The sequence below is a fragment of the Lactuca saligna genome, chromosome 5 (genome assembly GCF_052625555.1).
Source record: "Lactuca saligna cultivar CGN05327 chromosome 5, ASM5262555v1, whole genome shotgun sequence".
Lineage (NCBI taxonomy): Eukaryota > Viridiplantae > Streptophyta > Magnoliopsida > Asterales > Asteraceae > Lactuca > Lactuca saligna.
The window spans coordinates 247493174-247565262 of record NC_136421.1 but is presented as its reverse complement, the minus strand read 5'-3'; the positions used below and the strand labels follow the sequence as shown (position 1 = coordinate 247565262).

At 34.4% G+C, this 72089-nt stretch overlaps 5 protein-coding genes and 1 long non-coding RNA gene across 7 annotated transcripts; 1 reads left to right on the top strand and 5 right to left on the bottom strand.

The window, feature by feature from the left end:
• Window positions 1–36631: 36631 nt before the first annotated feature.
• On the top strand, window positions 36632–39121 carry LOC145047278 (la-related protein 6C-like). Of its 2 annotated transcripts, XM_078995531.1 has the most exons (9): window positions 36633–37329; window positions 37477–37558; window positions 37637–37731; window positions 37819–37890; window positions 38026–38105; window positions 38180–38306; window positions 38395–38463; window positions 38561–38692; window positions 38766–39121. In XM_078995531.1, exons 1-9 carry the CDS (start codon window positions 36958–36960, stop codon window positions 39006–39008), a joined length of 1272 nt encoding a protein of 423 aa, XP_078851657.1. In that variant the 5' UTR covers window positions 36633–36957; the 3' UTR covers window positions 39009–39121. The 2 variants fall into 2 exon arrangements, with proteins under 2 accessions (XP_078851656.1, XP_078851657.1); XM_078995530.1 differs by having other exon boundaries at window positions 36632–37329; window positions 37477–37731.
• Window positions 37360–38459, bottom strand: LOC145047281 (uncharacterized). The gene is made up of 2 exons (XR_013682179.1): window positions 37904–38459; window positions 37360–37784 (listed from the first exon to the last, which is right to left on the bottom strand). It is a non-coding gene; the product is annotated as an uncharacterized LOC145047281 (long non-coding RNA).
• Window positions 39122–39241: 120 nt separating the features above from the next.
• EMB1273 (embryo defective 1273) lies at window positions 39242–40675 on the bottom strand. The gene is made up of 3 exons (XM_078995532.1): window positions 40542–40675; window positions 39638–40057; window positions 39242–39543 (listed from the first exon to the last, which is right to left on the bottom strand). The coding sequence occupies exons 1-3, from the start codon at window positions 40635–40637 to the stop codon at window positions 39349–39351; spliced, it is 711 nt and encodes a 236-aa protein (XP_078851658.1). The 5' UTR covers window positions 40638–40675; the 3' UTR covers window positions 39242–39348.
• Window positions 40676–53995: 13320 nt separating this feature from the next.
• LOC145047277 (protein LATERAL BRANCHING OXIDOREDUCTASE 1-like) lies at window positions 53996–55434 on the bottom strand. Its single transcript, XM_078995529.1, has 3 exons — window positions 54870–55434; window positions 54468–54798; window positions 53996–54377 (listed from the first exon to the last, which is right to left on the bottom strand). Exons 1-3 carry the CDS (start codon window positions 55334–55336, stop codon window positions 54075–54077), a joined length of 1101 nt encoding a protein of 366 aa, XP_078851655.1. The 5' UTR covers window positions 55337–55434; the 3' UTR covers window positions 53996–54074.
• Window positions 55435–57953: 2519 nt separating this feature from the next.
• On the bottom strand, window positions 57954–59861 carry LOC145047276 (protein DMR6-LIKE OXYGENASE 2-like). The gene is made up of 3 exons (XM_078995528.1): window positions 59206–59861; window positions 58448–58778; window positions 57954–58325 (listed from the first exon to the last, which is right to left on the bottom strand). The coding sequence occupies exons 1-3, from the start codon at window positions 59667–59669 to the stop codon at window positions 58053–58055; spliced, it is 1068 nt and encodes a 355-aa protein (XP_078851654.1). The 5' UTR covers window positions 59670–59861; the 3' UTR covers window positions 57954–58052.
• A 3067-nt stretch (window positions 59862–62928) lies between these two features.
• On the bottom strand, window positions 62929–65989 carry LOC145047275 (BAT2 domain protein). The gene is made up of 9 exons (XM_078995527.1): window positions 65641–65989; window positions 64903–65103; window positions 64707–64804; window positions 64549–64615; window positions 64255–64458; window positions 63917–64173; window positions 63739–63829; window positions 63457–63658; window positions 62929–63360 (listed from the first exon to the last, which is right to left on the bottom strand). The coding sequence occupies exons 1-9, from the start codon at window positions 65818–65820 to the stop codon at window positions 63161–63163; spliced, it is 1500 nt and encodes a 499-aa protein (XP_078851653.1). The 5' UTR covers window positions 65821–65989; the 3' UTR covers window positions 62929–63160.
• Between the last annotated feature and the right edge of the window lie 6100 nt (window positions 65990–72089).

The window sequence follows — 72089 nt, the reverse complement described above, 5'->3', positions numbered from 1 at the left end:
GGATCTCCAAGGTCTTTGATGCTAGGAAACCAAAATGATCAAACATGAATGATATGAAAACACAATGATTATCAATACACGTTTTCTCGTGTTTTATCACTTTGTGTGAGATAACTTTAAAGCAATATTTCTTGCAATGAAACCTTGATTACGAGAGGGAAACCATGTTAGATCTACATATGAATGTTTCCCTCATAGCCATCGAAAAATCAAAATGTATGTTGGTAGTTATGCATGTATGGTTCTAACATGATTTCCAATAGACAAGCCAAAACAGAAATATAATCAAATTTCATCCCATATTTTTTTGAATGAAAAATTATATTAAAAACTACATGAAGCTAGAATATATACCATATATGTATTGTCTCGTAAAATATAGTCTTGTAACACCTAAGATTGGGTCATAGAGACCACAAAATCATAGGAGAAGTTTCTACTCTTGAGTACAACCGTGGACCATCAAATCAAAATGGTAAAGAAAAAAATCGACATTGGATGTCTTTAAAAAGGTCATCCACAAACCATGATATCCCCAATTGACTTGTGTAACCTTTTGTTAAAGAACAATGTCGCCTCTTCCATATGTCGGCTGGCACATCCTCGAACCAAAGAAAAGTTTGGCAATAGCTATACAAGTCGAAGCAAAATTAGCTCACGGTGTGCATACCTAATTGTAGAAGAAGACACAACAACTTAATATTTTTTGCAACGACTTACACATACACCTCCACTATTCTATTCATAATCTACACCTTTTGTACCAAATAAGACTTGAAACCTCATCATTTCGCTAAGGTCACCCATCCGTCAATTCCTGATACAGCTTGGCTAAAAGCTCTTTGATATCAACTAAACATTATTACCAACTCTATTCATGGTCAACCCTCACAAATCTTCTTAGTGCGTGTTCGGAAAAAATAGTAGTTAGCTGGAAGTTGATAGTATGTAGCTGGTAGCCGAAAGTTGTAGCTTTTACTTCTTATAGGAATATTTACCAAAAGTAGCTACTAAGCTTTTGAAATATGCAAAAATACATAAAAGGATACTTGTTATATATATATATATATATATATATATATATATATATATATATATATATATATATATATATATATATATATATATAGTCAAGATCAAATAAGAAGGAAATTTTTGGTAGGAAGGTAAGAAGCTTTTTTTCTACATATTTTTTTCGCGAACAAACAAAATGAATCATTAGATGATTCATTTTTAAGATGATTCACGAGAAAAAAATTCTCAAAAAAACATCTCGATGATTCATTTATACAATGATTTTGTTGTTATTCACTAAAATTGTCATAAAAATCAATTTTTTCTTAATTTACTTAAAAATGAATCATAAAGATGTTTTTTTGGGAATTTTTTCTTGTGAATCATCTTTCAAATGAATCATCTAGTGATTCATTTATTTTGTTCGTCAAAAAAATATATAGAAAAAAAACTTCTTACCTTCCTACCAAAAAAAAATTCTTACCGGATCTATATCCTATATATATATATATATATATATATATATATATATATATATATATATATATATATATATATAGAGAGAGAGAGAGAGAGAGAGAGAGAGAGAATTTTGTAAATGCTAATCAAGTAGCTTTTGTTTGATTGGAAGTTCTGTCAAAATTTAAAAACTAAAAATTCTGAAATGTTCCAAGTTAAACACATCCTTAATATCACATGAATGTCAAAAAAAAAAGTTCTATTTTCATGATATTCAATTTAAGAACCAATCATGAACCGATCACCTTCGCAATATCCAACAACAATAAACTAACATAGATTATTCATTAAAATAAATTCATCTCACTTATTATTTTTTAACACAGCCCTATTAGTCAAACAATATTTTATTCCATAAGAGTTGACATAGTAAATATATGAATTAAAATTTTGAATGAATAACACTTTGCAATCGCCCACTATATATCTTTTGGCTATTTAACAAACTTACCGCATTTTATAATTTCAATTGTATGCTACTCCGTATTATACTATTATTTAAGCAACCATGTAAGACTTATTGGATTAATTAAATGTTAAAAATTTAATTACCAAAGATATATTATTTATTTATTCTACAAACAATTGAAGAAAGTTTAGAGGGTGTTTGGGATGACTTTTAAAACAACTTTTAACTTTTAACTTTTTCAAAAAGTTAGAAAATATACAAAAGATGTTTGGGTATTAAAAAAGATCTTTTAAAATGACTTTTTGTATAGAAGGAAAAGAGAGTGTTTCAAAAGTCACAAAATCCTATCTTTTTGTGACTTTTAGGACTTTTTAATTTGAAAAGTTAGTTTTTACTTTAAAAGCAAATACAAACATTTTTTAAAAATTTTCTTTTGACAAAAGTCACTAGCCAAAAAGTCCTTTTACAAAAAGAACTTTTAGCATTGAAAAGTTTTCCCAAACACCCCCTTTGAATGTCTGACAGTCCAATACCAAAAAATAAAAATATAAATATAAAAGAAATGCAAGTCTTTTATATGTAATAATGGAAAATCTGTGAGATAGTATTGCTAGGCATACGTGGGTGATTGGGTGTTAATTTCAAGAATATAAGCATAATTAAACGAATGTCTGTGCGTTTCGTAGAAACATATATATAGTTGAAGTAATTACATATATATGTTTCTTTTTAAATATAACAATAACGTTGTTGTTAAATTTCATATAATTTTATACTAAATTCATACAATATATTGATTATTTTGAATTATATGATAATATATACATCTATTATAACTTCAGAATTTTAATCGTTTGAATGATTTCTACTCGCGAATTACACATGAATAAAATTAAATATAATATATAGTTTAATGTTGTTTATAGTTGTTGTTATTGTTAATTTTTTTTTTTTTTTTTAAATTTATTTGCTTAATGTTTTAATTTCTATCATTACAATTATTTAAAACATCAAACATTATTTTTTGAATTTAAAGATAACAATATAATCATTTATATAAAATTATTTTTTTTTAACTATTATTATTGTAAGTTATTTTAAGCTACTTATTTGTAAACTTTTAACGATTATAAAAATACATTTAGGAAATATTTTAGTTAAATTGAGATTACAATTTAGTTTTTTTTTTTTGTATTTATCACTTTTAACTATTTACAAATATCTTTGGTTTCTTTAGTGGAATTGAAATTTATATTTAAGTTGACATTGTAATGTGCAGAAACACCTATATAGTTGAAGTTTATATATATATATATATATATATATATATATATATATATATATATATATATATATATATATATATATATATAACGTTGTTGTTAAATTTGATATAATAATTCATATAGTAAATTGATATAACATATTGATTATTTTAAATTATATGATAATATACACATCAATTATAATTTTATAATCACAATCATTTGAATGACTTCTACTTGCGAGCTACACATGAATAAAATTAAAAATAATTTAAGGTTTAATATTATTTATAGTTGTTGTTATTGTTAACTAACTTTTTAAAATTTATTTGGTTACTGTTTTAATTTCTATCATTATAATTATTTAAAACATCAAATATTATTTTTTGATTTTAAAGGTGACAATATAATCATTTATATATAGTTATTTTTAACTATTGTTATTGTAAGTTATTTTAAGCTACTTATATGAAAACTTTTAACGATTATAAAAATATCATTAGGAAATATTTTAGTTAAATTGAAATTACAATTTAGTTTTTGCATTTATCATTATAATTTATCACTTTTAACTATTTACAAAATATTCTTTAGTTTTTTAAGTGGAACTAAAATTTATATTTAAGTTGACATTGTAATGTTATATTTATGCTCACAATTTAAGTATTTTGTCCAAATTATTCAAAAGTTGTAGCTTTAAACTGATAATGGTTTACATTTAACATCATATTAAATGTAATAAATTAAGTATAATATGTTAAAAGTTAAAAACATAACTTTATATGTAGAAGTAAAGATATTATTTTAAAATTGAAATTTAGTTTATTTATGATTACACTTTAGGTTTGGTATTTATTTAACCTTATTAGCCAACTTATAATTATTATTAGAAAGACACTACAATTTATCACTTTAACTATTTACAAAATATTCTTTGGGTTGTTTAAGTTAAACTAAAATTTATATTTAAGTTAACCCTATAATTTTATATATAAGTTAATAATTGAAGTATTTTATACAAATTGTTCTAAAATTGTATATTTATAATGATAATGGTTTACATCCAACAATATATTAAAACTAATAAATTAAGCATAATATGTTATAAGTTAAAAAACATAACTTTATTAGTATAAGTAAATATATTATTTTAATATTGAAATTTAGTTTCAAATGAATGTGGTGCAAGGAAAAATGTTTCCTTTATAAGTATACTAGACGAATTTCCGCACGTTGCGCGGCGCATGTTAAAAATATATTGTTAGAATATAGTTTTCGGACAGTCAATTTAGGTTCTTTTATTATTATTATTATATCTAATGTTTTCCTTTTAACTATGTTAAAAAATATATATCGAATTTTTTTAAAATATTATTTGATATTTTACTTTAGGTTTTAAATTTTACACTAAATTTTTAAGCTTATTTGATATGTTAATGTAGGTTATTTATTTAACTATATATTGAAGTTAACAAATTAAGTATATCATATTGATAAATCACAAATTCTTCCATTTATGATAATGTTTACAACTAAAATAATATTTAAGTTAATAAATTAAGTATATTGTATTGAAATATGAAAAGTTTGGAGTTTCAAATGAACGTGGTGAAAGAAAAAATGTTGCATTTATAATATAGTATAATATGATGATTATAGTTTTAATTTTTAAGTCATTGTAATGTATATAATTCTATGATAATTTTATAAACTGTTTAAAAATGTGTAAATTATATATCAAACTTATGATAATCTGTATATAACGGATAACAAAATGTATGAACAAAAATATGAATTACAACTTTTAGTAACATAAAAATACAAAAACATCCATTATAACATTTGTATTAATATATATATATATATATATATATATATATATATATATATATATATATATAGTAAGGTTCTTGTGAGACGGCCTAATTTTGTGAGACCGTGAGATGCATTTTTTTTATTTATTTATTTTTATTTTTATTTTTTTTAGTTAATTCAAGTTCCGAAAATAATATTTAAAACAAGAATTTTTTGATTTTTCCATTTATTTTGCATTTTAAAATTATTTTTAGAATATGTACAGTGTAATATTCTATTTAGAATATTTCACGTATTTAAAAAAAAAATAGATTTTTTTTTTATTTTTTTAATTTTTTTTAGTTAATTCAAGTTCCGAAAATAATATTTAAAAAAAAAAAGAATTTTTAGATTTTTTCATTTATTTTGCATTTTAAAATTATTTTTTAGAATATGTCAGTGTAACATTCTATTTAGAAATTTCACGTATTTTTCAAAAAAAAAAAGGGGGGATTTTTTTTTATTTTTTTTAGTTAATTCAAGTTCCGAAAATAATATTTAAAAAAAGAATTTTTGGATTTTTCCATTTATTTTGCATTTTAAAATTATTTTTAGATTTGGTCTCACGGTCTCACAAAATTAAAATGGTCTCAAATGAACCTGAACTTATATATATATATATATATATATATATATATATATATATATATATATATATATATATATATATATATACACACACACACAACGAATAATAAAATAATATGAAAAATTAACACTACAACTTTTAATAACATAAAAACACTAAAACATTTATTATAATATTTATATTAAATTTTCATATTTAAATCACAAATCTCTTCAAATACATTAATGTTTTTAATGAGCAAAACTTTACTACCTTATAAAAGAAAGGAAAATAAAAAGTTATTAGTGATTACTAATTAATAATTATAAATTAAAAACTCTTAAGTTGTAACCAATAAATATACATAAATTAGAAAACTTTTGAGTTGTAGTGTGAGTTTCAAATGAATACAGTACTTGAAAATGTGTATTTGTTATTATTATTATTATTATTATTATTATTATTATTATTATTATTATTATTATTATATTTGTCTAAATAATTGGTTTTGATGCATCAATTTAATCCCTTCAATTATTAAACATAAAGATATTTAATTATAAATTTTTAACATACATAGGTGCATATATATGTTAAACAAATCACATATAATATATATTTTCGTAAATGACATATGTAATTTTGTCGTAGTAATATGGATAAATTACTTTCATATGAAGAACATATCATGATAAGTCATCATAATTACATATCAAATGTTAAAAATTATATTATCTTTTAAATATTATCTTGTAAAAATGTTGTGTAGGATACCCAACAAAAAAAATAATAGAAAATAAACATAATCAAAATAGAAAAACTACAATCAAATAAATAAGAACATTGGGTAGTTGAATATATAAATAAAAATGTTGCATAAATATACGTTTAAATCAAAAGAAAAAACTAACATTCTTCTACTTTGCTCAAAAAAAAAAAAACTATATTCGTTTTCTGAATCTTCTTTCTTTATTGAATACCATTCAATCATAGAAACTTGATGACAATTCTTCACTAACATGCAATCAAAATGTTTTTCTTAAAAAAGAAGAATGAGAAAGATATTCCAAGCAAAACGTTGATGTTTGGAGAGTCACATTCAAGATTGAGTAATATATACAAATCATCAAATGAGAAATTGAATATAAAGAAAGAAATCAAGAACAGAAAAGCGTCCTTTGTTTTAGTTGAAAGAAAAAATCATATTACAATTACCATCGATGCAGCATAACCCATTTCTTCAAATGATGATATTTGGATCGTGAATGCTTCAACTATATGAAAACTTTTGAATCATAATATTTTCAACCAAATAACAACTTTTTGTAAGAAAAATGTGTGACAATCCGAAATTTCCTTTTGGTCAAACCTTAAAAGTCAACCCCTTTGTAACGTGATTTAATATCATTATTTCTTATTTTTAAGAAATATAAAGTTCGTTTAATTATTTTATTATTATTTTTAAACGAACGGGTAAAAGAAAGTGTCGTCTCGGGTTTTTATTTTGAAAACCGCAAACACTTCCCGTATTAGGATCACCTGGCTAAACTTTTATGTTTTGGGTTTGAAAATCACCCAAAAACCGTAAACTCATATCTATGTATGAGTTTACTCCCCAAGAACTAGCCATTTGTGTTTACTCCCCAAAAAGTGAAAAGAGTAAACTCCCAAAAACCCTCTTAACTATCATCCAACCTTTAACTCCAAAACTCTGATCTTGTAAGTGTTCTAACCATTTCAAGTTAGTAAAACACTTAATCTAGTGTTTGTACACCTATTCATCCGTTTATTTGTGTATTTTGATTAGATTTCCAAAACACCAAGAACACACACTAAGTGTTCTTGGCCCTTTTAGCTCGAATCAAGCACCATTATAGTAAGTACTCTCATCCTTAAGTGCTTGTAAGATAGTATATCAAACAAACACCAAGAAAATCGGTCAAGAACACCATGTTTGAGGTGTTCACGGTCCAAGATGATACTTGGGCCGCAAACACCATAAAGTCCCCCAAAATGGACTTAAGTCCCATGTTTAGCCCTAGTTTGAAGTTTAAGACTTACCTTAACATATTTGAACCTTACATTGATATGTTTAAGCTTTGAAAAACACCAAACATCACCATTTATAGGTGTTTACGGTCTTAGGATGCCCCAAAACCGTAAACACCCAAAAAGGTGTTTAAATATTCCTTTCTTAGCCCTAAAAACTAACTTAGACATTTACCTAGTGGTGTTAAGGACTTAAAACAATGGAAATACCACTTCCCATAGGGGTTTACGGTAGTAAACCCAAGGGAAATTACCCTTAGGCTGTAAATACCTCAAGGTGGGTGTTTTGTAGCCTTAATCCATTCCAAGAGCTAAACCACTTAGCAAGGTTGCTTCTAGGGACTTGTTAAACTCCAAAACAACTCATGGTTGCAATATTTGGAGTTTAGACCGTAAACCCTAGAGTTTAATGCCGTAAACTCCAAGGGTAAAGGTCATTTAGACCGTAAACTCCCAAGGAGTTTACCCTTGGACCCCAAACACCCTAGTTATGCCCTACTAGCACTCGGATGCAAATCTTGTGAACTTTAACACTTGAAACAAAGTGTTTTCAGGTTCTAGAGTGTCCCAACTCATATTATTAATTATAATAAGGCTAATTAGTTATACATATGTTCATTATATGATAACTAGGCTCGTGCGTGTGTACAAGTCTCCGTTTGCCACCTAGCACGGTATCCGATACTTCAATCCAATCCACTCACCACAAGTGAGTTCATACCCATGTTAATTAACCTTTGAAATACTTTTAAATGTTTTAAATACTTTTATGGGGGGGGATACAAGTTAAATACTTATAGTTATTACATCAATCACATGTGATTAATAACTATAGAACCAATGATTTTATCACTGTTTAAACTATTTATCAAACTGCTTTACTTCAAAATGTTTTACAAACTCTTTTCTTACCAAATACTTTTATTTAAACTTTGTTATACTTCTTATAAATTACATGTCCGTATATGTATAGATATATAAGAAATGTTTAAAGGGCTTAGGAAGGCCATCCACCCTATTTCCTTTTCGCGCTTGAGATGTGGTCTGGTGGGATTCCGGGTAGTCGTCCGAAAGTCGTTTCAATATTAATTATATATCAATTGTACATATATAGACATAAAAAGTACTTCCATATTCATGCGTATTAGTTACATCATTAGTAAGTTACCATCGGGGTAACACAGGATCATACTACTACAATTTCTAGATCAATGAGTCAGTTCATTTATGAGTCAATACTTATTACTATGAGAACATATACATTACATTACTATGAGTACATATACAACTATACTATAACGAGAACATATACAACTATACTAGAGAAGAACATATACAACTATATTAGAAAGAGAACATATACAACTATACTAGAGAAGAACATATACAACTATACTAGAGAAGAACATATACAACGATACTAGAACAAGTAACATTACATTAGATATACATGAATACGTTAACAATTATGATCCACTGTATCAGAGCATGCCTTAAATGTCATGGCCCGAGTTGTAGCCAGAATTCTCTTGGAGGGAGAGCGTGAGTTTGCTCTATAGTGGATTGACTATCCTACACCTTGCTGCTAGCTACAGCCGGACCTGTAGGTCTGCGGGTGCCAAACGTCATTCCATTTTACGACCATTCATATGTCGTTGTTACCAGTCAATAGTATGGTGCAATTAATCACATGATGCCTTAATATAAATCCGGTTTAAGGTAGTTAGTACAGCAGTAGTTCCTATAATACAACACTACAGTACTACATTAATTTACTCTTTACAAAATTAGTGATCTTTTCACTTAAACATTTATGTACAAACTATATTTTGAGAATGATAGTTACACTTGAGTAACTTACACACTTTTACAGTAAACGAACATACAAAACAGTTAAGCCTTGGTAGAAGGCTACTTTAATAGAAAATATAGGTTTTTCTGAGAGATTCAAACTTTTACAAACACTTACCAACATTTACATACATTTTACAAACTTACACTTGAGACATGTTCAAACGTTTTGATAACAAACACCGACACTAAAATACTTATGAACTTACCAGCTTTATGCTGATAAACTCTTTCAAAATAACTTGTATTCTTAGGTCATCAGTAGACAGGTACCGATGCCAGCTTTTAAGAAGATGGAGCGCATTCAAGACTCCTCTTATTATTTTGATTTACATTATTTTTGGTGTCTATAACTGTAAAGAACACACTTGTATTAAAATTATATATTTAATGCAATGGATGATGTTGTTTGCTTATTTACTGTTATACTGTGTTGTGATACTTTACATGACGTCCTCCACCCCAGAACGTTTCCGCCATTCATGGTTTTGGGGTGTGACAAAATGTACTAATATAACTACATATATAATGAAGGTGAAAGGGTGTGAGGGTTTGAAATGCATGAGGTGTTGAACTTATAGAGTGTGTGATTTTCTTGGAATGGGATTATGTGTGATTAATTACTTTGAAGGTGAAAGGGTGTGGAGGTTTCAAATGCATGAAGCGTTGGCAAATTTTTATGGGGGTTTCAAATGCATTAGATTCAAGAAAAAATGCAAACTTTATAAGTATGTATGATAATGAAATGAAATGATAATGATAATGAAATTCATTTCTCTTGGTTCTGGAAAATGTTTTTGAAAATACAAGTAGATATAATAAATGTATAAAGAATGTTTTATCTGTTTGTTTTTAGAATCAATAAAATTATACACTCTCTAGGTTTATGTAATAGTTCGAGGTTCGGATGAGTGCGTTTCTTACTTACCCCATACTTATCCACTAAGAATTCAAAATTTATTTCCAACACTTGTAGTTTTGGGAAAATATATGTGACGATTTAGATCAATAATCAAATGAAACAAATAGAATGTGTAACTAAAAATTACGATGTCTAACAAATTCAAGTGAACAACAAAGAAATAATGCAAGATCGCAATCCAACAACCTTATTCTTGGATAGTTGTGACAAAGTATAATGCTTATCACTAAATTACAATGCGTCTTCTTGACACCAATACCCCCACAACCCTAAATTTACCAAAACCAATTTCCTAATAGAATATAACATTATACTACTCAAAATAGTCCAAATGTTACCCAAGCTTTGACATGATAATCACCTCAACAAAAGTTGTTCTAAAACCCAAAATGTTACTGAAGCTTACACGATCAACACCAGAACACAACTTTTTTTAAAACCCAAGATGATCGAAGTCAAAAAATGTGTAGCGTATGAGTACCCAAAAAACATCCCAAGTTTTACAAAACCATCTCATTTAAATGTTTGGGTGACATCAACACTCGAGCAGAGGAATGTTTTTCAAGCAATCCTCATACCTTTCAACAATAAGAGCCTTGGTAAACGAATCTAAAACATTATCATATGTAGGAATCTTCATGACTACAATCATATTGTCTTTGTGTATAGTCGTTAGGAAACATTATTGAATGTGAATATGTTTTGTCCTTTAATTGAAAACCAAATTTATATCTAAATAAATCATGTTATAGCTCTCGCAACTAACCACCACCAGATCTAATACAAAACCAAAATTACTCAAAAGCTTAATTCTTCAAGGACAAAGCCTCCTTCGATGCTTCATTCAAGGTGATCAACTCAGCCTCGGTGATTATTAAAGCAACAATGTATATCAACCTCAAATGCAAAATATGTTAGCCTCACGATAGTTAAATACATAAACTTAAGTTGATTTAAAACCATTTATGTTTCCAATTATATCCAATATCATTTAAACATCTTTTACATCATGTTTTGTTAATTATATAAAAATTCAATTACCTTTACAAAATCATTTTCATCTTACACTACAACAAATATGTGATTTAGTGGCACACAAACAATGTTACTAAAATCCCAAAAAAATATCACTAAAGGCTTCTAAGAGAATAAGCGGCACACATAATAAGTGTCACTACAAACGCTCTCACTAAAACCTTTTAGTGACGCATTTTGTGTTTGCCGCTCCAGTTTTTCAACTTTTGATGACATTTTTTTATTTGTCACAATAGAAGAAAAGATTTTTATGGCACATATTTTATGTCATTGAATGCTTATTTGATTTAAAAATTGATGCTACTTTTTGTGGCACATAGTTTATGTAACTGAATGTTTATTGGATTTAAAAATTGTTATAACCCTTTCACTCTCCTTATAAACACATTCTACTTTCTTGCTAGACCCCTCATTAATATCAATAATCTTGGCCTTGCAAATAATAATATTTATAATAATATAATATGTATTTTTTGAATATTTTAGTGAAAATAAACTAGTCACGATATGATAGTTATTTATTATTCTTATTTTTTATTTTTTATGGAAATGGATATCTTCTAGAAGATATTCATGATTCTTAAATATGAACAAAAGCAAGCACATGGAGATATATGTATTTTTACAAATAACAAGCATGGAAGATTTGTCGAACTGGAAGTGTTTCCCTAGTAAATGTTTTCATCAGTTTATGATTTTCATAGGTAATAGTGTAAGGTAATTTATCAGCACTTACCCATTTGAACAATTTACAAAGGGTATAAGAGTAATTTCACTTTTACTCCAAAAGGAATGAAACCATTTTCGTTACGTGAGACAAAAAAATGTTTAAAGCTTCCCCTCTGTAGCTAATGTGAAATTTATATTTGGCAATCAACCCCTTTACCATAAACAAAGTGCAAAAAATGGCTAAATGGTCTTTTTATTTTCTACATATCTATAGAATTAACATTAGGGGGAAAAATTAACATACTTCAGTATCAATTTCTGCTAATTCCATAGTAATATTAACATTAGCCATAATCTTAAAATTTTATAGAAGCAATCTATGAAAAAAGAGAAAATGTGAAAAAAAATAGTTTTTTTAATATTCTGGTATTTAAAAAGTTATTCTAAAATAAATTGCATAGTTGCTAACGTTATTTTAGACTCATCATCCTTGACATGTATATGAGTCTCTATATATGTATCAATCTACCATCAATATACAAATTTTAATTAGAATGATAAAGATAACCTCATTAGAATATCCAACCTAAAATATAATCATGGATTTTTATGAACAAATTTCACAAAATATAGGTTAATCATAATTTTTTTTTTATAGCTTTGTGTACGAATATTACATATGGGAGGCATGTAACCCTTTGAAAGTGTGACAAAAAAACATGATAATTGTTATTGTGCTTGGGTGGTTATTATCTTTATAAAAGAACAATAAAAAAATACACTTTTCCATATTTATAGACCAATTTCAAATGCTTCCTGAAATTCTCCTGGAATCATGTTAAACACCTTTCAGACCGATGGTTTCTCATTATCCTTACATTTTTTGGAAAAATTAAATTTAATAATCGAGTTATTTCCAAATAATCTAAAGAAAAAATAATGTTAAATGCACTTACAACAAGACTTTCTTGGAGGATTTCACGTTTTACATTCAAGGGAAGATCATTGGGGTCGAAAATACATTTCACAAAACTTAGGTTCGTGGAAACTAAACAAAATATAAAAAGAAAAAAATGGGTAAAAGTATAAAAAAAATGTTTTGGTCCCACGAAAGTACATTGATATCAATCTTATCAGTTCTCCATCAAAGTGATTTGAAATGAATACAAGTTTGACATAGAGTTATATTCTTGGTTTTGGATTAACAATGCTTTCAGGAGTGACAACTGGCAGAAAGAATACTTTCTGCCATCGTTTATGGTAAGAGCAGAGAATATAGTTGAGATGCGGATGAAATGATGCACATACATAATGATTTCAATAACTGTTATAGTGTGTGTGTGTGTGTGTGTGTGTGTATATATGTGTGTGTGTGTGTGTGTTTGTGTGTGTGTGAGTGAGTGAGTGAATGAAATAGATATACAGGGAGAACAATGACACTATAATTTTTTGTAGAGATACGAATAAAACAAATCCAAACCATATTTGTGTAGCCCTGAAAGTTACAAATTGCAACCCAGATACACACAATGAAACTATTGGAGTTTTTAACTAAAGAGATGAATCCTAGACACCAAACCAATTCCATTGCAGACAATACCAATTCAGTTCCAAAGAAACAAGATCTTATGCTTTTGTTGTTGGCACATAGTTACACGAAAACGGTATCGTTCCGGTACATGGAACGGAAACGGGATCGAGGATCGGTAATCTATGAAATTCGGTACAAGGGGGTAGTCTTCTTTGAAACCCTATTTTGGTACGTGGAATGGTATACCATGTAATGTGGTACAATGTACCATATATTACTAAAATATATAATACTACGAATATAAAAAGTATACTAAACATCAAAAGATCAATACTTCGATTCATAGTTCAAATGTTCAATACAAAAGTAACAAAATAACTTCAATACCAAAAGATCAATACCAGATAAAGCTAAAATAATTTCAAAGTTAAAAAAAATAATAATAAATAACTTCATAATTCATGTCAAAATTTCACCAACTTTACTATTTCCTTTGCCTTTTTTTTTATTCCCATCATCAGCCACTCTCTCAACGTATTCTAGATTTTCCCATTTCAGTTCTTCAAGTCTTGTGTTTGACTCTTCTAATTTAGTGCTTTCGGGATTTACATCCCACTTCTTGTGTGGTGCGGATGTATAACTTTCGGAGAATCTCAATTGGAGACAAATACTTGAATGTATAAACACCAATTTATCAGCCCTTTTGGAGATCAATTGGTTACTCTTGACATTATGTATGTAAGAGTACATACTCCAGTTTCTCTCAGTTGATGAACTACTAATAGGTTGTGATCAAACTTTCTTTGCTATAACAGCAGGTTTGGGCATTTCTGACCCATAACTTGACCACCAGTCAATAGCATCGATGGTCACCACATCCATGTGAGTTGTCTGCAATGCATAAAGACCTTTTTTCATGTAAAAAGTAGTGAATTTCTCCCATAGAAGACACTCATCTTCTCCACTTTTCGTGATCATCTTAAAAGATTCCATTACACCAACTACAACCTCCTTATCAAGATTTGGAGCTTTCCTATGAAATTCACCTAGTGCCATCTCCTCAAGATAGTTTTTATCATAAATTTGTGGAGATAATGAAAATCCTAAACAATGCAAAGGGATTGTCATCTTCTCCCATCTTGCTAGTATGATCTTCTCCACTCGAGGGTAATACCTATCATAATGATGATTCATCATGACATCCTTAATCTCTCCTAGCATGTTATCCATTTTCTCGTAAATTTCTCCCATATTTGATCCCTCACCATCATAAAATTTAACGATCAAGTATATTGGTTTTGAAACAGTAAGAACACTTTCCAAATCATCCCAAAAGTCTACACTTATAATTGTATCAGCAACTAATAATCCATTTTTAGCCACTCTCTCCATGAATTAAGGATAATTATAGTAGCAAGACTCTCTATAATCCTATAACCTTTTGAGCAAAATATAATTACATGAAAATCTTGTTTTGCCTACTTTTAACAATTCCACTTGTGAATTATCTTTAAAAATAGCCAATGCATGGGTGTGATTAAGAAAATACTTAATAATTGTTTTCCCTTTCCTATATGTGTCCATTAGCCAAAAACATTCGATTGTAAGATCTTTAAAAATTAAATTCAAAGTATGGACATAGAAGGAGACTAGAAAATGTGTTTATATACCTTCTACACCTCCTTTCTAGCAGCCTTACAATTTGCTGCATTGTCGGTTATAACTTGAAGAATGTTACTTGGTCCTACGGTTTTAGTGGCTCCAAGCAAGAAGTTTGCAATTACTGCTCCTCTCTTCTCTACACCAGAAAAGTCATCTGCATACATAAACATGGTACCACGACTGTTGGCAACAATAACTTTAATTAACGGTTAATGTTTAACATTGGACCAGCCATCCGACACAATAGGAACCCCCTGTGTATACCATGCATCCTTCACTGAAGTGAGCCCCTTTTCCACATCTTTTACACACTCGTCAAGGAAAAACGTTCGAGCCTTATCATATAGGAGTCTTGTAACCAGCAGGTGCCCTGTTTATAGCTGTGATCATCTTTTGAAACTGAGGATTACATAGAACATTGAAAGGAATGTCATTAGCACATAACGCTCTCATAATCTTCATATAAACCCTGTTTATTTCCATCACACCAAAAAAATCTTCGATTGGTTTCTTTCCATTAGATTTTTTTTTATTAATTATAGAGTTCTTCAAAGATTTGGAAACACCTTTTTAATTTAACAACATTTACTCTATTTAACAAGCTTTGATATTTAACCGATTCCTTAAGTATAATAGGACACCTTTTAATTTCTGGTGCTTTCCTATTGCAGAACCAAAAAAGTGTACATGATTTCGTGTATAAGAGCGGGTAAACATCTGGTGGCAGTGCTTACACACCCATTTCTTTGAACACCCTACATTTTTACTTCCTGATACACAAACTATGTCGAATTCCTGCAATAGGGGCTTATCATCCTTCGAAGCCTGGGTATTTTGAGGAACTTCAACTTTCTCTGCGTCGCCTAGAACTCCCTCTTGATTATCATAATCAATCAAGGTAACATCAACACTTTATGGAATGGGATTATTTTTCCAAATGCCATCTTTGCAACAAAGAAACTGAGAAGAAATAAAGAACTTGAAAAATGGAGTAAAGGACTAGAATTTTGAAAATGTGGAACTGATAAATGATCGTGAATGTGAAATAGGGTGATAAAAAAGGAGTGAGTAATAGATTTTGGGTTCCCCATACGTAATTATTCTTCTTTTTTGTTTAGCCATTTGGGTTCCCGATTTTGGAACGAAAGTGAACGTTTCACCTACCGATGCATTTTTTTCAATATGCTTTTTCCATAATCGTGTTCCAGACGTTGATGGGTTGTCGATTGCAGTCGATTGAAATCGTGTTCAAAATTGATATAGGATTGAAATTTCAACGATTAGGGATCGATAACTTTTGCGATTGGATCGTGATTTAGTAGGCAATTGGATCGCGATTTAGTAGGCACTTGGATTACTATTGGTCCCAATTCCGGAACATCCGATCTGGAACGGAAAACATAGGGGGGGGGGGGGGGAGATCCTAGTAACTATGTGTTGGCGTTGAGGTGGTATTTAATGGCAGAAAAGGAAAAAAAAGACAATATTAAAGAGCAAATTCTTGATGCTGACACATGGTGACATTAATGAGTATTATTAAGCTCTTTTCATGCTTAGAATGTAAGTTATAACTAAAGGAAAATTTCCAGATCAAGTTGAATATATGCATTGATCAAAACCTAAATCGGCAGTTAAGAAGAAAATTTATAAGGTCATATTGAAATTATGCACTAGTTATATACTATGATGCAGATGGATGTCTGATTGTTCATGATTCTCATATGAAAATCAATCGATAATAGAAATGAAGACGTAAAATCTTACATCTTCGGGAATGATAGTAAAGAATGGCCGCAAACAAAATGTATTTTTGATCAGCAATTCTCCATCTAATTCATCTTAAATGAACCTTATTTTTCCTTTTGGAGCAATGGGATCTGTTTTTGGTTTTATTGATATGAACAATGCTAGATTCAATGATATGAAATCAAAGAGTTCCTGCAATAAATAGTATTCAGATCCATAATCCACAATTTGTTGAATCAATTTCATCGATTACAACTGTAATTACACAACGCAAAAATCATGTATAATATAATTGAAACAATGACCCTAATAATTGTGGAAATCCGATTATAATCTATCTTTAGACTGTCAGAGATGATTTTAGGGGATATCGACATCTGTTCTTTGCAAATCAGTAATCGGTAAATGTTTTCCTATAATGTACCTTTAGAAATTACGTTTACATTCACCCTGTCATACAAACCTTCCTCGATACTACACCTAAAATGAAGAAAAAATGAAACTGACGGTAGCGTACGGAGATGGCGACCTGGATGACAACGATGGCAACTTGATAGTGTAGCGGCAACGAAAAGATGGTGGTGATCGTACATTCAAATCATCGTTGTTAGATGGGTTCAGGTCTTACTCTATTAGTGCATATTGGTAGACCTAGATGGAAATTGATAAAAGTATCTGGTTAGATAATATGTGATAATGGAATTGTACTTAACTTAAATGGATTGAAGTCTAAATTGAATTAAATCATTATATAATATCTCAAATACAATAACAGAGGTGGAATAATTTCAATATCCTTGTGAAAGTTGGTATTTCAATAAAAATTCGGAATATTGTTGTAATTTAATTTTATTACTATAATACATATAATATTCGATATTTTTAATTAAATATAACATTTAGTGGCATTTTAAAATAGTATGCCACTAGTAGTTATGAATGTTAGCGACATAAAAATATTAAGTGCCACTAAATTCGTTAATATTTATAGTGTCATATAAAATATGCCACTAAAAACATGATACACTGACACATCAGTTATATGTTATTAAAAATGTATGTCACTAAATGAAATTTATTAGATACTATGAGCTTAGTCATTAGATTCCATTTTCAAGCTATAGTTCTAATGAGTGATTTCTATACTTAATGGACTTTAAGGTGGGCAGTAAAATTTAATCAAAAATTATTATTAATAAATTCATTGTTAAAAATGGTTTAAATAGATCCATAGGGGATCTATATATAAAGTTAGGTAACTGACATTAGATCACCATAATTTGATGTACGAATATAATGAAAAAATTATCTTCATTAGTTTACCAAATTGACACTTTTAGTCTGTCTAACTTACATTTTCTCAAAAGGGATAATGATTTGAGAGGGTAACATACTATTGTTTTTAGTCACTAAACTTTTTTTCATGATCTAATATCCCTTTAACTTGTTGATTCATGTAGATTTTTCCCTTATGATCGATTTTAGCCAGTTTTCAATGGTTGAATCTTAGGCCCTGATTTTGTCTCCCTTCCTTATTAAAGTTAATACCAAAGTCTCATTTGGTCCTTAAATTTGATTAGGGCAAGAAGTCTCATTAGCCTCCTTCAATCTTCACTCGGTCTCAATAATGGCTTCATCACAATGTCCTACTGATCGAAACTTTATTGTAGTGGATTTCCATTACATGGAACGTTTGCACCCAACCCATTAGTATACTTTGATCCCGATAAAACGTTAGTGCGAGATATTGACTTCAGTGTATTTGAGTACAAGGAGTTCTTGGAATTCCGTCACAAGCTCACCATAACGAGAAGCAAAGATATCTACTTCTGCCTTCCACAAGAGTCTTTAAGTCAAGAAATTCACACACTGGTGAATGAGGGTGATTACAAAAAAAATTTGGATTTGGCTTATGCAAATGAGAGGAGAATGAATGTGTATGTGGACCACCAGAATGAACCAATATTTGAATGGATTGGGGAAGAGGAAATTGAAGATGAAGACTACAACTGTGAAGAGGATGAAGAGTCAGTCTTGTCGAACACTTATTCTGTTGACCATGTAGAAGATGATGTTGAATATCCATTCCCTATCAACAAAACCATGGGTGAAAGGTTCTTAAATAAACTTTGTCTACATCTATCTTTTAATACTAGCCTTATTAATTATCCCTACATGTCACCTCATTTTCCATGAAGGATAAACAGACACCTATGACCGATTCAACCGTTGAAACCGGAAATAAGCAGTCGGAAGGGGAAAATCTACACGAATCAACAAGCTAAAGGGCTATTAGATCAGGAAAAAAAGTTTAGTCACTAAATGTGACCAAAAGCAATAGTGTGTTACCCTCTCAAGTCATTATCCCTCTCAAAAAAGACATTTATCAACATTAAAAATTTAGAAACTCTAACTTTAGCTTCTAAAATTAATTGATTACAGCTAAATCCTCAATACAAGGTTACCTGGTTAAATTCAAGTTATACACAAGTTTCCCAAACTGAGCACAAATAGTCCTTCTAAACTAATATTTTGAACTAACCTTAAAACCTTCTAACAAATTTGAGATTTTAATTTTATTAATTTTAATCCGTTTTCATACTTTATGTAATTTAGTTATTTTTATTTTTTTAGTTTTTCAAAAGTTAAACTGTATAAATAGACAAAAAAAAAAAAGACAAAAAACAAGAATGTTAGAATTCCAAATACAAATATTGAAAAACAACAACAAAGAAAAGAGCATCTATAGAAATGTGTCTAACATTAAGGAATTGATTTTAGTCTTTTTAGCCTTATGGGGTTTCTTAGATCATACTTCTTCTTTCTAGAGTCTCGAGTAAACATTCATGAAGGCTTCATATTTCCAAACCTTTTAGCTATAAGGGAACATTCATTTTTTAGAATCTTGACATCCAAATTATCACCATTATCATAGTAATGACTCCATTGATCATTATCATTAGATTAATAGTGTATAAATAGACAAATACAAGATAAAAATAAATGAAAACATTCGTAATGGTAACTATGTAATTATAATGAATAATACACCCTTTAATTTGGAGGATGAATGCTCAAACTATTATGAAACTATTCAAAGAGGATCTTTGGTAAACCATATTTGATATTGTGAAGGAACATGTAAAACACATATATGTCCTTTTGTATCTCATTGATGGATAAAAGGAATATCACTTTCAATATGTTTCATGTGTTGAACAGATTGCAAGAAAGATAAATGGTGATGATGCTTTCATTATTGGGTTTACGACACCCGCTTGTACTCTATTATGCACAATCTATGACACTTCAAGATACATACTCCCCAAGTTTCATTATTGTTAACATACTTGAATTTCTTAACTTGCATATATTTGTATACACTTGGTGTTTTCATGATTTGAAGGTCTTATAATCTATAAGACCACATCTTTAGATATCATCATAGGTTATGTACTTTTATCAACATCTTACTTATTCAACTATTTTGCTTTTGGTGAGATGCCACATTACTAGAAAAAATCTATAGCCTTTTACATTTATTGATACAACCTACATTATGACGATGACTCATAACCGAGTATGCAATTAATTTGGAGATTTATCGGTACATTGAATTTTCAACACATCAAACCATACAATGAATTTGATGTATACACATTTATCTCACCCTCACTTTTAATATCACTAAGAACATAGTTTCTTTTCACCAACCATTGTATAATCTTCAACAGATCGTAAGAATTTAGGTTGAGTTAGATGTTATTTTTTGAGGAACTACCTTTAGACCTCAATGCAAAATATGCACAAGGGTGTGCAAAACCAAACCCTAAAACAAAAAAGAAAAAAGAAAACCGAGCAAAACCAAAACCAAACCCTAACCGTCGGTTTTGAGTTTATATTTCTAACCAAAAAAATCGAGGTAGGATCGGTTTTGTAAATATAAGTGTAACATCCCGACTCCCAAATATAATATTTATACATACTTATTTTCTAGTTAAATGAGCGACTCGACGAGTGTGTTCCTCGACTCGTCGAGTAGAGTCGAATTGGCCACGTGGGTTTAATAACCAACTCGACGAGTCAGAGAGCATACTCGTCGAGTTGGCGGCTGTGTGAGCAAAATCTGATTTTCCGGGGTTGAGTCCTATTTAAAGGGCCTTAAGCCCTAATTTCATCCTCCCTCATCACCCTTGAGCACTGTGAAGAACCCTAATCGAGTTTTAACTTATTGTGTGAGAATGAGAGGCTATCTTGAGCATTTTAGTGCACCTTGAGAGAAAAAGAGGAAAGCATCAAGGCTTGGAGCAAGGAGGGATGTTTGGATCTAGAGGTTCTCAGTGGATAGCTTCTGTTTGAGGTAAAAAGATGTTATCGTGATCATTTTTCTTGTAAGATCTTAATTTGGGGAGTTCTAGGGTTTTTCCCATCCTTCTTGTGTTATTGAGTCCATTGAGCATATCTTGAGGTTGAAACCTCAGATATGGACTATAAGAGGTCTTGTGAGCCCAAACACCCAAGCTTTATGGAGCTAGAGGCAAGCCTATGAGCACCAAACCCTTGTTGGAGCTTGTATTGGCATTATGGAGCAAATATGCCATGCATGAACGTAAAGATCGAAGCTTTACATGACATTCGAGCCTTGGGAGACTATATCTAGATTTCAGAGTGGTGGGTCTGTCTGAATGAGAATACTGACTGAATGGCCTTACCGAGTCAATGAGCTGACTTGACAAGTCGGCTAGGGTTTCCCCCGATGAGCCTGGACATGGGTAACTCGGTGAGTTGATGATACAACTCCATGAGTTAAGTTAGATTTCCATGATGTTTCTGAAGGAACAATAGGGACTCGACGAGTCACATAGATGCACTCGGTGAGTCAGGTCAACATGGACCGTTGACTCGAGTGTTGACTTTAGGGTTTAGTCAAGGCAGGGATTATGGGGACCACGGAAGGGTAAAATGGTCTTTTACTCATTCCAAGAGTTTGGGAGAGAGAATAAATTAGTTTATTTAGAGTCGTGATTAGAGATAATTATCTTATGTGTTAGGCGAAGGCTAGTTCGAGATTCGTGTACGAGATTATTACTTGCTTGCTTACGATGTGAGTCTTCTCACTATACTTACCTAGAGTGGTAATCTTTGTGTGATCGGAGGGTCTTATGTGTTTATATTGGGTATTGTGATATCCTCCATTATGTCTTTGTGATTTATGATTTGTGTTATTCTGAGCTTACTGAGTTAGGATCGGAGGGTCCACCCAAGTTGTGGGACTGGAGGATTCCACTTAGACACATTAACCGGAGGGTCTTATTTGAGCATAACCATGAGAGGCTAATGAGATATGTTTGGTATTTTAGGGAACTCACTAAGCTTCGTGCTTATCGTGTTATGTGCTATGTGTTTCAAGTACTTCTCAGGATCATGAGAAGGCACTGACTTGATTGTACACACACGAGTTGGAGATTTGTTTTGGAGGATCCTATATTGTGTTATAAACAACTTTTAAACATGTGTTTTGATAACTTGATATAAACTGATAATTTTTGGGATTGTGCTAATGAGATTAATGTGATTTTAAATAAAAACTTTGTTTGAAAATTTACGGTATTAAAAGTTGGCATCAAAGCCTTGGTTTGAGGGATTCAGATATATTTTTGGGTGTGTCTAGACTCAAACTGAGGATTTAAGAAAAACCTTCAAAAGAAATTATTTTTCTAAAACAAGAAAGAGTTTAAAAGAAAAATGAGTAGGAGCAGTGTGTACAATCAGCCAGAGCTCGAACGGTGATTTCCCAAAATACCCTTACTTAATTGTGTTATGAGATATTTGTGTGATGTTAGGGATGCATGCTAGAGGATAGGGTAGGTATTTCATATTTAGGGCTAGAGTTGCTTGATTTGTGATGCTTTAGCCTAGGAGATGCTGCTATCTGATATTTTCTTTGAGTATCTGCTGAATAGGAGTATTTAGCAGGAATCACTTAGAGACGGTTCTGAGTTGAGGGATAATCTAGGAGAGATACCTAGATGACCATATGAGAGGTCTACCGAGAGGGTAGTCTATTATTCATGAGAGTTAGAGTACTTGTGAATCGGGATCCTAGGAGGAGGACTTGGGGTGACTACAAGTTGGTGTGGAAGGTAGTATTGGGCCCGTACTACTGAAAACACTGGATCTGTATGCAACCCAAGTAAGAAACCTTTGGATGATAAGGAACAAGTAGGGACGGGTGATCGAGTGTGAGAATGCTTGAGCGAGTCTCTAATGATTTTGTGTTTTGTTTCAGAGACATCATGGTGGGTACACGCCACAACCCCGGGAGCAGTGGGACTAGTGATAATGGGATTCGCAGGATGATTCATGAGGAGGTGGCCGCATTAAGACCACACTAATTGAGAAATTTTACAAGCGGTAAGCTGCTGTTACTGAGGCAGATGTTGCTGCAGCTACTGCAGCTGTCGCCGCTATCAGGCCACAGGGAGGTGACTCGTTGTTGTTTCTGGAGTTCAGCAACACGAAGCCACCATAGTTTGATGGGACACGGGATCTTATTGTTGATATGAGATGGATCTATGATATTGAGGGGTGTTTTTATATGTGTTCATGCCCTGATCATTTGAGAGTTCGGTTTACGCTGAACCAGCTTCGCACGGGGGCAAAGGACTGGCAGAAGTTTGTGACTACCAATTTTACTCCTGCAAACCATGTTGTAGTGATGTGGGAGAGGTTCACTCAATTTTTCCGAGATTAGTATGTTCCCCCGGTGGAAAGGGAATGTTTGGCCCAGGAGTTTCTATCTCTCAAACAGAAGACAAAGTCAGTGACTGACATTACAAGGATGTTTCACGAGAGGGCATTGTTTTGCCCTAAGCACGTGTCTACCAAGCAGGCACATGTGAGCCAATATCTGAGCATACTAAGGAGGGATATATGAGAGTTCATGGAGAACTCATCATACCGAACATTGGTTGTGCTTCAGACCAATGCCAGACGGAGGAAGATTGAGCTAGAGTTACAGACAAGGGAGGAGGAGGAGTCTCGAAGTAGGGACTAGAGACCAGCGCAGTCGTAGCCGGATACAAAGCGGGATAAACCCACTGATACGAGTATTGGGGTCCAGAAGGGTAAAACTTGTGGCAAGTGAGGCAAGAGTCATGAGGGATCGTGTCGGGCGGGGATTTGCTACAAATGTGGCAAAGCGGGGCACATGGCGAAGGATTGCCCCAAGGGGTTTGTAGTTTGCATTCACTACAACCAAACCGCCCATCGGAAGACTGAGTGTCCTCAGCTCCTTAAGGGATCAGCACAGGGATCTGCACCTACTGCTTTACGTGCTACTAAGAATCAGCCAGCGAAGGTCGAGACACCGAGGATTTGTGGGAGAGCCTTTCTGCTGACAGCGGAGGAGGTCCATGCAGCACCTGACGTCGTGGCCGGTATGTATTTCCTTATTTATGTTATTTTGAGATATGTTGTGCTTATATTGTGTTGTGTATAAGTACTTTCCTTGTGAGTTCTGTACTTGCTTTGGTGTTATTTGACTTAGGTGCGAGTCGATCCTTTGTGCTTTAGCTTTTAGTCATCACATCATTATTCGATGTGAGGCGTTGAGTATAGGGATGTCAACGGGACCAAACGGGAGCGGGAATAGTTGCCCCCGCTCCCGCCCCCGAAATCAAATTGTTGCCCCCGCTCCCGGTCCCGCCCCCGGCTCCCCTGTTTACATAGCCCCCGGTCCCGCCCCCGGTTACGTCTATCACCCCCGTTCCCCCCCGGTTCCCCCGCTTAAAATTCGTTTTTTTTTTTTGCTAAACAACTACTTTGTGTTAGGCTAAAAAGCTTATTTTTAATAACTTTAAAAGTTTAAAACATAATCTTTTAGAAACTAAAAAATTAAAAATCCAACATTACGAATTCAACATTACAAAACGACAATTCCATCAATCTTAAATATATAAAATATGACAAATCCAATATTACAAATATAAAATACTTACATATCCAAAAATATATGATCAATTCACTACCTCTTCAATATCTATTCATTGGAAACGGGAAAGTGAAACCTAACTTACACTTAAAATTAGAAAATATATTTTGTATATGTATTTTATATTAAATATATATATTTTTACATAAATTTACAACCGGGGCCCCGCGGGAGTACGGGACGGAAATACCAACTCCCAACCATGGTCTCGAAAGTAAGCGGGGTTTAATTTTGCCCCCGATCCTGCTCCCGCTCCCGGTTTTTTAAAAAATTTAGTCTCGTACGGGATTGGGGTCCCACGGGGTTTTTGACACACCTAGTTGAGTCGTCCTTTGAGGGTTTCTATAGCCGACAGGCATGCAGTTTTTTCTACTGATGTGATTCGTTGGTGTGTACTAGAGATTGTTGGTGTTGAGTTCCCGATAGACTTAGTACCGATCGTGATGGGTGATGTCTGTGTCATAGTGGGCATGGGCTGGTTGAGTTGGTTTGGAGCTGTGATCGACTATGAGAGTCCGATGGTGACCATAAGAGACCCTAGTGGGGAGTGCTTATGGTGTATGGCGAGGGTACCAGATCTGGATCAGCCTTCTGCTCTGCTGCCAGAGCGAGACAAAGTCTACAGCAGGGTTGTATGGGCTTTTTAGCGTACGTGATGGATACGCGGGTTGCTACTGAGAGGCCGATTTATATTGCTGAGGTTCCGATAGTGTGCGATTTTTTGGATGTTTTTCCCGAGGAGTTGTCGGGTATACCTCCCGAGAGGCAGGTGGAGTTCCAGATTGATTTGGTTCTGAGAGCGGAGCCTATTGCCAAGGCACCTTATCGCCTTGTGTCAGAAGAGATGCAGAAGTTATCCTCACAACTCCAGGAGCTGCTGGGGAAGGGTTTTATCAGACCGAGTAGCTCACAGTGGGGAACACCAATCCTTTTTGTGAAGAAAAAGGATGGTTCACACCGGATGTGTATTAATTACTGGGAGTTGAACAAGTTGGCGGTCAAGAACCGTTATCTACTACCGAGTATCGACGATTTGTTCGATCAGTTATAGGGGGAATCTTGGTTTTCCAAGATTGATTTGAGATTTGGATATCATCAGATGAGAGTCTACGAGGAGGATATCCAGAAGACGACCTTTAGGACTCGTTATGGCCACTATGAGTTTGTGGTGATGCCTTTCGAACTCACCAATGCATCGGAAGCCTTCATGCACCTCATGAACTGGGTGTGCAGGCCTATGATGGATCAATCAGTGATCGTGTTCATCGACGATATTCTGGTGTATTCAAGATCTAGAGAGCAGTATGAGGAGCATCTTAGAGAGATTCTTGGAGTATCAAGGACGAAGAGGCTTTATGCCAAATTCTACAAGTGTGATTTCTAGTTACGAGAGGTCCAGTTCCTGGGTCACATCGTTAATCAGAATGGGATATTGGTCAACCCGGCCAAGATTGAGGCGGTTATGAGATGGGAGGTGCCGAGATCCTCTTCCGAGATCAAAATTTTTCTGGGTTTGGCCGGCTACTATCGGAGGTTTACTAGAGATTTCTCCAAGATTTTCGTTCCTCTCACCAGGTTTGGCCTGGAAGGGTGTTACTTTTGCTTGGGGGCCCGAGTAACATGCCTCATTTGAGACCTTTCGCCAGATTGTGTGAAGCCCTAATGTTAGCCTTTCTCGAGGGAGTGGAGGACTTTGTGGTTTATTGTGATGCTTCTATATCAGGGATGGGTTCGATGTTGATGCAGAGGGGACACGTGATAGCATATGCTTCGAGGCAGATGACGCCTCATGAGACGAGGTATCCCACCCACGATTTGGAGCTAGGGGTGGTGGTGTTCGCCCTCAAGATCTAGCATCACTATATGTATGGAGTCCGGTGTACCATATATACGGAGCACAAGAGCCTAAAGTATCTCATGGATAAGCCCAACCTGAATATGACACAGAGAAGGTGGTTGGATGTAGTGAAAGACTATGACTGCGAGATTTTATATCATCCAGGCAAGGCTAATGTGGTAGCCGATGCCCTGAGCCGTAGAGCAGCGAGTGCTCTGATCTGAGATGTGTGTATGAGGATGACAGTGATGACTCCAATCTTAGATACCATTTGAGAGGCCTAGGTGGATGTCATGAGACCGGAGAACCGCAAGAAGGACGGGTGATTGGGCAGGTTTCCGAGTTTGAGACAGATAGTCGTGGGCTTATGACTTTCCGTGGGTGGATTTGGGTGCCTTGTACAGGCGAAGCTCATCATGTATTGATGGAGGAGGCACATAGATCGAGATTCTCGATCCACCCGAGGGGCCACTAAGATGTATTTGGATCTAAAGAGAGATTATTGGTAGCCCTGTATGAAGAAGGACATGACATGGGTAGTTGAGAGGTGTTTGACATGTCGTTAGTTAAGGCGGAGAACCAGCGTCCACATGGTCCATTACAGCCTCTAGAGATTCCCCAATGGAAGTGGGAACATATTTCAATGGATTTTATCACCAAGATACCGTGGACTTTGCATGGGGTTGACGTGATATGGGTGATTGTAGACCGGTTGACGAAGAGTGTTCACTTCCTCACCATCAGTGAGAGCTCTTCTGCAGAGAAACTGTCCGAGATTTATATGAGAGAGGTGGTAGCACAGCATGGAGTGTCGAGCTTGATAGTGTCAGATCGAGATGTGTGATTTACTTCCAGGTTCTGGAAGAAATTTCATGAGGAGTTGGGTACCCGTTTGCACTTCACTACCATATACCACCCACAACTACGTGCATGTGTTATGGACTTCGGAGGAAGTTGGGACACACCTATTTGCCTTTGGCTGAATTTTCTTACAAAAAAATCCACCATTCCAGTATTTGTATGCCTCCCTTCGAGCTCTTATATGGGAGGAGGCGTCAGACTCCCATCTGTTGGGGAAAGGTAGGGCAGCGAGTGATAGGTGGCACTGAGATAGTGCTGAAGATGACCGAGCAAATTCAACAGGTCAGACAGAGGTTACCAACAGCCCAGAATCTCCAGAAGAGTTATGCAGATCGGCAACGATCCGATATAGAGTTCCAGGTTGGAGATTTTATCCTCTTGAAGGTGTCCCCATGGAAAGGGGTGATCCAATTCAGGAAACGGGGAAAGTTGGTGCCCCGATACATTGGTTCTTTCAGAGTTATCGCTAGAGTGGGTAAGGTAGCTTACCGTTTGGAGCTACCTGCAGAGTTGAGTCTGATTCATAACACCTTCCATGTATCTCAGTTGAGGAAGTGTGTAGCCAATGAGACGTTGGTGGTACCATTAGAGGACATTCAGGTGGATGCGAGCCTGAATTATATTGAGAGGCCGATAGCGATCTTGGATAGAAAAGTGAAGGTTCTGAGGAATAAATAGGTATCCCTAATTCAGGTCCAGTGGTAACATCGGAAGGGATCCGAGTGGACTTGGGATCCGGAGTCTGAGATGCGCGAGTAGTATCCAGAGTTATTTCCGGAGCATGACTTCATGGGAGAAGTCTGATTCTAGTGGGTGAGAATTCTAACATCCCAACTACCAAGTATAATATTTATACATAGTTATTTCCAAGTTAACTAAGCGACTCGATGAGTGGGTGCCCTAACTCATCGAGTAGAGTCGAATTGGCCACGTGGGTTTATTAACCAACTCGACGAGTCAGAGAGCCGACTCTCCGAGTTGGCGTTGTGTAAGGAAACCCTAATTTTCTAGGCTTGAGTCCTATTTAAAGGGCCTTAAGCCTTCATTTTCGCCTCCCTCATCACCCTTGAGCACTGTGAAGAACCCTAATCGAGTTTTAGCTTGTTGTGTGAGAAGGAGAGGATAACTTGAGCATTTTAGTGCACCTTGAAAGAAGAAGAGGAAAGCATCAAGGCTTGGAGAAAAGAGGGACGTTTGGATCTAAAGGTTCTTAGTGGATAGCTTCTATTTGAGGTAAAAAGATGTTATCTTGATCATTTTTCTTGTGAGATCTTAGTTTGGGGAGTTCTAGGGTTTTCCCCATCCTTCTTGTGTTATTGAGTCCCTTGAGCATATCTTGAGGTTGAAACCTCATATCTGGATTATAAGAGGTCTTGTGAGCTGTAACGCCCGCAGATCCGGGCTAGTCAATTTAGAGGCAATAGGGGTCGAAAATGACTTTTCGACAAAAGATTATTTAGAATAAATAATCTTAACCAAAATGTAGAATATGTCACAAGGTTTTCGTACATATAAAGAACGCCGAAATCCGAGTTATAACGAAGAAGTTATGGCCCGTCGAAGTTTTACGGCAAAACCGGCACGGCACCGGGAAGCGTAAATAGTGAATTTACGATAGAGCGAGATTTATCCTTAGCAATCTAAAAAAAAGTCGTAGAATATGTTAAACTAAGAGCGTCGATAAAAAGAACACCCAAATCTAACTTCGTATGAGGAAGTTATGATTTTTCTAAGATTCGGCTTAGCAGTCCACGACCCGAAACTCGAATTTTAGTTTGAGTGGTTTTTGGCTTACATGACCTAAATGAGAGTTCAAGATCTCATTAATAGGAACTCAACGGTAAAAAGACAGACGAAAACAGAGTCGGTATGAAGGAGTTACGAATTCTTCGCGGTCATTTAACAGTCTAAACGTCTCGTACTGTTAAATTTAAGATCGGTCGAGAATTAGCCGACGGAGTCAAAATGAAAGTTGTAGATATTATTTTTACCTACGCGTGGATATAAATAACGTCAAAAACGGAGGTCATATGTGAAAGTTACGGATTTTAGAAGTCGGAAGTGTGCTGTGCGAAAATGGGTGATGTGGCACAATCTTGGCCATTGCTTTCTCCCCAAGTCTTGCCACTAGATTGTGACATGTGGCACCAAGTTCAGCCATTTTCACCCTATAAATACCACCTCTCCCACTCTCATTTTCTTCACACCTTTCCCATTCTTTCTTCTCTTTACTCTCTCTCTCTCTCTAGCCCCGAAAAGCCTAGGGAACCTCCCTAGCACAAGGCGGAAGCCCCGGAGTGCTCGACGGCTCCGAGAAGAAGAGCTTTTCGGCTCGGAAACGCTGCTCCAAGCAAAGCCTGGTTTTCTATAAAACCCGCTGTAAGTGAGCTACGGCTACGCTATTTTTAATATAGTTTTTATTTAATTATATTAACGTTATTAAGAACATATAATAAATACTTGGGCTATTATTATGGGTTATATAAGTATTTTTTAACGCTTATATAATAGTAATAATAGCTAGACTATTAATTAGTCTCAGCGAATAATATACTAAAATCTATTGGTGATAATACTAGGTTTCGTCGAAGGAAATTATTTTAAAGTAAACGAAGTGCTGTCCGAGTACCGAGTCACCACCTTCTCAGGTGAGTGCATGGTCCCTTTCATCTTACACATAGATATGAAGTATTTATTATATAATTTACGTGTTGTGAGTGCATGGTCCCTTTCATCTTACACACGGATATGGAGTATTTTATTATAAATTACGTGCTATGTGTGCATATTGTCTGAATACTTGTTGTCTATGCTGATGAAAGATTTTTATACATGTTTTAAATGATGTAAACTGTATAAAGTATTTTATATCCACAAAATATGTTGGGTCACATGGGTAGATGAATAATGAGCGATAAAAGTTGATATAGAGGAACATTAGTAACATGGACCTAGTGCCCTATAGGTATACATTGGCAGCAGTGGACCTAGTACCCTATAGATGAGCACTGGCAGCTGCGCCACAACCCGTAGATGATTTAGATCTACGGTAAACATCCTAGCAGCTGCGCTCTAAGGATAGTATCGGCAGCTGCGCCTAATAGGGAGCCTTATGACCATGATAGTAGTGTTTAAAGGTCAATACCGGCAGAAGCGCCTCATAGAAAATGTCCTAATTCTGGCAGCTGAGCCTAAGTGACAATATTAGCAGCTGCGCTTGACCAATGTGTCATTGGCAACAATGGACTTCATGTTGTTTCCTTAGGATGATCCTTAGGAATGAATGAATGAGAAATAGTTGATTCTTAGGGTAGATCCTTAAGAATAAAGAAGATAATGGGGATGGGTAATTGGGTTGATTGTTTGATTGTTTAAACATAATAATTATATTATTGTGGGTTGAAAACCCTATGTACTCACCAGGTTTCCCAACCTGACCCACTTAGTTTATTTATATCACAGGTGTTGATATGAAGTGACATTACACTGAGAGATTTAAAGAGATGTAGATCACTAGTGTAAATAATTGTAAGTTCTGTTTATGCTTATGTTTCTGTATTAAAGATAATGTCCCAAACGTTCTAAAATGAAATAAATACGTTTCTTCGAAAATCTTTTAATAACGTATTTACCATGTTTTTCTGGGAACAAATTCCGCAACATTTTTATAAAATAAAGTACTCTGATTTTTATAAAGCATAAACAAAATCGGTCTTTTCTGGCCGTGATTTTAGGGATGTCACATGAGCCCAAAGGCCCCAAGCTTTATGGAGCTAGAGGCAAGCCTATGAGCATCAAACCCTTATTGGAGCTTGTATTGGCATTATGGAGCAAATATGCCATGCATGAACATCAAGATCGAAGATTTACGTGACATTCGAGCCTTGGGAGACTAGATCTACAGTTTGGAGGGGTGGATCTGCCTTAAAATGTTTGAATGAGAATACAGATTGAATGGACTCGCCGAGTCAATGAGATGACTCGACGAGTCAGCTAGGGTTTTCCCCGATAAGTCTGGACATAGGTAAATTGACGAGTTAATGAGACAACTCGATGAGTGAAGTTGGGTTTTCGCGATGTTTTTGAAGGAACAATGGGGACTCGACGAGTCACTTAGATGCACTCGGCGAGTCAGGTCAACATGAAATGTTGACTCGAGTGTTGACTTTTGTTGACTTTAGGGTTTGGTCAAGGTAGGGATTATGGGACCATGAAGGGGTAAAATGGTATTTTACCAATTCCAAGAGTTTGAGAGAGAGAATAACTTAGTTTATTTAGATTTGTGATTTAAATGTTAATTAGAGATAATTATCTTATGTGTTAGGCGGATGCTAGTTCGAGATTCGTGTACGAGATTATTACTTGCTTGCTTACGATGTGAGTCTTCTCACTATACTTACCTAGAGTGGTAATCTTTGTGTGACCAGAGGGTCTTATGTGTTTATATTGGGTATTGTGATATCCTGCATTATGTCTTTGTGATTTATGATGTGTATTATTCTGAGCTTACTGAGTTAGGACCAGATGGTCCACCCGAGTTGTGGGACCGAAGGGTTCCACTGAGACACATTGATCGGAGGGTCTTATTTAAGCATAGCCATGAGAGGCTAATGAGATATGTGTGATATTTTGGTGAACTCACTAAGTTTCGTGCTTACTGTGTTATGTGTTATGTGTTTCAGGTACTTCTCAGGATCATAGGAAGGCACCAGCTTGATTGTACACACACGAGTTGGAGATTTGTTTTGGAGGATCCTGGATTGTGTTATAAACAACTTTTAAACATGTGTTTTGATAACTTGATATAAACGAAGGATTTTTGGGATTGTGCTAATGATATTAATGTGATTTTAAATGAAAATTTTGTTTGAAAATTTACTGTGTTACAATAAGAAACCAAGTAAACCCAAAACTAAACCGAATTATGTATGTATAGGAATTTCGTGAAATAAGAACATAAACAAAAGCTTGGTCCAGTGCTTAAGTGTTCTGACCTCCAACCCTTATGTCTCGTGTTCGAATCCAATACCCCTCCATATATCGCACATTTTATTTTGAAAGCAAAGTTGTGCATCCTTCAAATAGTTTTCTTAAGCTTTCCACTTTCGCATCCCACATCACCTATAAGAATAAACAGTGCCCAACGTATCCTTATAAAGAGAGATTAACCCCATTCTCTTCTAAGCTAACGAAGTTTTTTTAATTTGGTTTGGGTTTAAACCCAAAATTGAACCCGTCAGTTTTTGGTTGGGCTAGGTTTTAATTTTTTGAAAACAAATAAGTCGGTTTTGGGTTCCGTTTTAGGTCAAAGCTAACACATGCTCACCTATGTATATGGGTCCACTATTAATGCATCACAAGTTAGGTGCCATTTATTTTTTCGAAGAGAAAATATCTGAAGTCTATGGACCACCTCTGCAATCCTCTGTAGCAGAATAGGGGGACCAAACGGCTGCAACATGTAATCAAAAGTTTGTTTGTTTTTTAACCTTTGCAGACTGATGCAATAAGTTAAAGTAAGGTGTGAAGAGATTTGAAGCAGAGGGTCAAGTGTTACGCTACGCAACACACGCGCATCGGTTTTTAAGTCAGAAGTCTTCTGAAAAACAAACAGATGCGAAGGGTCAAGTGATGCGCGTGTGTTGTGCGGCACAACAATAATTGGTTAGAAGAAGTTTTTTAGAAAAAAACAAACAACACCTTAGTAATGGGCAATTTCTATTTGTCCTACATATATTCGAACTAGCTTATAGGATTGTGTACTCCTCACCTCCTAACCCGTGAGCTTTGCCTAAGTACCCTTTCGTCTCGTGTACGTCTAAATAATCTAACATTTTATGATGATACTAAAAACGGTCTCAAGAAACTTTTCCTGATTGCTCATAAGCTAATCTTTGTATGTTATGAGAAAAATGAGAGCAGTTAAATGCTCGTGTACGTCTAAATAATCTAACATTTTATGATGATACTAAAAACGGTCTCAAGAAACTTTTCCTGATTGCTCGTAAGCTAATCTTTGTATGTTATGAGAAAAATGAGAGGAGTTAAATGCTCGTGAGCTAATCTTCAATCACCCTTATTCACAAACACCGAATTTTATTATATTAAATTGTGTGTTTTTGAAAATATAAATACGTGAAACGGGCACTAAATTAATGCGCACAAAAATCGATCGATTACGCTTATGGGGCTCAAACTAGATTTTGTGCTTGCTTTGAATGATTAAAATATTCATAGCATAGTAATTTGACACGATTTATCTGGACTAGCACAATGGTGCTTAATAGGCCGACTTTTCACTTGGTAAGCATTTTTATGAGGTTTAGGTCCAAATCCGATTTTTTTAGATTGACGGTTCATTTGAGTTATTTGATTTGTGGTTTTAGTCCTTCGTAAAATTAAAAAGACAAAAATACCTTTCTGATACATTTTCTATGTTTTTTCTATTTAATATAAAGTTTTATTAATAAAAATTATGGGATCTCTCTCTCTCTCTCTCTCTCTCTCTCTCTCTCTCTCTCTCTCTCTCTCTCTCCTTCTTCAAAAATCCATAAAACCTCCCTTACCCTCCTCCCATTTTCTCCACCTTTAACCACCATTACTCCACCATAGCATCACCACTGCCACTGCCTCCTTCCCCAGCGGAAACCAACATCGTCACCTTAGTGTTTCTGTTGGAGCTCTTTCTTCCACCACCTGCAGCCTCTTCCTGCACTACCAAGAAACACCACCACCAAGGTTGGTGTTGATGATGTGTAACCACCGAGAACCACCGTGGTTCTCCCTTTTATGCCACTGACCGGAGAAGGTTGTCAGGCACCAACCGTCACCACTCCCCCTCGTCACTCTGCCCCGTTTCTCACTTCACCGGGGAAAATGACCACCACATCCGATGGTGGCAGTCTCTCCGCCACCATCCTATCGTAACCGACGAGCACCAAACACCATCGTCGTTGCTGCCCTTCCACCATTGTTGCAGTCCGCCACCGCCACCTACTACCGCTAGTAATCTATCACCACCCTTTCTTGTGTTCTCCATTGTCAGTATGCCCAGTCGAGACCAAGAGACCTATAGTGGGTCTCAATTTTGTTTGAATCCCAATCCTACGACCCACCATTCGTCCAAGTTTCAATTTGCGGTTAACAATGTCATTCAAAGAGGTGGAAAGATGGATGGTGGCAGCGGTGTTCATAGGTGGTCGGAAAACAGCTCCACCTTTAGTGGGGTGTTCTTGATTGTAAATAAATATGAAGAGAGAGAGAGAGAGAGAGAGAGAGAGTCTTTATTTAATATATAAAAATACTTATAAAAAAGGAAAATGGAAAATAAATCTAACAAGGGTAATTTTGTCATTTCAATTTTACGAGGGACCAAATTTACGTACAAACATGACCAAAAATACCATCAATCCAAAAAGGTCGGGGTTTTTATCAAAACCCCAAAAAAATACATATCACATTGACCATTTTTACAATTTTGTCATTTAAAAATGTTTTTAACTTTTAAATTTATAGCTTATTAATTTATAACGATATTAAAATAGACTTTTTAAAAAGATATTTAAATTAACTTATCCATTATCAAAACGCTATAAATCGATAAAATCATTTTTAGTGTTTAGTAAAATAATCATAAAAGGGATTCCTAGAGATGTTAGACTATATTATAAAGAGTTTTGATAACTTATAATTTAGTAACTTATCAAAAATGATTATCTTCGGTTTCACACCGTTATAAGTTGTTTTTAAAAAAATAGTCTATCCAAACACTCATTTTAATTTATATTCAAAAAAAAAAAAAAAACTTATTTTTTAAACTTAGGTGTTGTTTGTTTTTTGTCTGCAGATCTGCGTGATCACTTCTGTCTGCGTCGCGCAGACATATGCCCTCGCAAACCGTTTGTTTTTTGAAAGTGTGCAGACCTAAAAACATCTGCGCGAGGTCTTCTTGGCGCAGACATGAACCAATGTCTTCTAAGGTCTTCACAAGTCCAATAAACCTAAACCAAAACAAATAAAAAAAACATACACATTTTTTTTTCTTTCGGCACCTCCCAATCCATCATATTGAAAATATAAGTGATTATAACTTTTTTATTTTATGTTTATTTAATTATTAATGTGTGTGTGTATATATATATATATATATATATATATATATATATATATATATATATATATATATATATATATGTGTGTGTGTGTGTGTTTATTGATTTTTTTTCAATAATATTAAAAGAAAAAAAAAAAGAACATTAAAACCATGTTTTTACTTTTATGATGTGAGACTAGAATTTTAAAAAAAATGTGATATGTCTATTGTTTAAGATCAAAACAATGAGTTATATTAAAGTATTTATAAAAACACTGCATTTTGATTCTAATATGAATTATATAAATCATTAATAATTTTTGTATTTATAAAAGCATTGCATTTCGATTCTAATATAAATTGTTATTGTAAAACTATTTTTTTTATTGTATTACTAATTTAGTTGCATCAATTTTATTTTGAGTGTTGTATAACTATTATTATTAAAATTTTGGTGTTGAAAAATCATTTAAGTTTGTAAAATCATTTTATTTAAAATTCAGTTAATTTCAGCAGCCTGCAGACGTTAAAAAACAAACAGTCTTCCTATTATAGACTGTAGACGTTTGGTTCACCTTTTCAGCTGCAGAGGCTTGCAGATGTGATCCGCAGACTGCAGACATTTTGGTTTCAGAAAAACAAACAACACCTTAGTCAAACACTCTCTAAGTTAATTATTAAAAAAAAATACATTTTTTAAAAATCTATACGAATTTAGGTTTAGTCTAACGTTAATAAGTATGAAGTATCCCTCGTTGTTTTCATGCACAAGATGAAACGGTAACAGAATCTTTCTTTCGGCGCCAAATATGGATCGGACATCAAATTACTGTTGCCTTGAGAAATCCATGGCAACTTCCCAGCTCCAACACCAATTCCCCTCTATCAAAAAAAAATTACGTTTCTTGTTGTCTATCCAGAAGAAGAAGAAAGAAGAAGTAAAAAAGGAGAGAATAAGAAACAAGATTTATAATTTCATAATGGGGAGTGATTAGATTAGCCGAAAAAAAAAAAACAAAAAAAAAACCCCTCAAAAAACAAAAAACGAAAAACAAAAGAGATGAAGAAATCAAACCAATAATGGCGCAAGCACACCCAGAAGAAAAATTACAGGAAAAGCTCGAAAAGGAGTCGACGACGACAAAGAGGGATGAAAAGAGGGAGATTTCAATTTCGAGTCCTACATCTTTCAAATTCAATGCACAAGCACCCGAATTTGTTCCAAGTTCACGTACCCAATCTCCAGTTTCGGGTTACTTTTACCCGTATTTTAGTTACATGGATATGGGTGGGAACGATGGAAGTGGATCGGCTGATTGGATTTATGCTAGCGCTGCTACTGCTGCTGATCAAGACCAGCAAATGCATCTTTTTACGAACCCTAATGTTTTGATCCCCAACTATTCGAAGAATGTCCTCACTGAAGATCTTCAACAAAAGATCATCAAACAGGTCCCTTTTGCTTGTTTTGGTTTGAGTGAGTTTGATCCATCATTATTTTCCCGCTATATTACAACAATTCTTGAATACATCATACAATTTTTCTTCATATTCAATCTCAATATTCTATTTGCTACCATGAATCCATGTCTGTAACAGGTGGAGTATCAGTTCAGTGGGCTGAGCCTGCTTGCAAACGAGTCCTTGGTGAAACACATTAGCAAGGATCCAGAAGGCTATGGTGAGATTGATCACAATTCACCATTTTCACCATTAAAATGTTGTCTTGATTTCGTTCCAAATGCACATATTGTTACAGTTCCTATATCTGTTATTGCATCTATGAAGAAAATCAAATCCTGCATCACTAATAACCATTTGCTTGCCCAAGCTCTCCGTTCCTCTTCAAAGTTGGTTTGTTCTTCAACCTTAGTTTTCAAAATTTCATCTTTTGGAAATCTTTCTTACTGATTTAAAAAAAATAATGCTTCAATTTGTTAGGTTGTAAGCAATGATGGGAAAAAGGTTAGACGTAGACACCCCTTCACAGAGAAAGATAAAGAAGAATTACAGGTTTGAGTCTCACCAATCACACTCTAGCCACTTAGTGGGCCACTGTGTATCTGGTTTACATCTCGATGCTCATGGGGCAAAACAGTATAGCCAGCTTAGGGTTTGCAAAAGTTTGATGATTGATTTGTTGTGCAGTCTCGTACTGTTGTTGGCGAGAACCTTCCGGAAGATCATTCTCATCAAAATCTTGAGAAGATCTTTAGTGTTGTTGGAAGGTAAAAAGCTTCAAACTTTTCATATTTTTAACAACACAAATCAACTAATTCTAAGAAAAAAAAATGTTGATCAGTGTGAAAGCCATTCGTATATGTCATCCCCCCGAGCCTAACTCATCACATTCAAAAGGGGAATATGTATTTAGCAATAAGCTCCATGCTTTAGTGGAATATGAAACTACCGAAACAGCAGAAAAAGCAGTATGTTTCTATGGTTAAACTAAACTCTTTTGATTTAACACACTTTTCCTTTGTGTCTTGAAAATTGATTCTAATAATTTGTTTATAGGTTGATAAATTGAACGATGAGAGAAACTGGAGAAAAGGGTTTCGTGTTAGGTTGATGATTCGACGTTCAGTATGTGATCTCTAATCCAATCTCTTTCTTTATTTATATAAAAAGATTATCATAATCGACTTATTTATTTATTTATTTATATAATCCAAAAATTCAGCCAAAATCTATTCTGAAGACTAGAAAGTCAGATTTTGATGGGTTACTTGATGACGATGATGATGTGTTTGACTTGTCAGAAGAGTCTTCTCAGCCTAATAGTGCACCCGCAGAGTTAGACATCGAAAACAATGTAAACTTTTTTTTAAAATTTTTTTGAAGCATTTAAAGCAGATTGTTATAATTGAGTATTGATCTTTTGATAGGGTGAGGAGAATTCAAAGAAGGGATGGGCACGGGCCCATGGGAAATCAAAGTCACGGACCCCAACACACAGTAGTCGTGGGCTTCTTGCACCGAGTCCACAAACACAAACAAGCAGTTCAGTAATCCATTTGGAAGCATCTTCAATGAAACAATGTCCTAAAGGCCCACGAATGCCAGATGGGACAAGGGGTTTTACGATGGGAAGAGGAAAGCCGATTTCTAATCAATACCATAAGGGTTAAAATGCTCAAATTTTGTCACTTTTAGTTCGTTTTCGTTTCTTTTTGTAATAATTTGCCAACATCGATTCTTAAAAGTTGAATCGAATGAATAAAATTTTGCGGAGAGTTTGCTTTGTTGTTGTGTAGCTAATATTATAAAACACTGACCGACACCCACCACCAGCATCAAATGCAGTACAAGGTCATTCTTTTCTGTTTTGTTTTGTCCTGTCATGTCAAGAAAGACAACCGAGTAAAAGAGCACAAAATACCCATAACAAAAATGAATACTCTTCCCTATACTAACTAGCTTGCTAATCTAACAAAAATGTCTTTACTTTTAAAGAAATACAATTCTTGATCATTCAAGATTAGTGTGCACTACTTTCCTAGGCATCTTGTACCATAAAAACAGAAACCATAGAGTCCTAAACAACCCTCCATTCGCGAAATGTGGTATAAAAATGCGTCCCCAATACGGATAAAACGGGCCCGGTAATTTGATCAATGTGAAAAAAAGCATATTTGCATATAAATGCCATGGAACTTTAGCATCCTGAGAAAAAGAGAGAATGAGATAAAGATTCAAGTTAGAATAAGATAGTTTATTTTATATAAAGATCTTTAGATGATATAACATAATAAGATACCTTGAGAAATGGAGATAATTTCAATGCTCTATTTCTCAAAACCCCAGCTACAGCAACACCAATAAGAATTGGAAGAGGGATTATGACTAGCTTCCTTTCATGAGCACAATATGACATTTCACTAACAGAAGTGATTGCCATTACAGGTATATAAAGGTATTTGGTGACTACTAATATGATGTCAATAATAAGTTGGGTGAAATTCTCCAAGGCTCTTGTCCATGGGAAGTTCTTGATTTCTTGAGGAGAATTATCCCATAATTTTCTTGCCTTTTCTGTTACAAGGTCAACAATTGGCTTTCCATGGTCGTTTGGTTGTGATGCATTCATGTTTATTGCAGACATGACTTTTGAACAAGATTTTGCAGATGATAATCCATTTGGTTTACAAGTTAAGAAATTAGATTGATTCGACCAACCCTGTGTCAGTTTAAGAGATTTGTTAGTCCAAATGGATGTATGCAGGTGAAAAGTCAATCCAGTATTGTTTGATTTACAGGTTCGGAACCAATAATCTGGATTTCTGTTTGCTTTTTGGCATGAATTTAGAGAGAAGATAGTGGTGATTCAGGTTGCAATAATCACAAAACTCAGAAACTCTTATCTGACCAATTATACCAATAATTCTGGTTCTCTACCCTAAAATTGGGTAGGTAATAGGTAACAAAACTAATAGTAGCGTTATCGAATTGGAAAAACTATACACATTTCATGCTTATTTCGAAATTCAAACTTTACCCAATTTCACTTCAGAAGTGAAACCGTAGTTTTGATTATAGCACTCGTTAAGATAATACACGACAGACTACTCAAATTGCACAATGAAAACCTAAATTTTTGTTAATAGCAGACGGACATAATCGAAATAGATAGCCAGATTCTTAAGAAAACAGTCTCGACGTACCTTGAACGGCATCACTGAGGGAACATTGAGGGAGAGGGCCATACGAGATAAAGGTTGGAGGCAGGTCGATTGATTCAGGGAAAGAAGGGGCGCCATTTCTTCAAGGGGTTTTTGACTTTTTCTTTCTCTAGATTTTATGATTGAAGGATAAATATGTGAGATCTTTGGGTTACTACAAAATTAGTCCTCAAGGTTTGATAAGCTTACCTTTATGTCCTTATGGTGTATGTTTTCTACATTGTTGCAATTTTAAACATTAAATTGGTGTGTTTTTAATATTAAAATGGCGATTGTATTTTAACCCAACAAAAGAATGGTATTTTTTAATGGTCTTGAACTCTATATTTGAAGTGTGAAATTATCCCTTGACGTACTAATTGATAGCTTAAAAACTAACTATTAAATAAAAATATAGATATTAGAAAAATTAGTTGATAAAAAATAATATTTGGTAAAACAAACTAAAAAAACTAGCTGAAACATATAAAATAACATAAAATGGCATTTAGGCTGTGTTTGGCGCATCACAGCTAACTGATAAACTAGCTTCTTTTTCGAGTTTTTTTTTTTTTTTTTTTTTTTTTTTTTTTTTTTTTTTTTATGTTATTGTGTTTGGCAAGTCAAAAAATAGCTTATAAGCTAACTTTTTAAAAAGCTAGTTAGATAAGCTTTTTATGATTTTTTTTAAAAAATTTCCAAATATACCATTTAATTAGTTATAGAAATACATTATCTTAAATGTCATTTTATGTAATTTTATTTATTTCAGATAGGTTTTCAGTTAGTTATACCAAACATCATTTTCTATAAGCTAGTTTTTAATTTAATAGCTAGTTTTCAGTTTTCAACTAGCTTTTCAACTAGTACGTCAAATATAAATTTAAAAGAATGTGTTTTTATAATTAATTAAATGGTAATACTTGAAGAAAAAAAAAACTAGTTGAAGTATTTTTTTAAAAAGTTATCTTATAAACTAACTTATAAACTATTTTTTGTTTGTCAAACATAACAATTTAAAAACTCGAAAAATAAGCTAGCTTATCAGCTAGCTATAGCGTGTTCAACACAGCTTAAAATTGTGTTTTTTAATAGATGTTTGAAACAAAAAAATAAATAAATGACAATAAAATGATGTTTTTTAGAGGATCATTGGAATTGGTCTAATGAAATTTCCATAAAAATCTTTGATTGAAACTTTGGTCGTATTTGTGAATAAATCGTGACTTTATTTTTTTTTAGGATAAAAACTTATTTACATAAAATGATAAAAAACCGACAATCATTTGTACGTTTAGGATGTTAGATAAAAAAAAAATAGATTTTAACTTATAATATACTACAAAAATCTCTATTGTAGATTTATTAATAGTACAACATTGCTTTTTAAAATAAACGGCTCAATCATTTTGGGGCTCAAGGCTAACCAAAAATTTGGAGCTCTTTGGCCTTTGCTATACTCGGAAGATGAATATGTCGTAAAAATCAAAATCGGTAGAAGAATTCAATATCATTTTAGTTTCATGAATGCAACAATCGTTGATTTATTCTTCCGCTTCATTTATTTTGTGGTTACTAGATTGAATTTTTTAATGGATTAAACTTTTGGACTTTGAAAAATATTATGGGGCCTCGTAGAATTGAAAGCCTTAAGCCCTTGCTTAAAAAAGTTCAATATAGAACCGGTCCTGGTCCTGCTTTTTAACAATAATAAATGATAAATAATAAATAATAAATAAAAGACAAAGCTTATTATAATCTCGATGTATCTACCTTATTGTATTTTCTTTGTTTGATAGATGTTTTTATCTAACGGATTCTTTTATGATATATGATATTATCTTTACCTTAATGTATTTGTATTACAAACACTATAAAATACATACTAAAATCCAATATTATTGTCTAAAATCATAAATGTATAAATGATCGTTGGCTTCCTGCCTCTTTTTGTAAACAATTGCATTTTTTTTTTTTTTTGCCTTTATTATCCAAAAAAAAAAAAAACCATATCTTGTTGAAAAATAAAACAAAAACTTTAATACTTTATTGAAGATTTACAACGTATAAAGTTAGAGCAAATTAAATGAAATAACAACTCAATTTAATAGGTAGCGTATTTTGTTTATATTTAGTATTTACAATAGCAACATATTTATATTAAATTTTGAGTAAATTATACGAATGGTCCTTATGGTTTATGGTAATTTGTGTATTTGGTCACTAACTTATTTTTTTAACTCGGAATATCCCTACTGTTTGTTTTTGTTACACACTTGGTCCCTATCTTACCTAAAAAGACTATTTTTGACAATTTAAGTTATATTGAGAGATCGGTGACAATTTTAGATCGGAAGACGAAAACCTTGAAGAACAAGGTTGTAGAGTTGATGAATGTGCAGTGGCTGCACCGTAAGGGGTTAGAGTGGACTTGGGAGCCCGATGATGAGATGAGGGAGTATTATCCAAAGTTGTTTGGGGTCGTGGACTTCGAGGACGAAGTCTAATTCAAGTGGGGGAGAATTGTAACACTTGAATCTTGGTAAGTTTCTTTTTTGCCTTGCATTATATAATTTGTCAAATTTGGTCATTGAGTTGTACGTGGGGCATACCATAAGGTACGCTTAGCGTACTCGTACAAGGGTTTGATCGCGGATCCGGAGGTGTATGTTGGGCGTAGAGAAGTGTACGCGCGACGTATGAAGGGATTTGAAAACCCTAAGTTTCGGGGTTGGCCACTATATAATCATCCTTGTGGAGTTGAAACTCTCATTTATTCAGCCTCCTTGTCCTTCCAGCCCTATACTCGAAACCCTAACTCCATAGTTGAATGTTCTTAAGCTTAGAAGGCCTTTTGGGTGCATTTTTAGTGTTTTGAATGAAGGAAATCATCTTGGAGCTTCATTGGAAGAGTAGGAGCTTGTAGATCTGGGTTATCATCAACATTTGGCATTCATTTCTGGTAAAAGCTCTAAACTTGTTGTGTTATAACTTAGATCTCATTTGTTTCCATTTTAGTACCATAGATGAGATCTTGTGGATTGTTCTCAATTTTAAAGCTTAGACTTTCTACTCTTGGTGTTCTTTTGGTCTTAGATTCATAAAGTTGCCATATTTGAAGCTTAGAACCATCCATGCATGAGTTATGGCCTTTATATTGAAAGTAGAATGTTATAAATCAAATTTGGGATATTTTGGGGAAGGAAAAGTCACCAAGTCAGTGACTCTATGGTTCTAGACATCCTTTGGGACTCAGATCTATGTTTTGGACCATTAGACTTGAGCATTAAGAGCTTAATGGAAGAAATGACTTAATGGAGGAGTATGTTGGATGTAGAAGCCAGTATGCGCAGCGTACAAGCCATGTAGCATGTACACTTAGCGTACAGCTGAGTACGCGCGCACGTACTCAGTCAGTTTGGGCTTCGCAGCTTTGAGCCTTGGTTGTGAGCCACTTTTTTGGACTTTGTTGCTTTGGGCCTTTTAGGCCATCTGATATCCAGTTTATGGGCTAAGGAAAATTTAGTGGGCTTTAGGGTAAGGCCCATATGGGGGTTGGGACCAATTTGGAAAATTAGGCCATAAGTGGGTCTTAGTCGATCAATTGGTTTTGGGCCTTTTGGTTTATGGATTTGGGCCTCAGTTTTGATTCAAGCTAGGCTAGGGGTACAATGGTCATTTTACCCCAAGTATGGATTATGAACTATAGATTGGAACCCAAGTGTTAATTAGGTGTTATTTTGTACTGATAGCTCGAGGAGTCATTAAGGCAGCAGCTAGGGATTTCTTTCAATGAGCTTCAGCATTCAAGGTGAGTTTCCTCACTAGGTTTAGCGGGTCTAAGGCACCAATGTCGGTCCTTATTGATTATGTTAGGATGCTAGGAGTCTGCATGACCCTTGCATCTGTTATGTGCTGCTATGAATACCGGGCGGGGCTCGATGTCAGGTGAGGCATGAGGACTGGAACATATGTTAGTGTTTATGATCATTATATGTGTTAGCATGATTATATGATATAGATTTTATGTGTATAGCGGGCAAGGCCTGAGAATAACATATTTGTAAACCGAGCGGGGCTCGATGCCGGGAGAGGCCTGATGTCAGGTGGGGGCCCAATATATGATTTATTATGTATGGTATGTGATAGTTTGGGGAACTCACTAAGCTTTGTGCTTACGGTTTTCACTTTATGTTTCAGGTACTTCCAATGGCAACAGGCAGAGCTTGGGGTGACTGCATTGCACACACCACATGGATTCCGCATTTGATATGTAACTCTGATTTTATGATATTTGATACACTTGTTTTATTTTGGATGTATGGATAATGATTGGAATACTATTTTACTTGATTTAAAAATGAAAATTTTGGACTATATTTGTAACATCCCAAAATTCAAAACCAAAAATTCATTTTTAATTAAGTTATTATAAAACCAACTGTATAAAAACATCCATAATAACTTCCCATTCCAAAACCCAAAGTGTCAATAATCAAAACATGTTATCATAAAACAATATCATAGTGTAATCCCAAAGATCTCATGTGCGGAAAACATAGTGTGATGCGCTGCGATCACCGACTCCTTTCATTTGAAAACGAAGTACCTGAAACCAAAACTATAAACCGTAAGCATGAATCTTAGTGAGCTCCCCCATCATACCACATACCATACAATAAACATATTGTCAAACATATCCGGGTACTAGCTACCCCTTCGGTCTCTTTCAACCGGTAACTTGCCTAGCATATCAGGGTGCTGGCCTACCCCTTCGGTCCTTTCGACCGGTATCTTGCCTAGCATATCAGGGTGCTGGCCTACCCCTTCGGTCCTTTCGATCGGTACCTCGCCTAGCATATCAGGATGCTGGCCTACCCATTCGGTCCTTTTGACCAGTACCTCACCTAGCATATCAGGATGTTGGCCGACCCCTTCGGTCCTTTCGACCGCTACCAGGGACTATTTCACCCCCTACTTCTACCACATAGCATCCTGGTGCATAAACATATAAGTCATATACTGCCTAGCTTATCTGGGTGCTGGCATACCCCATCGACCCTATCGATCGGTACCGAGGTCTATCCTACCCCTCCTACCACTATCACATAACATCATAGCATACTAGCACATAAAGCATAACAGATAGTGACATACCAAATAATTATCACAAAGACAATCATCTCTACTATAGCTCTTACTAGTGGGTCGGCCTTGGTGCCTTCGACCCACTTCTACTAGAAGGTAACTCACCTCATACTGTTGAAGTCCACTACAAGAGTTCCCTAGCCGCTGCCCTGGCAACTCCTCAAACTATCAATACCCAAAACATCACCGAATTAGCAATTGGGTCTCAAATCATGATCCAAAACCCTTACTTGGGGTGAAATGATTGTTTCACCCCTGGCCCATCGAGATCTATGCTATACAATCTATGAAAGCCCATTAATGGCCCAATTTTCCAAATTGGGCCCAAACCCTTACATGGGACTCCCCACTAGAATCCATTTCGTACTTCATAACCCTCCAAGGGTCAACCTTGGTCAAAGTAAACGTCAAAGTCAACATTTTGGTCAAATTCAGCATCCTGGTTGACTCAACTCGCCGAGTTGGTCCATCAACTCGTCGAGTTCCATGAATCAGAAATCCTGAATCGCGATTGAACCGTCGAGTTCTCCTCTAACTCGCCAAGTTCTTTCCTATAACCGGATCGGGACTTTTCCATACAGCTCGTCGAGTCCTTCCTTGAACTCGTCGAGTTCTCCATTTTTTAGAGCTCATAAAACTTTGTCCAACTCACTGAGTCATCTTCTAGACTCGTCGAGTTGTTCATAAATCTAAAAGATCAGGGGACCAACACTTCGAGTCCCCTTAGTCTTAATCCATTAAGTCACTTTCTGTTGATTCCAACACTTCCAAACCATAGATCTGGTCCCTTAAGGCTGAAATACCATGTAAAGTTGCTAACTTTACGTCCATGCATGGTGTCAAGAAGCTAAAAACATGAAAACTTAGCTCCAAAAGAGGTCTAGGGCATGGGGAAAGGCCAAGGCTAGATAAAGTTGGCAACTTTTAGTCTCATGAGGCCACAAACGTCTAGATCTGAAGTCATGACCTCAAAGCATGCTCAAATCCAAGAATGGTTTCAAAAAAAGCTACTAAAAGCCCAAAACTCCTCCATGAAGAGATCTAGCAAATGAATAGTCAAGGTATAGACTTTATACCTCAATACAGCTTCTTTGACAAAGAACTCTTTGGATCCAAAGCTTCTTCCTTCAACTAAGCACTTCTAACTTCCACTCCTTCAATAAATTACCAAAGAATCACTCTCTTTTCACTCATACACACTCAATAGGGCTTAAGCTCATGAATTAGGGTTTGTTGGGCTGAAGGGGCGATGAGGGAGGCCATAATGAGGCATTAAGGTCCTTAAATAAGGTACAAAACCCTAAAATTAGGGTTTCATTTCTGCCAGCCTACTCATCGAGTTGAGGGCTCCCAACTCGTCGAGTAGGTCTCTTAAATACCGCGTCCAAATTTCCATTTTTACTCAACGAGTTTGGGGCCTCTAACTCGTCGAGTCCCTTCGCAAAAATGTCACACCCCCGAAGCAGACGACGGAAACGTCCAGGGGTATAAGCGCGACTTCATTGTTGTAGTATCATCACAGAGTATATTATTGAAACATAACATGATCATCATCACACATGTAATATAACACAATTTATTGTTTACATCGAGTATTGTATTTGAATATTACATGCCAAAACAGTCAGAGTATGATGAAACAAAATATAACAAAATATCCATTAGTTTGTTCCGCTCAACCTGCTTCAACGGTTTCCTAAGAATACAAGATAATGCGTGTGTGTTAATGTTTATTAGAATGTATAAAGATAATGCATAAAATGTAAAGAGAATGTAAAGAGAATGTATAGAGAATGTAAAGAGAATGTCCTTAAATAACCCGATGTTGTCTGTAAAAGAGAATGTTGTCATACCAACCCTCGAGGTTGAGTACCAATGCGAGTATGTTCCTCATTAATCCCAAGAGAAAAGAGAATAATTGTAACATCCGGTTTTCCAGGTATATTAACTTAAGTATTTTGGGTGGACTCGACGAGTTGGTGCCTCAACTCGTCGAGTGGGATCACGACTTGATGACGTGTTTAATGAATGGACTCGACTAGTCGGGTATCTGACTTACCGAGTCAGCGCTGCTGAGGGTGTGACAACCGTCAATTTTCGGTCAAGTCAAAATCAACCGAAGTCAATAAGTCAAACTGTTCGACTCATTTAGCATGTGGGTACTAGAGTTTATGTTAGGTAAATACTAAACAACTCTCTATTCTAACTAGAGATCATAAATCAAAAAGTGCGAACATCTAGATCTCCTTAACCTAAAACTGTGGTACGTGGCGATCCAAACCGATAAAACAATGTTGCATACTCATCGGGAGTATGTAAGATCCTTAAACAAGGCTTAACAGGGTTTACAGACCTTGCATTGCGAAGTCGGACACTCACAAATGCCACACACGAAACCTCTCTCAATCGTTTTCACTCTATCTCTCTCTATTTAGAATCTCTCCCAAATCTCTCTTTGTATGAGAAATCTCTCCAAGAATGTGAAATCTCTCCCAAAACTCTCTTTGTATGAGAAATCTCTCCAAGAATGTGAAATCTCTCTCAAATATCTATTTGTATGAGAAATCTCTCCGAGAATGTCAAATCTCTCCCAAATCTCTCCAATTATGTGAAATCTCTCTCTAATATCTCTTTGTATGAGAAATCTCTCCAACAATGTCAAATCTCTCCCAAATCTCTCCAAGTATGTGAAATCTCTCCCAAATCTCTCTCAAAAGTTCCCGTAACTTTTTGGAATCATTCGGGTCATTCCGACCCTTAACCGGGTCAAAAACGGCTCAAAACGGAGTGAAAATGAGTAAAATGGGTTTTAGGAACCGAAACCCTTCTTAGGAACCGAAACCCTTCTTAAGAACCGAAACCCTTCTTAGGACCGAAACCCTATAGCAGAAGAGAAGCTCTCGGGCTGAAACTCACGAGGACCGAGCCTCGGATCTCGGTCTCCCCTCTCGGCTCTCGGTCCCCTCTCGGTCTCTTCTCCGCCTCTCGGTCTCCTCCCGCCTCTCGGTTCCTTGCCCCCTCTCGGTCCTCTCTCTTCTCCTCTCGGTTCTTCTTTCCCTTTTCTCGGTTCTTTTCCCTCTCTCGGTTCTTCTTTCTCTTCTCTCGGTTCTTGCATCAGAAGACCGAAACCTCGGCCAGACTTCCGAAAAATGACACTTTTCGCCCATTTTTGATATTTTTAACATTTTAAGCCCGTTTTTCGTGATTTTAACGCGGGATTTTCTCCATAAATTATATTTTAACATAATAAACCCTAAATATTCATAATTTAATCATATTTTCATGAAAATCCCTATTTAAATAATAAAAGCTAGTGGGTAAAGTACAAAGAGGTGGAGTGTTGACTTTGCTTTACCTTATGATGCAAGCAACCACTCCCACACCCACTCTATGACCAGCCACACCTCCCCACCTTACCTAGGTCACATCAATGTCCTTTCCACTCAATTAACACCCTTTCCTACGTTTTTGAGAGCTGGACATTCATCCTCTCTCCTCACTTCTCTCATTTGCCCTCATTCCACCAAGGATCCAACTCCACTTTTCTCTCAAACTTTCTCTACCAAATTCGAGATTCAAGGTTGATCATCAAGTGTTCTTCCACATTTGGTAAGAATAATCCATTCTCCTTATGATTATTTCACTTCTTCTACGCAAATCATTGATTGCTTACACAAACTCCATAACTATGATGTTAGATTCTCAAAAATCTTCAAGGCATCTCCAAGTGTTCTTGAGTTAAACACTTCCATTCTTCAACAATAATCTTCTGAAATCACCTAAGGTGAGTTCATACCCCTACATTTTCATGTTTTCTCAAGATTTTAGGGGGTGGGGGGGAATACAAGTTAAAACACCAAGAACATAACTAAAATTTTCTAACAGCCTTCATCATAAAAGTTCAACTCCATTCACGGACTGTTTTGGACAACTTAAACATTTTTGTTTTCAAAAGTGTATAAGGTAGACAAACTTTAATATAGTATTTTTTTTATTAACAAACAAAAGTTATTATATGTGACTCGTGCCATACGTAGGAAACGTACATAAAGTTAAATACAAAAACGAAAAAAATAAATAGATAAAATTTTTTTTAAAAAAAAGATAATCTACGTTCGAAACATAGACAACCTCGAATTTAAACCGACAGGTTTATAAAAAAAACCATGTAATTTTTTTAAAATAATTAACGAAACAAAGTTTTAAATTAAAGTCGAAACATTGACCACTTTGAAATACCGACAAACATATAAAAATAAACACTAAAAATATTTTTTTTAGGTTAATGAATAGAAATTATTAATGAAAAACAAATTATATATGATACAAAATTATATACGAAAATTTCAAAAACATATGAGAAAAGTAATATTTTTCAAAGTTTAAAGTGAATGATTCAAAAAGATATAAATTAATATTTTTCAAAGTTTAAAATGAATGATTCAAAATAATATATTAAAAGGTGAACGGAAAACCATAAACTCATAAAACATAAGAAAAATTACATAAATTGTTCCTATGGTTTATCCATAATCACAAACTTAATCTCTACTATTTAAAAATACCAAAATATCACACTAACGGATAAACGTAACGAAGTCAGTAAAAATGATCATTCATGCCAATTTTGAAACCCACGGGAATCATGTTCATCAAAAAATTAAAGGGAGTAAATTTGTAACCATTGATAAACTATAATGATAATTCTTGTAGTTTTGTTTATAATTTATAAAGAAAACTTCATAATTGATCATTATGATATAAATAATTTTAGATTTCATCCAAAAGACATTTTGGTCAATTAAAAAAACTAACTAGTTAAAACTTAAAGTTGATGTTAAAAGGACCATTTACGTATTTTTAGAAACCATAAAGAGCATGCATAACGTTTTCAATAAAATTCTTCAAAACATGCATAACGTTTTCAATAAAATTCTTCAAAAAACCATATTTTGGAAACAGGTATAAATTATGAAAGTTTATCTTTATATTATTTACTCATAACATAAAGTCATAATAACAACTTAGTTGTTAATAACAACGTGAAGCATGCAAATAATAAAGTATCATTTATTTCTTACATATAATAGTATGTATTCGTAATAACGAAACATTTATATTTTTTTATCCTTAATAATAATGTATTTCAAACTTTTACCGCTAACAATAATGTATAAGGTAGCACTTGTGAGTATTTTACAAGTTTTAGGTTATATATAAGGTTGATCTGTTGTTTTGAAAGATCATATAAAAAATAAAAAATGTGCCTCTAAATATAATTCTTTTTATATATATAAAAAAATTGATAAGTGGATAATTATTATAAAATTAACCAAAACAAAACTTATCATCAACCCGACACTAATTTGTCATTTTTTGGTCGTTAATACTAATGTATGTAAAAACATTATGACCCCCTAAACAACTCGTGCCCAGCCTATTAAAATTAAGAGTTAAAAGAGTAAATTACACGAATGGTCTTATGGTTTAGGGTAATTTCTGAGTTTGGTCTCTAACTTATTTTTTTAATTTGGAATATCCTTACTGTTTGTTTTTGTTACATGTTTGGTCCTATTTTACCTAAAAAAACTATTTTGCCATTGATTTTTTAATATATAAAAGTAAACACACTCCAACCTCAACCTCCTCACCTTACTTTACCAATCTCATCATTTTTTTTTATTTAAATAATAGTCTTTTTAGGTAAGACAGAAACTAATCGTGTAACAAAAACAAATAGTAGGGACCAAGCACGTAACAAAAACAAACAGTAGGGATTTTCCAAGTTAAAAAAATTAATTAGAAACCAAACGCACAAATTACTAAATGACATGAAAGTATTATTGAGATCCAACCCAAAAGGGCAAGCAAGCTGGGTGAAGACCCATAACCCCATGACGGGTTGGGGCCAAATTTAGATCCGTTAGTAACTTAGTATTTGTTTATATTATACTGTCAAAACAGTAAAGCTTTGAGCCACAACTAAGTTGAAAATTAAACAAGAAGCTCCTAGAATTCAAACCTAACATGTTTAACTTTAAAGATAACGAACAATTAAAAATATACATTATTACCATGAAGAAAAGAAAAATATTAATATATTTACCATTAAAACGTGAAAATATTAAAATATCGATTTTCAAGCTGTGGATGTGTTCTAACTTCTAACACTAGGAAATTAAATAACGTTTATTGACTTTTAAACACTATTCTTTCTAGCACAAAATATTAAACACTAAATAGGTGGCACTCCTGTAATTAAGGCTAGTGACATTCGTTAATATCTCCAACTCAAAAAGAAATTTGTCCACATTTTTGTAGCTGTCGCACACGACACTATTATTTTGTAGACAACAAGTCACACAAGTTAAATTATATTCTAATCAACGTCACATCCTCGAGTTTTAGATAATCTTTAAGTTAACATATATATATAATTCAATAAAAATACTTAATTTTTTAAGTTAATTTTTTTTTATCTAACATGAAATCCCTTATATTTTAATATATATATATATATATATATATATATATATATATATATATATATATATATATATATATATATATATATATATATATATATATATATATATATATATATATATATATATATATATATATATAGGAATTGAGATCCCCCAAATATAAGAGATATTTACATACTATACAATATTTTTTGTCTAATAAGGATAAACTTCTAATACATCCCACAATTTAAACAAGAGGTGGTTGATCGCTCAAATTCAATCTGAATTTTAGGAATAACATATACATGCATGGTAGACATTTGGGCTTTGATGAGGATGTCACCACTCACCATATTGGTAGAAGGAAGCAAAATGTGGAGCACACCAACTTGATCAATAGCATTTTTTTTCCGAGCAAAATAGATGTTCAGTTCAATATGTTTTCTTAATTGGTGTTGAAAAGGGTTACTCGACACATGATAGATTGATAGATAAACATGACCATTGTCACAATAAACGAAGGTGCCAGATGGAGAGCCATAGAGGGCTTCAAGATCGATTAGTTATTAAGCCAACAAGTTTCCCCTAATGCCGTTTGTGACTCCATGATATTCCGCATATTTCAGTATAGAGGTATATTATAGGACACTCATAAAGATTCTTGATCAAACATGAGATGAGACCTACCGAATATAAAGAGAGAATTACATATAATTATAATTTTTGTCTAATATTAATGTACTTTTAATCCTTTTTAACACAAGAAAACAAAGACGAAAGATTAACAATCAATCTCATTCATTAATATATTGTAATAAATTTGCTAAGAGACAAATTAATTCATTCAACATCCAATTAATGTTCCTAATTAAGAAAACATTATTATTTATTCGGGACAAAATGCAACATAAACGACAAATTAATTTGATATTTATAAGTATTATTTATTTTAGAGTTATCTGATCATGAATATGGAGGAACAACGAGATATTTTTGGTCGTTTCCACCATGTTCTATATAATATTATGTCACATCTTTATCTATTGATATGTGTGTTGTGTGCGTTATACATGCTTATGATGTCCATTCAAGGTTCGAAAAGCCATATTAAAGAAATTTGCATTACTTTGACGAGTGCCATATACTATAAATACTAAATAATACACGAAGCTTTGCTTGTGTACATTCACATACATCTAGAGAGAAATATTTATAGGGACTAGGGAGAGATTGAGGACTTACGTGAAATTAAGATGATGATGATGTAGAAAGAAGATAAGGATGGTGATCATGATGCTGCTTCTGCTGATGATATAGAAAGATATAATGAAGATGATGATGATGATGATGATGATGTAGAAAGAAGAAGAAGATGATGATGATGATTAAGAAAATGGAAATGTGTATGCAATTGGTGAAGCTGGCTTATGAGTTTCTGATGGCTGTCGTTGAAGCAGTGGACTATGTTATTCATCATACAAACCCATCACAACCTTTAATTAGTTATTCTAACCCTTATCCCAACATCTACATTGGCCTTCTTCCCTAGCTACTCTTCATCCATGCATATTAATTTCATCCCATTTTTTTCGTTACTCTGCGAGAGACGTATGGATATAGTTTTTGTACATAATGGCATTAATTTCTTGTTTCATTCATTCACTTTCTGTCCATTAATATTTACAAGTAATTAATAAAAGTTTGCTTTTCTTTTAAAAATCGGATATGTTCTTTCAAGATTTATGTTCTAGTTAAATTGGTCACATGCCATTCCTTAAAATTGAATTCATCGTTTATAATGATTAATTAGAAAGGTTTAAAACTTAAAAAGTACCAAACTAAAAAAAAGTTATAGATATTTTATTCCTGGTTCCATAACTTTTTTTATACATGAAAACGTCACATAGTATCTTTTTACTTATACAACAACATTCTCAATAAGAGAAACAATATTATCCTCTAATTCGGGTTTCTTAAAATGATAAATCTGTATATTTTCAACATCAAGTTTCTTAAAATTACTACGTTTTCGGGTGACAAAGAATTTGCCCCAGTTATAACTCTCATACTTTGCAAGGTTTCTTTCATCCGTCAGCTCAGCAAGTGGCTCCACCACCGTGTAATGTGCAGGATTCACGAAAAATGGGATCGAAAATCTTTCTCTACCGGAGTTCACCTTCACCCTATGCTCTACACTCTCATACCTATCATTGCTCCATACCTATACAACAATAACAACAACACCAACAGATCTTAAATAAGAAGAATTGAGATCGATATATACAGATCGGAGATATGTTGTTAATGACACCTGAATAATGTCCCCGACGTTGATGATGAAGGAATTTGGTGTTGGCTTAACAAAGATCCACTCTCCATCGGTTTTTCTCTTAACTTCTAAACCTCCGACGTCGTCTTGAGCCAAGATCGTCAAAGCACCGGCGTCCTTATGTCGACCAACACCAAGGGCGAGGTCAGGAGCTGGGCACGGCGGGTAGTGGTTCAGTCGAACAAAACTGGTTTGATCCTTGGAGAAGAAGGGCTCAAATCGGTTTGCAGGAAGGTTTAAGCTCATGGATATCAATTCCAACAGTTTGTACGACAATTTCTCAATTTCTTTTACATATTCTTCCGATGCCTCCCTGAGTTGTCCGGAAACTGGATTAGGATCATGGTTATTGGTTAATTAGTTATTAAGTCAAAAATTAAGTACCTTAATTCTGGAGGATGGTCAGGCCATTGATTAGAGTACTCCGCCGTCTGTTCATCGTCGGATTCATATGACGCCGGCATCAACGTCGGAACCTCCACAGTGAAATCGAAAACTTCTTTCCAGTCCCTCACATTTTTTGTGTGTTCAGTATCGTAATAACCAAATGGGTTCCCTTCACCTCTCTTCACCTTCTTCTTCTCCTCCAATGGCTGATCGAAAAACTTCTTGGCTGCCGACTGTAGCTTTTCACGGACGTCGACGGGAACCCCGTGGTTGATTACTTCAAAGAATCCCCAGTTTTTGCATGCGTCACGGACCTGAGATATCAGATCTTCTATGGCGACGGCGGACGGAGACGGGTTTATGAAAGGCGAGAGGTCAATTTGTGGGATTCCTTCGGCTTTGATTACTGCAAGTTTAGGTCTGTGTTCAGGTTCTTGGATGAAAGATGGATCAACTTCTCCCATTGCTGAAGATTGATGAATTCAAGATCGGAAAAGTGATGAGTTTAAAAGGTGGTGGTGACTGGTGGAGTGAAAGAAGCCTATCTGAATTTTGCTATGTGGCAAGTGAGCTGGTACAATGTATTTGGACCCTTTTTTGTGTATGATACATGGTGATGATTTCATGATGTAAGTTTTGATTAATTTATCTATGGATATGTTCATTCTTACGTTTTGTTTTTGGTAATAAATTAAGTTATAAAAAATTTGAAGAGAAAGGAAACCAAGGGAGCAAACATAAGAACAAATGACCTGTTATATTTTAAAAAGTAAATTATTGAAATGTTCCATTTGATTTGGTAGAAACCGTGTCTTAAGTCTAGGGTGAGCGCGGTGCAGTTCGGTACGGTTATTGGTCAAAACCTCACCACTAACCGCAAAATCGCAAATGTGGTTAATCTATTTCAAACTTTTTGGTGCGGTTATTTTTGCGGTGCAGTGAGGCAGTTATTTTTGCAGTGCGGTGCGGTTTTGTATTTCGGTTATTAACCGTATGGATTTGACGTGGTTATTTTGTGTGGTTTTTAACCGCACTTTAGAGTTCAAACAGTTTTAAGAGTTTAAGCATATTACTTACAATAATAAAAATCATAAGGTATAAAACAATTAACTTAAATTACAAACAACTAATATCTTAAAAACTTTAAATCAGTAGTAATTAAAAATAAATATCTTAAAATTTTTAAATTTCACCATTTTCTACAGTTAAACATACGAAAAAACCAACATTTTTTTCTTCTAGAATTTTATCCTTCTTTCATCCATGAAACTTATCTTATTTTGAATATTTAATATATTAATAAATAATAATAAAAACTGTATATAATATATGCGGTGTGGTGCGGTTTTTTTTTTTTTACGGTTTTTGAAAACTAATAACCGCACCGCACCGCAAATTTGCGGTTTTTGAAAAACAGAAAACCTCACAATCGGTTTTTATTGTGGTTGCGGTTAATTGATTTCGGTTCATGCGATTTTTGCGGTTAATTTTAGTTGCGGTGAAGTTTTTGCTCACCTCTAGTTATGACTGTTATCTATATTTTTTTGTTTCAAACGTGTTATTGAAAAGTAAATTATTTTTCATGTTTCTCGTGAGTGTGTGTGAATAAAAATACGTTTTTCAAAATTATTTTCATATCCTTAAATTAAAAAAAAAATTAATAACATGTATATTCATATAAAACTCATAAACTCGGGCATATACCCTTTTACAATCCTTCACATAATTGATATCCTTATTCACGATTTGATAATGTTTTTGCTAATCGATTAGGATATGCAATCATCAAGTTTTGTTAATCAAATTTGCAATCATCAGGTTTTACTTCGATTTTGCTAATTGAATATGTAATCACCAAGTTTGTAATCATCAGGTTTTGCTGTTACAATCAATTAGGAAAATTCAATCACCAGATTTTGCTAATTGATTATACAGAATGTGAAATGACAAGAATCAAGGCATTAATAATCATATTGTGAATAATGAGATCTATTATAAGATGGATTGTGGATTGGTATTTTGATCTATTATAGGAAGGTTTGTGGATTGGTATTTTAGTTTTTTAGCTGTAATATAACTTAAAGATTATGTTTTAAAATTTTAAATAGATTAAATTAAGTATTTAGGTATATATGTTAGTTTATAGGTATATATGCGACTTTATAGGTTTTATAAGAATATAATATAATTTAAATTTTTACAATAATATAAACGTAATTATGAAAGTTTACAAGGATAAAGACGAAATTGTCTCAAATGTTATGGAAAACATCTAACACCTTATTGCAAATAAGTAACAAATGGAGTCTATTTCTCCGAGCAATAAACAAAAGATATTACGAACAAATAATTTTACCTATGAGAGGTAGGACTATTAATCGGGTTTTGGGTTAAACGGGTCGGGTTAGTCGGGTTTTTCTAGAAAAAAAATATTCACCCGAAACCCGACCCTAGTAAGGTACGGGCTAGTCGAGTTCGGGTTAATTGGGTTTCAGGTTAGTAGGGTCGGGTTAGTCGGGTTGAGGTTGAATATAAGATGAATTTATGTTGTGTCATTTTAATACATAATCCACATGTATAGGGACTTAAAATGTAAAGTTGGTATATGATATGAATTTTTGGAGTTTCTTTTACCATATTAATAATTAGTAATGCATTAATAGTGAATAAAATTGGTAAAATTGTTACAATACAACGGTATTGCATTAAGAGGAGAGGAAAATTATATCATTTTATACATCTCTATAAATAGTAATTTTACTTTCTGGTTTATTTAAGTAAGAAATATGTATTAGTTGTAAAATTTCTTGGGATCTTGAATTCATGTCATTCAACGCAGTAAAAAAAAAAATTTGGTAATAAATTCTTAATCGGGTTATTCGGGTTGACCCGAAACCCGAATTGTTTTAAAAAAATCAACCATAAACCCGACCCTAATAACAATTCGGGTTAGTCGGATGAACCCGAGTAACCCGGTTAAGAGTTTTGACCCTATTAAATCCGACCCTAATTACCTTATTCGGGTTCGGTTCGGATCGGGTTTTTCTTAACACCCCTAAATTGAGAGGGCACCACCAAATCTACCAAATTTTTTGGTCCATAAAGGTTTATCTTTACATGAAAAGAGACCATACATATTTTATTTATATAACAATATTCTCAACCCAAGAAACATTATCATCACCCTTTTAGCTCATTTGATTTTTTGAAATGATAAATCTGTATGTTTTCAACATCAAGTTTCTTAAAATTACTACGTTTTCGTGTAGCAAAGAATTTGCCCCAATTGTAACTATCGTACTTGGCAGGGTTTTGTTCATCAGTCAACTCTACCAACGGCTCCACCATAGTGTAGTATGAAGGGCACAAGAAAAATGGGATCGAAAATCTTTCTCTAGTCGAATTCACCATTACCCTATGCTCTACACTCTCATACTTGTCATTACTCCATACCTATACAACAAAAAATAATATCAATCTTTTAACTCAAACTACTTATAGTTACAGTCACGTATAAGAAGAACAAACTCATACGTAACTCGAACCTTAAGATAGTAGATGATTATATTGATTACCTGAATCATATCCCCAACATTGATAATGAAGGTATTAGGTATAGGCTTGACAAAGATCCACTCCCCATCGGTTTTTCTCTTAACTTCTAAACCCCCTACGTCATCCTGAGTCAATATAGTCAAAGCAATGGCATCCTTGTGTCGACCAACCCCAAGGGCTAGGTCGGGAGCAGGGCAAGGTGGATAGTGGTTAAGTCGAATGAAACTCGTTTGGCCCTTGGAGAAAAAGGGTTCAAATCGGTTTGCAGGAAGGTTCAAGCTAAGTGCAATAAGTTCCAACAATTTGTATGAGAGTTTCTCAACATCTTTAACGTATTCTTCACATGCCTCCCTATTTTTAAACAATTAAAATGAGTCGGTATCAATTATGAACAACATATATGTTTATATGTTCCTTGTTATAACACATTATTATACACCTAATCCCTTCGTTATCGAACATAGACATAAGACATAGTGTCTTAATTTGCAATGTTCTTTGATTTACCCCTCACATAATAAAACTGATGTGATGGGGTAAATCTTTTATCAATATATTTATTAAACATATAGTTGATCATTTGATTGTACTCTCGGTTCAAATTTACCAGGAAACAAAATTGTAATCATAAAAAGTTAAAAGCATATAAATAAAGTTTACTATAGTACAAATAGTACAACTAGCATCTACAACATTTTGTTAAAAAATATGAATTATTCAAGCTAAAACATGAGAGAGAAATGATAATCTGTTTAAAAAAAAAAATAGATAAATATACCTTAATTCCGGAGGATGGTGAGGCCATTGGTTAAGATACTCTGTCATCTGTTCATCGTCGGGCTCATGAGAAGCCCACATCAACGTCGGAACGTCCACCGTCACATCAAAAACCTCCTTCCAGTCCCTCACATTTTTTGTATGTTCAGTGTCGTAGTAACCTAACGGATGCGCTTCGTCTCTCCTCACCTTCCTCTTCTCCTCCATCGGCTGATCGAAGAACCTCTTCGCCGCCGATATCAGCTTTCCACGGCTCTCCACGGGGATTCCGTGGTTGAAGACTTGGAAGAATCCCCAATTTTCACACGCGTCACGGACCTGAGCCACAAGATCTGCATGAACGTCCGCAGGAGACGAGGTTAGCAATGGTGAGAGGTCAATTTGTGGAATTCCTTGAGCTTCGATTACTTCAAGTTTAGGTCTGTGTTCTAGTTGTTGAATGAAGGTTGGATCTACTTCTCCCATGGCTGTTGATTGATGGATTGAGATCCGAAAGTTATGAATTTAAAACATGGTGGTGCAAATGCGCATTTGAATTGGCGACTATGAATCTAGATGGGTTTTTGTGCATGATGCATGGAGATCGTTTTCAACTTACTACAGTTTTTCTTATTTTATGTGCCGATCAACGGATTGCTTGCAAAAGAAATGAGACAAAATTGAAAACGTTGCATTGATAAATATGATAAGGAATGATAGTAAAGTTTGCCGTTTAGTTTGATACTAGATTACTAGCTAGCTACTATTAAACAAAAAATAAATAAATAAATAAAATAAAAAAAAAAATAAGGATATTTGATATGAAATATGGCACTTCTTTAAGAAAAATAAGGTAGAATTTATAAGATTTGGTGGCCATTTAATATTACATATATTAACTTTTGTTTATCTTAGGTTAGTTTATGTAAAATGTCAACATAACTTGTTATCAATAACTTTTCAGTCCCTTAAACATGTATCAAGGATTTTTTAAATTTTCTTAAGAAATGAAATAAACTCTTAAAATCTTCACAATAAACTCTTACAAATTTGATTGATAATATATTAAAGTTTGTTTTTTTTTAAACGGCAATCTAACTTACTTCTAAACTACTTCTTAAATCCACATATGTCCACAACAGGAATTGAACATTCAACCTCAATGAGAGAGGGCAACTCGGGAAGCCGTTTGGTTAAAGTTTGTTTTATTGATTTACATAATACTTACTTCTTTTTAACGATTTCCATAATACCATATAGATAAAAGGTGCTCCTACATATATACACAATTCAGTTGTGTAAAAGTAATGAATGAATTTGATAAATTAAAATTAACCATTTGCAATAAACTAAAGTAAATTCCCATCGTGAAACTCTTTCTAAGTTATCTTCACGCATCATAGAGTTGATGCTACTGATTTACATTAATACCATCTTTGACAAGCTAATTCAAAGGCTAGCTTACCAATAAACTATCTAAAACTAGTTTATCAATTAGTTCGTTTATAAGCTTCTAAATAAAATAATAAAATACGATTAACTACTTTTATGATTTTAATAAACGTTAAATTAAAATAAGTTATCGTATAAACTAACTTGTTTTTGTCAAATGGGTGCTAAATATCTTTATAGTTAGATTAATTTTTCATTTTTAAAAATTCAGATTATATCTTTAACAAAAAGTATATATAACTTTTATTTTGTTTTTTAACCCTCTATGATGAATTTTCAAATCATACGAATAATAATGCCCTTACACTTATATCAATTTTCAAATCAATCCTTTTACTTTTTAGATATAAGTTTATATTTTAAACAATATATACAAACCCAATAAAAATATAATACCGAACCGTCTTATTTTATGTGTCAATCAATAAACTGCTTGTGTTCATTAAACATTCATTTGTGTCAAATTAACCCATTTTTTGTTAAATTTTGAATAAGAACTATGAATATGAAACATTAACATAAGGGTAAACATGAAAGTTCGGTTTAATGTGTTAATGTGTTTCTGTTATTCTGTATATAGAAGATTGAGACTTTCCATTTGTTATACAAAAGACTTTCATCTATATTATGAAAGTAAATGTTATTAAAAACATAATGTATTTTTGTGATAAATAGAAGTTTAGAAGTAGAATAGATTTGATGGGAAAAAAAAAAGGCAATTTGGAAAGAATGGATGGGTGAAACATTCATTGTTTTATTAAATGTAACCTTTTTCTATATGTTTTGTTTAGAATGATGATTCACCTAACTGAAGAGGATGAAAATAAAAGCTTAAATGAAAGTAATTATTTTGGCGATGACACATTACCATTAATAAACGGATACATTATAAAATCATTAGTATATTAGTAAGGTGTTGTTTGTTTTTTTGAAACCAAAATGTCTGCAGTCTGCGGACCACATCTGCAAGCCTCTGCGGCGGAAGAGGTGGACCAAATGTCTGTAGTCTGCAGTCTGCAATAAGAAGACTGTTTGTTTTTAACATCTGCAGCTATTGAAATAAATTAATTTTTCAAAGTTAATTTCATGTCATAACGATTAAAAATGCATTTTCAGCAAAAAGATAAAGAAAAAAAAACGGGTGGTCTTTTTTTTTTTTTTTTTGTTAAAATGAGGTCTGAAGACCTTTGAAGACAGTGGCTCATGTCTGCGCCAGGAAGACCTCGCGCAGACGTTTTTTGGTCTGCGCACTTCCAAAAAACAAACACTCCGCGAGGGCATATGTCTGCGCGTTGTCTGCGCGGCGCAGACAAAAGTGGTTGCGCAGCTCTTCACAAGAAAAACAAACAGCCCCTAAGTTAATATCGAATAGATTTGTATTTATTAATTATATTCAAGTGTTTAATTCTCGTCAAGAATTAAGAGATCTAGTACAAAATATATGTACTTTAGATTTAGTCATTGCTATAAAAAATTCTAGACATAACTTCAATGTTGTAGGATTGTAGAGGTGAATATAGAAATTCACAAATATATGATCTGCAACTTACATTCATAATAACAGGGTATTTATTGAAATGTGATATTTTGAAAGAGTTGAAGCATCAACCGTTATCTAAATAATAAAATTAGTAAAAAGAAAGTAATTATTTTAATGATTTTGAGATAAACAGTAAAACGTCAAATATGACATCCATTAGATAGATATTCATTTGTTCAATTAGAAGTGTGTTACTATTCAACTATTCATACACCTCAACTCACATAAATAAATAAATAAAAAACAGTTACCCACTGAGTGAGTTGTACAATAAATGCAAGTAATAAATATGGATGAGTGAATAGAATCACACTATTAAAATCACCTAAATAAATTGACATCATGACATTAAGACAACAAGTCATATCTTTCCTTTCTTTTCTTCCACATAAAAACATAAATCAAACAAAATAAGTTGGCACATCATTGTCATGTCATTAAGGTAACAAGTCACATCTTACCTTTCTATCGTTCACATAAATCAAACAAAACTAAAACGTGAATGGTAAAGCGTCTTAATATTGTTTGGAATACATTTTTAGAACAAACCTGTAACTTGGCTATTATTTGATTAACATTAATCCAAAACTAATCCCATCAAAGCAAGCATATACACAATCAAAATTACAAGTATATAAAGGTGTTGTTTTATAACCTACGAATCAAACAGAATTCAACATGTTTGATACAACCTCTGAACGAATCAAAATCATCCAAACAGTTAAAGACCCTACTAAGCACTAAATGGTTGAGTTTTATCAAACATCCCCTAAACTAAGATGGGTATGTTAATAAAGACTTGAAAAAGTATACAACAACTTACAAGTTGGAATATGGGAGTAGTATGAATTATGATAGATCCTAGAAGTAGATTCACAATCCCAAAACTAAAAGCAACAACTAGTCTATAATCTATATATACAACACCAAAATCTCTGAATAATCTAAAATAATAAAACAAAGAAGGTTTTACTTTTAAGATCTCCTAAGCAGTAGCAGTAGCAGTGGAAAGAATGACATAAGCCAGGAAATGTAAGCCATCCTGGATTTTAGCCACAGCTGTTGTCCGGTTGACACGAAGATCTTCAGAAAACGACTTCACTTTTTCTTCAATTACTTTCTCTGGTAAAACTTCTGTACAAGATTTTATGGCTGCTGCATAAGCTTCTGCTACATCCGATATGCCTGTAGTGTTTGTTCGTTAGAAGGGTAAAATGGTCATTTACTCTGTCTGTTAATCCCAATAGTCAATGATTTTACTACACATACACGTAGACCTACCTGTCACAAAACTGATGGCAACTGCCTCCACAAATCCAGTCATTGATTGTGTCTTTGTTCTTATTGTTTTAGCTTTTTCAATACAATCCTCCGGCCAATCAATTTTTGCCACATCATCATCATCCTTATTTGCATTCTTCACAACTGATTTCCCAAGAGCTACAAGTTGAGAAACCGCAATGCAACACATCTCTGAAAGCCTCTGCATACACATAATATTATTATTATTTACTTTGATTGTTGCCTGATATTCAATAATAAAGAGATAATTTATTTATTTACATGAATGCCCTCAGAGTGAAGAGAATCTAGCCTCCCACCAGTTCTCAGAGCAATATCACTTGGGGAAAGTCCAGCTAACGCATTAGCAAATCTGCAAAATATAACAGTGATTAAATTAATATTGTATAAAGATTAGATTTGAATTGAGTAATGTTGAAACTTAAAAAGACGAGATTACCCTGTAGCCATTTCTGCAGCCTTGCTCACACTTGAACCATGAAAGCTCTTGATCTCATCATAACTTCCATCAGATGAATTCTCAACATTCTTTCCCTTTTCAGACTCTACATTCTTTCCATCATTTTCAGTGTCTAAACTTAGAAGCTGTTGAACCTCTTTAAGCTTCACATCATATGCAGATTTTTCATCAGTTGACAGCTTTGCTTTTCTTCGGTTGAATAAAAGGGCATAATGGTTTGACAATGCCTCAAGTTCCTGGAATTCAACATTATAAGAAACTTTGATATATGCGAAAATGAATTTGATAATAAAAAAAAAAGATGAAAGAATTACTACCTCCAGATGCTCTGGACCTCCATAGATGTAAAAGCATCTGTCAAATGTTACTTCCTCCAATAACTGATCCTCTTCAGTTCCATGCCCACCTTCACCACCATTTTTGTCAACTTCCATTCCTGATTCTGCAATCAAAAGATCAACAGTTTCTTTTCCAACATACTCAAGAACTTGCAACCCTTTAGCAGTAAAAGCTCTTCCAGTCTGTTCGATTAATCGGTTAAAAAAAAAAAGAAACAATCAAAAACAGAAACTTTTAGTAGGAGATAAAAACAAGAAAGGGTTTGTGCAAACCTCTAAAAGAGATGGTGCAACAGAGCCTCCTGCAGGTATACCACCTTGCTGTATAGAGTTTTCCAGTCTGAAGAACATAAACAGTTATAAAGATTCATTTGATTTGAATATTTGATTGCTTTCAGATAAGAAAAATGGATGCCAATAAGTTGACCTACTTTTGAACAAAACTGGAACCCCCTTTCCATGCATTACCAAGTGCCTGCCAAGCTCCTGAGGCAAAGTTCTCCACAGAACTGTCAATAGCTTTTATGCCCTGTAGGATAATTAAAAAAAAAATCAAAGGTTTAGAATAAAATCAAAAGTGGGAAAGCATTGATAACACAAGTTATTCAACTATCATTTAGAACTTGCTTGGCCAAGGATTGTGTCTTCACTGGCTTTCTCAAGTCTTTCAAGAGCAGCCTTGCGCTTCTTATCATCTTCATCTTCACTTTCGTGATCTTTATCAGATGCTTCTTGATGATCTTGATCCTCTTTAGAAGATTCTGAGCCTTCAAGCTCGTTTTGCAACTCAGAGATGCTATTTGCAGCTGTCTTTGCAACCTCAGCAGCCTGTGAACACAAAACAGTGATCAGAAGAAACTTAAATGTTTTGCTTGTGCAAAATTTCTTTCCTAAAATAGATATCAGACTAAAAGTAATATTGTTTTAGGTGCAAATTTGCAACCAAATCCATAAAAAAAAACTTCATCTAAACACTATTAGGTTTGGAATCGAAGTTCAGATTTCAAAAATGTATCTCCTTCCACGAAACATTCAAGAGGGGTTTAATAACAAAACCAGATAACAGTCGATAGAAAATCCAATGCTCGTGTTTGTTTTTGTAAGAAAATCCTATCAGATACTTTATATTTGTATTTGAGATGCACTAAGGTTGACGTCAAAAATGGAAGTCTCAATTCGTATCCATTTCTGTCGAGTAATAAAAAGCCTTGCGATCATTGACCAAAACAAAAACCTAGATCGGGCAAAAGTGAGTGCGAGTGAAAGTGAGATAATAAAACCCTAATTCCATAGGCAGCAAAGTATTTGAAAATGCGATACAAAAGGAAGTGAACCCAATACAATTTCCAAATAAATTGGCATTACATTGCGAGAGATCTCCTCAGCAGCCTTCTGAAGATCTGAAAGAACAGAAAACGCAGAGAATCCCCAGCCCCATCCACCGCCGGCGTTCTGGTCTTCTTTCGGTTGCTCCACCGCTGGTTTCTCTTCGACTGGCTCTATCTCATCCTTTGATGACGATTTTATGGTGGTGTTGGGTTCCATTTTTAGAAGGTCTGCGATTTGGGAATCTAGAAAAGTAATGGTTTTTGATGAAGCAAAGAGTTTAGTTGGATCGCGTGTTTGTTGGGTCTGGGATGAAACTAACGAAAGGCACTGCGGATCTGGAAGACTTCTACTTCACTACTACGGTGACGCTTTGTCCGCCTGTCTCTCCCTTTCGGATCTCTTTGTTTTTAGAGTAAATTACGTGAATGGTCCCTATGGTTTTGGTTAACTTGTAGGTTTGGTACCTAAATTATTTTTTAAGTTGCAAGTTCCTTACTATTTGTTTTTGTTACGCACTTGGTCCCTACTATTTATTTTTATTACGCGCTTGATCCCTACTGTTTGTTTGTGTTACGCGCTTGGTCATGTCTTACTTAAAAAGACTATTATTTACATAAGAAAAACGATGGGTAAATAAGGTAAGGTGATGGGGTAGGGTTTAGGGTGTGTTTACTTAAATAAGTTAAAAATCAATGGAAAAATAGTCTTTTTAAGTAAGATAGGGACTCAATACGTAACAAAACCAAAAAGTAAGGACCTTCCAAGTTAAAAAAAATAAATCAAAGACCAAACACACAAATTAACCCAAACCATAGAGACTATTCATGTAATTTACTCTTGTTTTAACTTTATGGTTTACATAAAAATAAAGAATTAATTTTAGTTAAAACCAAATTTGTGATGAATTTGTGATGGGTGAGAGAGTCATCCACAACATTTTTTAGTTATACCCCATAAATTATGATTTATTTAGTTGTACATAATAATTGTCTAAAACTTTATACGGCTACAATTTATTATGTATGTAAAGCTATAAAATATTTAGTAGAGATGGAAATATATAAAGGGAAATTCACAAAAATAATAATTGTTATTTAACTGTTTGCCGAAATGATAAATGACACGTTTCAAACTAAAAAGAATGTATATCGAAGTATCCGACAAGATGGGAAATAAATTGTTCCGCATTCGAATATTTTGGGTTATTTTTGCGTAAAATACATTTTGAACGTGCTTTATCTCCTATGGTTCATTTTTGGATCGGCATTTCGGAGTGCATAATTTTTTCCCAAACTTGTGTGGGTTAAGGTTTTGAAAATTGTATCTCAATCACCACTGATACAATTCATTTCTAAAAAAATATATTGTTAGAAATAAGTTCATCCAACCGAATTCATTAATAAAGATTTTATTTTACTGTTATAATCTAGAATAAGTAAAACCTAGAACAACTACTCGTATCAACAAAGATGATTCTAATCGGTTTGAGTTCTTACTTGTGTCGTATGGGATAAAATTGGTTTTTAAAGTCATAAAGTGTTTGTTGAAACACCCCTCGTATTGATAATTGCTACGCAAATTTGGTCCCAATTTGTTAAAGTCATGATGTTTGAAAGTTGGTCAAGTGATACGATGGTGTAATAAGTGAACCAAAAACGATAGTTCAAGTGAATAATTTATATAAAATTAAATATTGGATTACAAAGTCTTCTAAATATCCAAAATCTTCACTAAATCTTTAACTTGGTAAATATGAAAATAGTAACATTATAGTTAGAAAACCTAATTAAACTCAAAATTATACTTCTGAAAGGAATTGGATAGTAACAATAATCGAATTCCAAAGTCAAACTCTCAAAACAATTTTCAAAAACCATTTTATATTTATAATGTATATGGGAATATGAAGCATTAGTAATAACCGATTAAAAACCAAATTGAAATATGCAAACGTAAATGCTTCTAAGTTTTCAACCTAAGTTATCTACACTAAAAACAAAGTTCATTTCTACTAAAGATTCCGATGATACAATGACATAAACATTAAACAAGGTGGTAACAACATATTCAAAACCTGCTTAGAGGCCCAGACGCTAAGTCCGATATTTTGGAGACGTGTAGCATCCAACACGAAACTATGAAATAAGTTTGCAAAGTTTATCCCCGAGTTTTGTAGCACACATGGCTACCAATAATCAGGTTGGAAATATCTATAGATCTTTGCCGCTCTAAGATGAATAGAGAATCTCGACTTGTGCGCATTTTCCATCAAAACATGTCGCGTACCACCCCAGTATGGAACCCACACCCTCTAATGAAGGGTCAATAACCCCCGACTATCATAATTGAAGGAAGCCACCTGACCCACAATGTGTTCACTCTTCTGGTGCTCTTCCTTTATAGCATCAGTCTGAGCCTCTCAAATCTAGTCTAATAGTGGGGTAATCAATATCATCCTCAAACATGAATCCCTGATCGGAGTCACGACAGCCTTACGGCTGAGAGCATCAACCACCACATTGGCCTTCCCCAGGTAATAAAGGATCTCACAATCTTGGCCTTCACCACATCGAACCATCTACGCCGCCTCATGTTCAGATTTGGTTGATCCATCAAATACCTCAGGCTCTTGTGATCCGTGTATATAGTGCAGTGGACCCCATAGAGGTAATTTCACCAAATCGCAAGGGTAAACACTACAGCTCCAACTCAAAATCATGCATAAGATATTTCGCCTCATGAGGCTTCAACTGCCTCGAGGCGTAAGTGATCATATGACCCCGTTGCATCAGAATTGCACCTAAGCCCAAGATCGAAGCATCACAATATACCACAAAGTCATCAACACCCTCTGGCATGGTCAGAATTAGTGTCTCACATAATCTCTATCTTAGAGTCTCAAAGGTTGCCTACTGCTCAGGCCTCCAACGAAACGTGATGGTCTTCTTCGTCAACCGATTTGAAAGGAACGGCTATCTTGGAGAAATCATGAATGAGTCTCCGATAGTAACATGCCAATCCAAGGAAACTTTGAATCTCAGATGGAGAACTCAGAACCACCCACCTCAAACTTGGCCAGATCGACCAGAATGTCGCTTTGGTTGACAAGGTGCCCCAGAAACTACACCTTATACAACCAGAACTCACACTTGGAGAACTTTGCATACACTTTCTCCCTCCTCAAAGTCTCCAATACATCCATTAGATGCTTCTCATGTTGCTCATGAGTCTTGAAATAGACCATGATGCCATCATCAAATACAATCACAGACCGATCCAACATAGGTCTGCATACGCGATTCATGAGATCCATGAATATGGCTTAAGCATTGGTGAGCCCAAAAAGCGTCATCAAGAACTCGTAATGAGCATCATCTGGTGATAACTGTAACGCCCGTTTATTTAAATAAATTAGTGAATGTGAGTCCCGAACTAATTTGTGAAGAATTTTGGAAGTCGGGGTTTAAAAGAGTATGTTCGGGATTAAATTGAAAAGGATTACGGAGGTCAGGGTTGTTTGGTATATTTTGGATTTTAGTTGAAGTGGATTTGGGAAGGAGGGACCGAATATGTCAAGTTGGGTGAACTTTTAAATAGGATGGGTGTTTAAGAACCGTCAATTCCTCCTATGTATGGAAGCATCGCTCAAACCAAAACCCTAGGTCGCCAATCTTCAGCCGCCGCCATCGCTTGGGAGCTCCTCGGCAGCTGATTGCATCATCAAACCCTACCGCCGCTTCTTAGCCATTATCGAAGCCACCAACGGCCACCATCTTCCGGCGAGAGTGTGACTGCCACTGTTCCATCACCTCTCCGTGTTTCCTTCTTCTTCCGTTTTCTTCTACCGCCGCCTGCTGTGTCGTTGGAGTGCCAACGACCGCTACACTGCCATGGAGGGTCGCCTTTGCGACGTTGCTGGTAGAGAATCACCGAGACTGAGAAAGAAAATGGTGTTCGTCACCGTGCAAGTCATGAGCGGAAAGGAGCTCTCGGTTTGGACCATCGCCTCCTACCTACGTCTGTTTCTTCACTCTCTCTGTGGCCGACATCGAGTATGTCGGTGGGAACCGGTGGTGGGTTCTTGTCGTTGTTTACCACCCGTGGTGGCTGATTCAGGAAGCTTCAGTTTCTAGATGCCGATTAAAGGCGATTGCATATGGTTCCTGTTGAAGAAGAGTCACAAAACACCACCATGGCAGTCGCCCATGGTGGTCGTCGCCGATACGGAGCTATTGGCGGACTTCTTGTGTTACCATCGCCAGCAAGTGGGTGGTTGAGTTCGTTTTGCAAGCAAAAATCATATGTGTGTTTGTGTTTATTGTAGTTTAGTGGTTTTTGGGTGTTTAGTCTAGTTGGATATAGCAAGGAAGCCACTACCACCACTATGAGGTGGTGGCTGCCACCAAGCACCACCGCTAGCCACCATGGTGTGGTTGGGTGTCTGTGTATTAGTTAGTGTGTATGAGTTAGTGAGTGTGTGTGTATTTTGGATTAAAGCCTTGTAATTGTAATTAGAAAATTGAATAATAATAATAATAATAATAATAATAATAATAATAATAATAATAATAATAATAACCACCACCGTAAGGTGGTGGCCGCCGCCGTGAGCCGCCTTGGACCACCACTACCCGAGGTGGTAGTGGGTGGTGCCCCACTAGCAAACGCTAATGGGCTTAGAGATTGGTTTTGAACAATTGGGCCATGTTTGGGTGGAAAACCCCAATTATGAGTATTTGGGCCTTGAACTTATTTGGACCCATTTTTGGGCCATTGGGATTGGATTGTGAATTAAGCCCAAACTATTCCAGGCCATTTATCTAGTAGAGTAAAAGACTTAATGGACTAAGTCCTTAACGGGCTAATTGAGAAAATCCTAATATTTGAGAAATTATCAGGACACGCACAAGAATTATTTAATAAGTGAATATTAAATAATAATCATTGGCAAAAATTAATCTAAGCAATAATGGACTTAATGGATTAAGTCCTTAATAGATTAAGTCCCTAGTGTGTTAAGTCCTTAATGGGTTAAGTAAGAAACACTTAACCCTAGTTATCAGTTGATGTGAAACCCTAATTTCACTTGGGCTTTGTGTTGCGCCATCCAAGAATAATTAAATGGACTAGAGTAATTAGTTGGGCTCTAGGGTAAGGCCCATATGAAAGATTGGGCCCAATTTTGGAAAATTGGGTCATAGATGGGCCAAAGTTAGGCCTAGATGGTTGTATGATATTGGCCCCTTAGAATGAGACATGTTGGACCGGACTGAGCAGTTGGGCCTTAAGGGAAGTCCATGTAGAGGTTTGGGCCAAATTTAGAAAATTGGGTCATATGTTGGGCTTTGATCCTGTAACGCCCGTAGATCCGGGCTAGTCAATTTATAGACAATAAGTATCGAAAACAACTTTTCGACAAAAGGTTATTTAGAATAAATAATCTTAACCAAGTTGTAGAATATTTCACAAGTTTCCGTACATATAAAGAACGTCGAAATCCGAGTTATAACAAAGAAGTTATGACCTGTTGAAGTTTCGCGACGGAACCGGCACGGCAATGGGAAGCGTAAATAGTGAATTTACGATGCAAGACTTTTTAGCCTTAGTGATCTAAACGAAAGTCGTAGAATATGTTAACCCGAGAAAATCAATAAAAAGAACGCACAAATCTGACTTCGTATGAAGAAGTTATGATTTTTCGAAGTTTCGGATTAGCAGTGTACAGCCCGAAATTCGAATATTAGATTGAGCAGTTTTTAACCGACACAACCTAAACGACAATCGAAGATCTCGTTAAGAGTAGCGTAACGAGAAAAAGATGGGTGAAAACAAACGTCGGATGAAGAAGTTATGAGGATTTAACGGACCAATCATGTCCCGGTCTGTTAAAAATATAAAATTTAAAATCGAGTCAAAATTAGCCAACAAAGTCTAAACAAAAGTTGTAGAGTACGTTCCCACCTTCGCGTGGATATAAAGAACGTCGAAAACGGAGCCCGCATGCGAAAGTAATGATTTTTAGAAGTTGAGAAGGAAAAATTGCGAACTGAGATGACGTGGCTGAATCTCAGCCGTTGCTTGCTGAACACGGAGTCGCTTCGGATTTGCGACACGTCGCCCTTCGCATTACGCCCAACGTCCGGTCTCGTACGCGCAGCGTACACCTAGCGCTCCTCAGTCCAGCTTAAGCCACGTCGCTCCACCTGAAGCTCGCCATCTGTCCGCCTTATCCGAACTTACGCCCAGCGTAAGACTTCGGTACGCCCAGCGTACCGAAGGTTCCAGCGCCTATAAATAGCTGTGAGGTGCAGCCTTCTTCCTTCACCAATTCACACATTTTCTCACTCTCTCTCTAAGAACTTTCTCTCACTAGCCCCTTTTGAGTCCCCTAAAGTCTAGGTGAAGCCCTAACACCCTAAGGAAGCCCCGAGGCTCCCGGAGTCCCGAGAAAAAGGGTCTTTCGGTTTCGAAACGCTGCTCCAAAT

Bases quoted from the DNA above. Each gene is read 5' to 3' on its own strand.
- LOC145047278 (XM_078995530.1), top strand. From the start codon at position 36,958: ATGGCGCAAGCACACCCAGAAGAAAAATTACAGGAAAAGCTCGAAAAG. The intron at 38,464-38,560 runs GTATGTGATCTC...CCAAAAATTCAG, and splicing joins GGTTGATGATTCGACGTTCA to CCAAAATCTATTCTGAAGAC. The intron at 38,693-38,765 runs GTAAACTTTTTT...ATCTTTTGATAG, and splicing joins AGTTAGACATCGAAAACAAT to GGTGAGGAGAATTCAAAGAA.
- EMB1273 (XM_078995532.1), bottom strand. From the start codon at position 40,637: ATGGCGCCCCTTCTTTCCCTGAATCAATCGACCTGCCTCCAACCTTTA. The intron at 40,058-40,541 runs GTACGTCGAGAC...AAACTGACACAG, and splicing joins CCTCAGTGATGCCGTTCAAG to GGTTGGTCGAATCAATCTAA. The intron at 39,544-39,637 runs GTATCTTATTAT...TCTTTTTCTCAG, and splicing joins AATTATCTCCATTTCTCAAG to GATGCTAAAGTTCCATGGCA.
- LOC145047277 (XM_078995529.1), bottom strand. From the start codon at position 55,336: ATGGGAGAAGTTGATCCATCTTTCATCCAAGAACCTGAACACAGACCT. The intron at 54,799-54,869 runs GTACTTAATTTT...CGGACAACTCAG, and splicing joins GACCATCCTCCAGAATTAAG to GGAGGCATCGGAAGAATATG. The intron at 54,378-54,467 runs GTGTCATTAACA...ATTGTTGTATAG, and splicing joins ACGTCGGGGACATTATTCAG to GTATGGAGCAATGATAGGTA.
- LOC145047276 (XM_078995528.1), bottom strand. From the start codon at position 59,669: ATGGGAGAAGTAGATCCAACCTTCATTCAACAACTAGAACACAGACCT. The intron at 58,779-59,205 runs GTATATTTATCT...GTTTAAAAATAG, and splicing joins CACCATCCTCCGGAATTAAG to GGAGGCATGTGAAGAATACG. The intron at 58,326-58,447 runs GTAATCAATATA...TTTGTTGTATAG, and splicing joins ATGTTGGGGATATGATTCAG to GTATGGAGTAATGACAAGTA.
- LOC145047275 (XM_078995527.1), bottom strand. From the start codon at position 65,820: ATGGAACCCAACACCACCATAAAATCGTCATCAAAGGATGAGATAGAG. The intron at 65,104-65,640 runs GTAATGCCAATT...TTGTGTTCACAG, and splicing joins CTGAGGAGATCTCTCGCAAT to GCTGCTGAGGTTGCAAAGAC. The intron at 63,830-63,916 runs GTAATCTCGTCT...TATATTTTGCAG, and splicing joins GCTGCAGAAATGGCTACAGG to ATTTGCTAATGCGTTAGCTG.